This window comes from Miniopterus natalensis, chromosome 7, assembly GCF_054644295.1.
Source record: "Miniopterus natalensis isolate mMinNat1 chromosome 7, mMinNat1.hap1, whole genome shotgun sequence".
In the NCBI taxonomy this organism is placed as follows: Eukaryota; Metazoa; Chordata; class Mammalia; order Chiroptera; family Miniopteridae; genus Miniopterus; species Miniopterus natalensis.
In genome coordinates this window covers 80047146-80117901 of record NC_142087.1, presented here as the reverse complement: position 1 = coordinate 80117901, position 70756 = coordinate 80047146, and the positions used below count along the sequence as shown (strand labels likewise).

Genomic DNA, 70756 nt, shown 5'->3' with positions numbered 1-70756 from the left:
ATGGTCTGTGTAGCAGAGGAAACTGTGGGTCAGAGAGCGCCCCAGTGGTAAGAAGCTGCGTCGGGGCCCAGCCAGGCCTGCCTGCCTGCTGAGGCCCTGAGAGGACCTCAGGGCTGCAGGAAAGGCTGGGGGCAGGCACAGCAGGGCGGAAACTTGCCCTGCGCACAAATTTAAGGGACGCCAGAAACATTCAGTAATCAAGATAAATGATGTTTTAATGTAATTTTAAAACATCAAAATTAATGCCAAAAATCCATGATGAACAAAATATCAAAGCTTTAAATAAAGACGAATAGCTGGGCAGAGGATAAAACCAGTAATACGGCCGCTGTCTTCATTTAAACGATGTTTTGTTCATCGTGGAAATGTCTCCACCGATTCTGAATTTTTAAAATATTTATCTTGAACATTGTTTTCTTTGGCTCTCCCTTACATTTTGCACCCCAACTTACCCCACTCCCGGCCTTGGTGGAGCAGCTTTTAGGGGCCAGTTAACATGAAAGGAATGGAGTTTGGCATTTCCAGGGGGCACCATGCGGGAGCAGGTTTGACGCGGGTGCCACCAGCCTCTCTGGGTCTTGTCCTCTCTGGTTTGGGGCTGTCCTTAGCCAGGATCCCCTCCATCAGCGCTCCCCAGCCTGTCAGCCCTGCCCCTCTCTTCTCCAAGGCGCGAGGTAGCCCTTGCGAGACCCCAGTGCTGATGCGGGAGCAGAGCGAGACCCCCGCGCAGAGCCTGCCTCCCTAGGGACCCGCCAGCGGCGAGCGCGGGCGCTGCAGTCCCCGCGGCTGCCCAGCGGGGGGCGGCGTGGGCGCTGCAGTTCCCGTGGCTGCCCGGCGGGGGGCGGCGTGGGCGCTGCAGTTCCCGTGGCTGCCCGGCGGGGGGCGGAGTGGGCGCTGCAGTTCCCGCGGCTGCCCGGCAGGGGGCGGCGTGGGCGCGTGCCTGCCCAGCCTGCCACCCGGCTTTCTTCCCACCGTCGCCGCTTTTCTCTTTTTCGTTTCTCCCCCCGCCCCGGCCCGACAGCCCCTACGGCGGGACAGGGCTGCCCGGGAACCCCTGGTGACAGCCCCTCCCCCGGGGGGAGCCTGGGAGCTCCGTTTGGGAGCGCAGCACTTCTCCTTGGATGTGCACCGAGGAAGTTCTCGCGGTCCCGGCGCGGAGCGCGCACGGCCGCCTCCTCCGAGCCCCTCGCGCGCCGTCCGCGGGGCGCTGCTCGCGTGGACCCGCCTCTGTGCTGCGCGGCTGAGCCGTGGGGAGCAGGGTTTGCAGGGCGCCCCTGCCCGCCCCGCACCTGCGGGCCGCTGCGGCGGAGAGAGGGGCACCCCTGGGCGCCACCTGTCTGTGGGGCCGGCTCCAGGCACCGGGGCAGCTGCCCTGCCCAGCTGCCCTCCGCACTCACCGTCTCAGCCCAGGCCCAGTGACAAGGGCTCAGTGTCCCCCCAGCTTCCTCCCCCGCAGGTGAGGTGGCCCCAAGGGTGTTGGCACCTGCCCCCACCTGGCCCCCGTTCTCAGGGGCCCAGGGTGGCGCTGGCCTCTGATGACACCTTGCCCCCAGCAGTAACATTTCTTGGTGCTGTTCGCGAGCACCCACTGCAGGTGCGGGAGACGGGCTTTGCGGTTTACTGTGCGGGGCCCTCACAGCTGCCTCGTTTTCCTGCTGTCTTCTGGGAAGGGGAGAAATAAAATAAAGCCGGCGAGAACAGTCACAAATTAATGTCGCGGCTCACCGGGGGTCACAGGCATGTTTCCTTAGGGCTGCGGCCTGCCGGGTCTCAGCCGGCTGTGTCCTGCCGGACGCACTCCCTGCTTCCCAGGGACAGCGGGGGCCTGACATTTGCGCCAGAGGATGTCTCTGAACTGGGCCTCGACAAATAGCAGTCGCTTCTGAATCCATTCCTCAGAAAGGTCACCAGCCAGGCACCCACAGGAAACCCAGCCACCCCGCCACCTGCCCGGCGGGCGGCCCCCATCCATCATCTCTTCACTCCCCCTTCTTCCCCCAACTTTCTGGCTTGTAGAGCTGTCATGGGCCTGAGGGCACCATCCAGGGCCCCCACCTGCCAGGCTGTCACCCCCTACCTGCCAGGGCTGGCATCCCTTCCTTCCCCCCTTGGGTGGGGGCAGTGAGAGATGCTCAGACCTCTGTCCTCACCCCTAGGGGGACCAGGAGGCTCCTGGGCCCTGAACCCTCCCTTGCTACTGGGGTCACACAGGATGGGGTTGCCTTGGAGGCAGTCCCCCTGCCCTTGGAGGAGCTGAAGCCCCAGCCCGGGAGAAGAAAACCTCAGTGGGTGCAGGCCCCTCCCCAGCCTGGCTCTTCTCCCTGCACCAGTTTCTCTGTGCCTTGCAACAGAAATCACAGAGCAGCTCCTGGGACCCCGCTCCTTCCCCTGATAGTCCGAGCCTCAGCCACCAATGGTGGGCAGAGAGTGGGGACTGTCCCGTGCTGCAGAGGGAGGGGGCCCACCTGCCAGGGGGAGGAAAGCTCTCCCAGGTATGGGATCCCTCAGTCCAAATACAAGAGACCAGCTGCTTTTGCTGGGAGGGCCTGCTCCCAAGGCTAGCAGAGGGCTCTGCTTTGGGGGGACCCTGTGTTAGGTTCCTGAGAGGCATGAGTCAGGGACAAGGCTTGTGACACTCAGGGTGTGTGACCCTCAGGAGGGGCAAGAACATCTGCGCAGTGCTGGCCAGCCTCCGGGCTCTTCCTGCTGCGAGAAGGGTCCTGAGCCAGCAGGTGACCCTTGTGGGCTCTCACTGCCAGTCCGGCCAGGTGCCACTGATCCCTCCTGTCACACGTAAGGGGTGTCCACGTCACACCAGTAAGTGGTGGAGGGGGGACTGAACCCAGGCCAGGCCCCGGTGGTGACAGGGGAAGAGCAAGTGACTAAACGGGGGCCACTACTGTCTGGGACAAACACTAAGCTGGATAGTGAGTGTGACCTGAGTCTGTGGTCCCTTCTTGGTGAGGGGTGGCGGGTATTGGAGGGGTGGGGACACTGCGTGTGCCTGCTGTGTATGCAAAGATGAGACGGGCACAAGGGCACTTTGGCAGCTGCGTCTGGGGAGCGGTTCCTTTCCTGGGAAGGCAAAGAAGGAAAGGAAAGGGAAGGAAAGGGGAGGGAAGGGAAGGGAAGGGAAGGGAAGGGAAGGGAAGGGAAGGGAAGGGAAGGGAAGGGAAGGGAAGGGAAGGGAAGGGAAGGGAAGGGAAGGGAAGGGAAGGGAAGGGAAGGGAAGGGAAGGGAAGGGAAGGGAAGGGAAGGGAAGGGAAGGGAAGGGGGAAAGGAAAGGGGAAAGGAAAGGGGGAAGGAAAGGGGGAAGGAAAGGGGGAAGGAAAGGGGGAAGGAAAGGGGGAAGGAAGGAAGGAAGGAAGGAAGGAAGGAAGGAAGGAAGGAAGGAAGGAAGGAAGAAAGAAGAAAGAAAGAAGAAAGAAAGAAGAAAGAAAGAAAGAAAGAAAGAAAGAAAGAAAGAAAGAAAGAAAGAAAGAAAGAAAGAAAATAAACCAGATCCTGCTGCACGCCCTGCCCTCCCTCCGTCCCTCCTCCCCGCTTCCCTGCGTTTTCTGTGTGTCTGTCTGTCTGCCTGTCTGTCTCCTGTTTCTTGCATGTCTCTTTCCCGCCCCCTGTCTCTTTCTGTCTGTCTTTCCCTCCCTTTCCTTGAACCCTGGGGCGGGTGCTGAAGGTGGGGGCTTCACTTGTGCTCTGTGCCCACCTTGGGGACTTGGTCTCTTCGTATTAAGGGCAGGGGCAGGGGTCATTAGCTTACATCACCCCCAGCCTGCTGTCTGCCGAGGACACTGGCAAACTCCGTGGAAACAGGGGCTTCTGAGCTGATGCTGCAGGACCCACTGTGGGGCCGGGTGTCCGTGAGTTGGGGAGGCGCGGAGGGGTGCAGCTTCTCCACGGGCTCACTAACGGACCGGTACACCCGGATTCTTTCCCCCACACGGGGCAGGTGTCTGCCCTCCGCCATCCCCGCCTTTTCCCCGGTCCTGAGCCTGAGCTCCTCCGTCTGGGCTGGGGGCACCCGCCCTGCTCTGTCCTTCCCGGCTCTGCGGTCTCCCTGGGCCCTGTGTGGCCTGTGCTGGGCGGGGCTGGCCTGACGGAGGCGCCCACACCTGCTTGAGACCCTGGTGTCCGGAGGGGCTCCTGAGCCAGGACAGGCCATTCCTGTTGGCCCGGCAGAGAAACCGTAAGGGGCGTTTTGGTTTGCCCCCTGTGGGTTCACCTTCTGAGACAGCCTCCACGCACCCGCACCCGGAGGCTGGCGGTCCGCAGGCTCACCGCCTGGGGGCTTGCAACCTGAAGCCAAGGCCTGGGACTGCATTCCAAAGGCTTGGCAGGAATTAAATGTACCCGGTGGGCTTATGCGTTTATTATTTATTTTTAAACATCTCTAAAAGTGAAGTAGAGCATGACACAGGACCGTGCACGCTTCAGAAGTGTCCGGCTCCACGCGTTCTCACACCCTGAACATCCCATGTCACCGCCATCTGGATTAAGATAGAATGGGACCAGCTACCCCCCTTGTGCCCTCCACCCCCCTCCCCGGAGACCCCACCATCCTGACTTCCCAGCACAGAGTGTTTTGTCTGTGTGTGCACTTTATATAAACAGACTCATGCAGCACGTTCTCTTTTCTGTCTGGCTTCTTTGGGCCAGCATTCTGTGGATTTATTTTTATGTTGGATCCCACCCGAGCAGCGTTCTCGGGGCCAGGAAAGATTCTGCTGGGCAGGTCCGCTGGGTGGTGGCGGCAGAAGTAATAACCAGATGGCCACCGTGGATGACCGTGATCCAGGGCAGCGAATGGGTGACTCAAGGACCAATTGTGGCCCTCCATCATGTTTAATTTGCCTCTGTTGTGGGTGATCCATGTTTTAATATATATATGTCAGAAGTTAAAAAACATGTGAAAGAATATTTCATGCATAGAACCCAGAAACAACAGCTTTTTTTACGGAGGTGAAATTCTCATTACATGCGGAGAGCCGTGTCCCAGCATCCAGGCCCGCGGGGTTCAGTGCACTCACTGTGTTGTGCAGGCCTCACCTGCGCCTTGTTCCAGGACATTCCCATTCCCCAGGGAAAGCCGCCCGTTAGCACCCCCTCCCTCTGGCCCTGGTAAGGACGAAGCCGCTCACTTCTGTCTCTAGAGATTGATCTACTCTGGATATTTCATGTAAATGGGGCCATACAATAGGAACCTCTTGTGCCCGGCTTCCCTTGCTTAGCATCATGGGTTCTGTTATCGTTTGGTTCTAAATGTGTTTTTATTGGTTTTAGAGGGAGAGGAGGAGGGAAGAAGGGAGAGAGCGAGCATCGATGTGAGAGAGAAACATTGATCCGTTGCATCCGGCACACACTCCTGCCTGGGACCGAACCTGCAACCTGGGCCTGGGCCCTGCCCAGGAATGCGACCTGTGGGTGCCCCTGCCCCGCTCCACCAGCGGGGCCACACCGGCCAGGGCAGCCCGGTTTTTGAGGTTCAGCCATGTGCCAGTCAGTATCTGTAGTTCGTTCCCTTTATGGCTTCCAGTGCTTTTTGCTCCAAGTCGTCTTTTAAAATAAAATATTACTGATGAGCTGGAAAAGTTCCTTCTTCCCAAACAGCACTTCGGCCCCCTGTTCATGACCTTGACCCTTTGCAGTGGTTTTTAAAACTGGGGATTGATGGACAGCACGAGGGCGGGAGTGTCAGCTTCTCTTGGCCAATCAGAAGCGCCCCCGCCCCGGCCCCGCCCACAGCGGCTGGGCTGCGGCCCGCGCCCTGAGCTCCGGCTCGGCCCCTCTGCCCCGGGACCCCGAGCGGCGGCGGCCCCGGCGGGTCTCCCCCGAGGTTTGCTCCCCGCAGGTGCAGGGGCAAGAGGAGGCGTCCCATCCTCGTTAGGCCGGGACCCAGGGCGGCCCGGCCTCTCCTGGGAGGCGGCCTCAGCTTAGCCTGCTCTGTTTGCGGGGCGGCTGCGGGGCGGGGGGTGGCCCGGGGCTGGGGGGGCGGGGGGTGTGGCCCGGGGCTGGGGGGGCGGGGGTGTGGCCCGGGGCTGGGGGGCGGGGGTGTGGCCCGGGGCTGGGGGGGCGGGGGTGTGGCCCGGGGCTGGGGGGGCGGGGGTGTGGCCCGGGGCTGAGGGGGCGGGGGGTGTGGCCCGGGGCTGGGGGGTGTGGCCCGGGGCTGGGGGGTGTGGCCCGGGGCTGGGGGGCGGGGGTGTGGCCCGGGGCTGGGGGGCGGGGGTGTGGCCCGGGGCTGGGGGGCCGGGGGGTGTGGCCCGGGGCTGGGGGGCCGGGGGTGTGGCCCGGGGCTGGGGGGCGGGGGTGTGGCCCGGGGCTGGGGGGCGGGGGTGTGGCCCGGGGCTGGGGGGGCGGGGGTGTGGCCCGGGGCTGGGGGGCGGGGGTGTGGCCCGGGGCTGGGGGGGCGGGGGTGTGGCCCGGGGCTGGGGGGCGGGGGTGTGGCCCGGGGCGGGCAGTGTTTTCTGCAGGGGCCCACAGTATTTCCAGCGCGGGGATGCCAGGCTCTGCCGCAGGCCCGCTCTGCTGCGCGGCAGCAGCTGCCCCATCCAGGCGCGGAGGGATGAGCCTGGCTGTGTGCCATTAAAACTTTATTGACAAAAGGAGGTGTCAGGCCAGATGTGGCCACCCCTGAGTCAATAGATGGGGGAGGCGGTCAGGGGAAGCGTCTCCAGGCCGCAGCGCCCGCGCAGACCGCGCCCCCCCGCCCCTCACCTCCGCGAGGGGTTGGTCACAGTCACACCCGGTCACTCATGGAAATGACGATGGTGGCGGAAGACCAGGACAGAGCTCCGCTGACCCGCTGGCCAGTGCGGGAGGCGGCTGCTGGGAGCAGGCATTTCATTTAGCGCGTCAGGTGAGAAGCCTCGCCGGCCTCCAAACGGGGATGTCAGAAAAGCGGTGGGAAATACAAGTGTATTTTTGAAATTGTAAACTGGACAGAGAAAGGGCCTGGGCAGGGGGCTCGGGGACTCGCATTCATGCCTTACCTGGGGTATTAGCTTTTTATTGCTGCTAATAAATGACCTGAATTTTAGGGTTTGAAACAGCGCCCATTTATCATCTCGTAGCTCTGCAGGCCCCGAATCCAGACAGGCCCTGCTGTCCTGTGCTCAGCGCCTGCCAGGTCGGAATCTGAGCTCTTACCTGGAGCGTCTGGGGGAGAATCCTCTTCTGGGCTACTTCCAGTTTTTGGCAGAGCCCTGTCCCACGTGGCTTTAAGACTGGGGACAACATCTCCTCTCCGGTTGTTGCCCAGGAATTGTTTTCAGCTTCTAGAGGCTTCCACCGTCCTTGTCACGTGGCCTCCCCCGGCTTCAAAGCATCAGTGACATGGGATTTTGTTTACGCCTCAAACCCCCTGACTGTCCCTTCTGCCTCCAGCCCCAGGACACTGTCCACGCTTCAGGGTCCATGTGGTTACGTTGGGCCGGTGACACCATCACCGCAGCGATTTCTCCTGAGTCACAGGTTCTGGGAAGAAGGGTGTGGACCCCAGAGCCCAGGACAGGACTTTTGGAATTGAGCACAGGTGTGCTCTGAGCAGCAAGAGTGCCTCCTCCTCACCCAGTGTCCCCAGGGAACCTGCCACGTGTCTCCTGGTGGCAATGTTAGAGTCAGACATCAAGAAGCAAGATTTATTTCCCAGTTAGAAGAGACCTCCCTGCACAGTAAATCACGCCCCCCCCCCCCACGCCACACTCGGACAGCAGCTGCTTACACATGTGCCTGATTTCTCTGGGGGGCGCGCAGCTTTCCCTGGGAGCCTGGGTCCGGGGCTGTAGCCTATCCCAGCCGTTATTTGCATTTCCTCTCATCAGAATCATCAGCCCCTCGCAGAACACTGTTTACCAACTACCCCACCGCCTCCTGAAACTAACGCCCAGGCAGGTCGCCTCCTAGGGAGGCAATTCCACTCAGCAAGGGTAAACCTCAGAATTATTCTGGGATCCGTTGTTTAAGTTTTAATCAATGGCCCCAGAAAGATCTTGAAGTTTATTTTTTAATGGGGGTGCGGAGGGAGTTTAATTGATGTGTGCATTTTTGAAGGAGTACCCAGCTTCCTCCCGAGGGACAGCCAGCTCTTCCACATGGGAGGTGCTGAAGAAACTCTGTAGCCTGCGTCGAAGAGCTCGGGGACAGTCCGACTTGACGGAGGTGGAATGGTTGTCATTAACAGCAACAGTAATGGCAATAAAAGTAGCGCCAGCCCCCCTTGGCTGAATCCTTGGCCGGGCCAGTTTATCTGACACTTCATCACCAGCATCTCGTTTTATCTTCACCCTGTTTACGAACAGTCTGTTCCTTTGCTGCAAGGGATGGAACTAACAGTTTTTCTAGAATCTATCCTCTGGCTAGCCTTTTCATCCTATTCCCCCTTCATCCTCACACCGCCCCTGTGAGACTGAGTTTGTGTCCCTATCTCACAGCTGAGGAAGCAGAGGTTGGAGACATCCAGCCACCTGCCCAAGGCCACAGGGTCTGCAAGGGGAGTGCCCGGACTTGAACATGGGTCAGCCCGACTCAGCCCTGCTCTTTGCCCAGCCCACTCTGCCCTGAAGCCTCAGCCCTCCTCTGACTCAGGGAAGATAACCCAGTCTTTGGTGGACCTCTAAGGATAGTTTTTAAATTCGAATGTGGGGTTAGAGGGATTGTGAGTCATTTTTCCAGCTTTGTCCCCAAACTTAAAATGACAAGTGTCATCTAGGTAAAAAAAAAAAAAAAAAAAATTGGAGCCACTTTCAAATGGAGTGGGAGCTGCCACCCCAAAGGAACTGCCTTGCACATCTAATACCTCAAACCTTTACAATGTTAAACTGGCAAGATAACCTTTGACTGGGCCTAAAGCAACATTGTGTCCTAAAGAACTGTTTGCAAAGGTAAAGCAGATACTATGACTACCAGGCTGAAGATTAAAAACATTGTTTAAGATCAGCGTCACTGTGTTACCCTATCTGCACCAATAGCAGCGCCTTCCTGCTGTGGATGGAGTTGTCTCCTTCCCTTTCTCATAAACACCTATCACTTTTGTCTCCTAATTGGAAAATTTGGGCTTCCGTCTGAATTAGTACGTCCCAAATAGCTAAATTGATCTCAAATAAATGCTGTTGCCTCTGACTTTGAGAAGTCCTTTTCTTTTTAGGTTACTACGTGGAATTTGGGTCCAGCTTCCTGAAGGGTGTTCAGGATGTTTCCCTGGAAAAGGGCTCTGCTCCTTCTGAGGAAGCCGGGGTGACTCAGGGGAATGTCCCAGAACCCTGGAACTCTTCAGAGCCTGTGGGGAATCCTCTGGGCTCGCATGTAAATGATGACTAGCAGGTGGGTCAATTTAGAAATAACCTGGATTTGTTATCTATTGCTGAGTGACAAATTCCCCCCAAACTTAGTGGCCTAAAACTCTCTGTGATCTCACAGCTCCTGTGGGGCAGGAGTCCAGGTGCAGCTGAGCTGGGTCTTCTGGGCCAGCGTCTCTCACATGTTGTGGGCGCCATGAGGCTTCCCTGGGAAGGACTGAGATTGCTGGTGGGGTTGGGATTGCTGGTGGGATTGAGTTCCCTGCCAGCTATTAGATGAAGACCTCACTCAGGTCCTCATGAGCTGTTGGACGTGGTTTCCCTTCCTTCCTTGTCATGTGGGCATCTCCGTAGAGTCTCAGGACTTGGCAGCTGGCTTCATCAAAGAGAGTAAGAGGAGGACAGGAAAGGAAGGGTCAAGGGAGGAAAGGAGGGAAAGTGGGGAGGAGAGGGGAGATGGATGCAAGATGGATGTCATAGTCTTTTGTAACCTAATCTGAGAAGTGGCTTCCGGTCACTTTTGCCACATTCTATTCTTGGAAAAGAGTCACTAGGTCCTGCCCACACCCAAGGGGAGGGGACTACACATTCACACACTTGGTGGCAAAACCTGAAACAAACTGGACAAGTGGCTCCTTGGAGTCTTGATTCCATTTAAGGTGACTATACATGTTTTGCTACAAAAATCATTAATGGATTTAATTTTGTGGGGATGGCTGCCCCAGACTTTGCCAGAAGGGTTATGTAATATACAGAAGATGTACTTTTCAAAAAATCTACAAAATTCTAAATTCTCAGACACATCTGGTCACAGGCTTTGGACACTTGAAGTCCAGCATCCACTGGGACATTCATCCTCAGGTGTGTTTGAATGCGTAAGGCTTGTGTTTTTCAATAGTTTTATTCAATCATGTCATCATTTTCTTATCACTCACCCGAGGAGTTTCTAATCTGTCCTGGACTGAGGTGTGTTCGTGACAGAATCCATCCCGAACCCTCAGCCAAATGACATTCTGCATCGTTTCAGAGGCAACTCATTGTAAGGCCCGCTGGAGGCTCGTTGCTGTGACGTTACCTTGGGGTACCTGGGATCGCCAGCCTCGTCTCGACCTTGGGAACGTTGTGGTATTTTACAGTGTGTGGTGACATTTATCCCATTTAAACACCCACAAAGAGGTTAATTTCCATAGATTAAATGTCAAGTTTGAAACTGTCCAGGGTAATTGAATCTTTGAGTGTTGTCTGCTTCCATTCTCAGCTGAGGCCATTGACGGGAGGCTGCTGCTCTGTTATGAGCCCCTGAGTGTGGCCCAAATTACTGAGGTCAGACTGAGTCCCGGGGATTGGTGGGGGGAGGGGTCCTGCCAGCCCTGCCCACTCCGTGCTTGAGGGAGGCACCGCCCTCTGCTGCTCGGAGACAAAGACAAACCGGCTTCCACAGGCTGCCCACACTCTGCACTCCCCTACTCTCTGGGGACAGGTGGAGGGGCCTGTGGCCATCCTGGCTTTTCCTGTGGTGCCCTTGGCCAGCTGGACCCCTCGCTCCCCACCTCCCCTCCGTTTGTAGTACCTGGAGCAAAGCCAGGCAGGGTCCAAGGGGTTGATGTCAACTGTCCACCAGAGGAAGGAGAATGGCCTGGTTTGCAGCTCGGCTGCTTCTGTGTGTGATGGGATGGTGGGGATGGGAGAGCAGGGAGGTTGTGTGCAGAGCCCGTGGGGACCATTCCTGTCCTGGAAACCTCTGCTCATTGGCAAATCTCGGGCTGTTGACATTGCAAATCTCCCGGGAAAGAAAAGTCAGGGCCCTCCTAGTGCGTTACTCCTCCTGAGAAGCAGGCCTGGCGACATCTGGGCACAGAAACACCGGGTTCCCAATCTCGTTACAAACAGTGGTGGTGAGAGGTGGTATTGTAAACACATTAAAGGACCTAAACAAATATCTTTAAAATTAAATCACATTGTTTTTTTTTTAAAGCCATACTTACAAATTCCCAAGAGCATCAAAAAACAAACAAAAACACACAAAACAACCACCGCCAGAGAATCAATTTTGCCTTATTTATTCTATTAGCCAAGAATGAGTGTTATGGAATGTTCCAGAAGGGAGGAATTGATGACTTGAAAATGTCAAAGGGCTATTCTGTGTTCTTTGCAACATCCCATGAGCAACTGTGAAGGGGAGCTAGGCCCGCAGAGGGCCCGGGAGCTTTCTCTCTTTCTCGGCGTGGGCGCCAGGTGCCTGGCGGCCGCCCTGCGCTGCCCCGGCCGCCCGAGTCTGGCCTGGGCTCAGTGGATGCCTTGCTTCGGCCAGCCCAGCTCCTTGGCGTACGCCCCCTTGCAGCTTCTGATCTCGTCACAGTGCTGCAGACACTTGTTCAGGCCCGGCACCCCGGACCTCCAGCCAATGAAGCCCTGGGTGGTCTTTGGGACCGGGGGCGACGGAAGGACCTGGAATGGAGACGCAGGGGGTTAGTCACCTTGGGCTGCAGTGAGGTGAGGAGTGTCCCCAGAGGCACCAGGATCAGCACATGAGGCCTGGTGTGGAAAGGACAGACAGGAAAGCCAGGGTCCTACGGAAGGAAGGCTCCCTTTTCAACAGGCCACCCAGAGACTCACGCCGTCCCTGAAAGTCATGCTCACCACACACATTTCTTTATCTCGGTTGGTTCATGACCTCCAGTAAAATTATTCTTATTTGGTAAAAGAGCAAAAAGGGGGGAAAAGTAAGGTGCAGAAATATCAAACCCTGCCCTTTATAAACTATATGACCATATTGTCAGGTGGTGTCCTGGTCGTTACAAACCTTTTGGACTTGCTTAGGAAGCTTTATGATGTGTACACACACACATGTGCACGCACACACACACGCAAACATGCACACACAAGCGCACACGCACACATACATGTGCACTGTGGGACCACAGGAATGAAAAACAATTGAACATAAGTAAAGTCCAAAAGGAAAACGGGATTCTATCTGAAAAAAACAAAACAAAACCCACAATTTCATTAGGCAGTTCCTTGGACAGACTTGACATTTTTGGAACATGAGTGTAAATGTTTGGGCAGTTTCCCCTCCATGTGAAGTGATCGCCTGTTCTCCTCTCACGGGGTGATCTGAGCGGAGAAAGCAGGGAGGAGCATTTGTTCTAACAGAGGAGCGGAGATGAAGGGGTTTAATATGCTTGGGGCTGTGAGTTCACGCTTGGCTCCCAGCATCTTGGCGCAGGCCCTGGAGGGCGAGGCGGTCCTGGTGGGCCCTCTGCCACCGGCGGGTAAAGCCCCTTAACTTAAGTTCTTGATGAAGAATTAAAATTAATCTCCTGAGAAGCCACATGCAGGGAGGGTCAGCAATAAATGCCAGAGGGGCCACAGTTTCCCAGAGCCAGCCATGGGTGGAACTGTCCCAGACGGGCCCTTGGGAACACACAGACTAGCATTCAAGCCTCTCTCCAACTTGGAAAAGAAATGCAACCGAAAACCACCTGGGGGGCACATTCCACCCACCAGAGTGGCAAAGGAATGAAAGTAGCACCCTTAACAAGGGCATCCTGGGAGAGCAGGGTGGCTCCTCTGTGGAGGGCCGTGTTGCCATCGTCTGCGAAAGTGGAGGTAACGTCACCCACTCCTCGCCACCTTCGTCCTGAGTTTTATCCCCTGTTCCCATCAGGACACAGAACTGCTTTCTCTGCAGCTGAGCAGAGGGCAGAATCCAAGGCGAGAATGCCAGGCCCATGAGAAGAGGCCGGGGACCTAAGGGCTCAGCAATTTCTAGCCTCTGGCCCGCCTCCACAGCTGATGGGTCCCAGGTGGGAATGCCATCTGTCTTCGCCCCTCTGGGGCTGTCCTGTCACTCACTCAGCAACCAGGCTGATCTTTAAAAAGGCAATCCCAACGTGCCACGGCCCTGCTTCCCATTGTCGGTGGGGCTCAAGTCCCAACCGCTTTCTCTGGCCACCGAGGTCCGGTGGGAACTGGCCCTGCCCGCTTCTCCATTCACACCCCTTCCTCCCACCCCCACCCCACCTCAGCTCACCAGGCTCCCGCCACATCAGCATCCCTTGCTGCTCCTGAAACAATGTCAACTTTGTTCTGCCTCAGGGCTCCCACACATGCTGTTCCCTTTGCCGGGATGCTTTTCTCTGGGCCGGCTCCTCGTCATTCTTCAGTCCGCAGCTCCACAGGGAGCCTTTCGTGACACCCCCTCTTCCCTGTCTTCCAGCGTCACCTGTCTCTTTCCTCCATGGCATCCGGCACAGTGTATAACAATTTTGCTGATTTTCTTGTTTCACGTGGGTGCCCCCAACCCACACGCGTGGGCTGGAGCCTCGACTCCACCGCACTGTTGCCCAGCCGAGCACCTGGCGCCTCCTCACGGCTAACAGCCACTGGCACGCTCTCCCTGAAGGTGCGGGGCACCTTCCAGGTCCTTCAGCCTCTTCCCACTGGACCTGGCGCCGCTCCCTGACGTTGGTGCTTTCCCGGGCCCCCACTGTACGAAGTGGAAGCAGAGACGCAGGGAGGTCGAGCCTCTCACCCAGGACCACAAGGGGCTGAGTGGCCGGCCCGCCTTTTCCCGCCCGCGCCCCTGCCCAGTCCCGGGAAGTGCTTGCTGAAGAGTGGATGGAGCCCCTCATTTTCCCGGCCCCCGTGCGTCTCCAGAGCAGGAGGCAGAGGCTCTCGGAGGGTAGAGGCCGTAGCCTGATGTGTGGGCGCGGGAGGCCCGGAGACTGCGCTCCCCGCTGCCCCGGTCGCTGAGCTCTTACCTTGGGCGGCTGGCTTTGTGCACCCGCAGCAAACACCTCTTCCAGGGGCCTTATTTCTCACTTAGGAAAGCAAGGATCTAAAAACGGCTTTGCAAACCTTGATGTATTTCTCCACCGGGGTCACTGGCCGGATGTGGAAACTCTGGGGAAGCTCGATTCTGGGCTTTGGGGTCGGGGGCTCTTCCTCAGACTTGACCAACTGAAACACACCCCAGAGGCGGGAAAGCCCGGGCACACGGGTGAGAAGCTGCCCCCCGCAGTTAGAAAGGGGCAGCAGGGGCCTCACAGGCAGCTGACTGCTGTGCCCACCTGCTGCTGGTGCAGCCGGCTCACCTATATTCCCCGAAGTAAGCGGAGAAAACTTTACAGGCTAGGGGCTCAAATTAAAGAATGCCAGTGAGGTTCCAGGGCCAACCTTTAAAATACCAGAGAAGAGGTCCCCATCCCTCCTTTAAATTTTTAATGCAATTCTGAACTCTTTGAAAAGTCAATTTAATTACATATAAAGAATATTAATATAGAATCTTTTATGCATATTATATTAATAAGGACTCATTTTATGCATAAAGATTCAAATTGCACAATTCTCTAAGTATTAAAAAACTCATTAAGAATGGCATAATTTCGCCCAGCTGGTATGGCTCAGTGGTTGTGTCTCGACCCATGAACCTGGAGGTCACAGTTGGAGTCCAGCCAGGGCACACATACGTCCAGGTTGCAGGCTTGGTCCCCAGTAGGGGGCGTGATTCTCTGCATCATTGATGTTTCCTCTCTCTCTCTCTCTGAAATCAATTAAAAAAAGAAAAAAAAGAATGGCATAATTTCAAAGCTTAGTGGGATGGGGCAAGTTACAAATGGGGTTGGTGCCACCTTGATTCAGGATCGTTTTGATTATTCTGAATTAGGCAACTCTTATCTGGTTCTGCAGCCTTCCAGAGAAGCGTGGCTTCCTTGTGTAGCGTCCTGGAGACAGCTTAAAAGCGTGGAGACCAGCATTTTGAGGGCCTGAGTGGTGTTTTATAAATCCGAGCCACTATTCCAGGCTTATTTAAACACCTGGATGTCTGGACTTGAACAGCTGGAAAAGGTAGTTGGCCTCTCTGCATGGTAGCCCTCCTCTGGGCTGATGGTGGCTGCATCTGGACAGGGGCAGTGGTCTCTTTGCTGGGGTCCCTGCCAGTCCCTATTCATGATTATGCCTGGCCCTTTCCCATTTCTGTTTCTTATCTCGTTTAGGACATACCAAGATATTTTCCTAATGAGCCCTGGTATGTTAACTCTGCCTCACCATGTCATTCCATCGCTCCTCACAGTCACTCAGCCAGGCCGGTGAGGACTATCACCCCATTTTACAGATGGCAAGGCTGAGCCAAGTGGCCCTGAACTCAGACAGACCAGCCTCCTCCCCATGCTCCTGTTTATGAACTGTGTGACTTGGCACTTCTTTACTCTCAGTTTCCTACTTTGTAAAATGGGCAGAAGAGAGCACACCCTCCGCACAGGGGCTGTTGTAGGGGGAAAGTAAGCTGCCTCAGTGCAGCAGCCAGGACCTGCCTGGCACGTAGCGAAAGCTCAGTGAGTTCGGGAAAGGAAGGAGCCTTCAGGGTTCAGAGGCGGCCGTCTTTGCCTGCCACACGCTCTTTAATTTTATTCTTGCAAATTATACACTTCATAACCATTTATTCTTGGAAATGATCGATCCTATTACCTCTGGGCTCATAAAATTTATATTTACCTCTTCGAAGGGAGTTGTTAAGAATCCCCAGTTCTGGGCCCAGTTTTGCCGTGCTTCGGTCTCAGCCTTCAGGCGGTATCTCCTAAAACAGAAAGGTCCTAAGTACTGGATAACATCTGAAAGGTTAAAGCAGCGAACCCCAAAGGGCATTTGTTACTGAATGAGGTTCTGTGCCGGGAGGGAGCAAGTCCCTGGTGCCAGAACCTCACACTCGTGTGCTTGTGCGGGAGGCAGGTACCTGCAGAAGCACAGGTGCTGGCTGGCTGTCAGATCAGGGGCTGACTCTGCCTGAGGTGCCATCTAGGTACTTATTTTGGAGGCCATGTGACCCACAATGACTGGCTTGTGTTAAACCATTAAGGAAGCTCTTAGTAAGTACCTTTGTTCTCAGGCACGGGCCAGGGTGGGGTGAGTGAAGCACCTGGGGTGCAAAATTTAAGGAGGCACCCACTCCCAGGTTCCTGCAAGGGCAGAGCCAGGACTTACATGATCCTGAGCTCCAGCCCTCACGTGCCCCGCCCTGCTCTTGCTGCAAGGTAAGCAGCTGAGTTGAGTTGATATCAAAGAGTGGGTGTATAAACATTTATTCATTTTGATTTTCAAGTTTCTTTTCCTATTTTGGAATTAATATCTGCACCCCCTTCTCCCTTATGATACCTCAACAGTGTCAGAAGCCCTGGCCAAGCCCTTTGTCCTGGGCCCTGAGCATCTACAGCGAAATCTACTTCCAATGGAGATGTAACATGGGCCAAAAAAGGAGCCATACATGGAATGTTGAATTTTCTAGTAGCCACATTAATGCAAGTAGAAGTGAACAGGTGAACTTAATTTTAACATTACTTCTTTTTTTTTTTTGGTGTGAAATCTTCAAAATCTGGTATTTTACATTTATAGTTCATCCCAATTTGGAACAGTTCCATTTCAACTGCTCAGTGGCCACTTTGGACATTGAACATTGGACAGAACAGTCTAAGGGCTTCGCTGGCTCTGTTCATATAGGAAGGGCCATCTGATTTGGGTCTTGAAGGATGAGTAGGAGTTTATCTGGTAGAGAAGGGAGGAAAGGGCATTCTAGGCAGTGGGAATAGACCCTGCTATGGTAATATCTCCTATTGGGGGTACTTGCATAAAGATAAGATTTAAACAAAATTAATTGTGTATTTTATGCCAAATAATACTGGCTTTCCATTTTCAAGAGTGATATAAAGTTTCTTATAAAAAATAAATTTATTAAGTGAAACTAAGCCAGTTTAAGAAAAAATATTAAGTGACTACTATAGGCTTAAAATGTGAAGTCAGCCCTGGCCAGTGTTGCTCAGTAGTTAGAGCACCAGCCGCACACTGAAGGGTTATGGGTCGGATCCCCAGTCAAGGGCATGTACCTCGGTTGCAAGTTCAATCCCCAACTCCGGGGCGCGTTCGGCAGACAACCAATTGATGTGTCTCTCTCACGTCAATGTCTTTGTCTCTGTTTCTGTCTCTGTCTCTGTCTCTCTCTTTCCCTCTCTCTCTCCCTTTCCCTACCAGTCTGTCTAAAAATCAATGGGAAAAATATGCTCAGGTGAGAATTAACAACAACGAAAAGGCGAAAGTCATAGAGATGACAAACAGGATAACTGAAGTTTAAGAGGCAAACAATTACGGTTTCTTGTTACTCAAATTTACCTATTGGCATCTAAACTTTTAACTTCCCATATTGGTTAAAACTTCAAAGAGATGGAATAATGTTTAGCAGTCAGAGAGAATGCCAAACAAAAACAGCCAGGACACATGTCTGCTGAACATAAATCTTATAGAAAATGGACCTATTCTTTAAATTAAAATTTCTTATTACTTATTATCTAGGAAATTTCTTATTGGCCAGGAAAAGCAAGAGAGGATATAAAGTGTATATGTGTCTCTCATTGAGATTGAACAAATATTAAGATTTTTGTTTGCTTTTTAAAAAATTCGGTAAATCTTAAAAATAAGAACACATCAGTCGCTCTAAAGCAAAGCTTTGCGGGTGGTTGTGGAGCGGGATGTAAAATCTTTCAGACCCCTGTGGGAGCCTAGGAGAAGCCTGAGCATGAAAGGCCCCTGTGGACCGCGTGGCCCTCTCGTCGCCCCCTCTCCTCGAGGCCCCTGACCACCTCCAGGACTCGGGAAGCTGAGGTCGCCAGGTGTGCACGCTCGGGGGGAGCGGCCGGGCGCCGCGTCGGCGGGTCCCCCGTTACCAGATCTGGTCCTGGGCCACGAGGTTCATGCGCTCGGCCTCGGCGGTGCTGATGGGTTTCTGCGCCATTGGCCCTGGGGTCCCGGTCGCCCGTGGAGCCCGCGCCGCGGCTCCGCGTCTGGCGTCGCCCAGGAGACTGGTTGCCAAGCAACGCGGGACGCGGGCGCGGGGAGGCAGCGCACCTGGCGGGGGCGGGGCCTCGGGGCTGCGGCGGGGGCGGGGCCTCGGGGCGTCGGCGGCGCGCGGTGCCCACGGCCGGCCCCGCCCCGCCCCGCTCTGCGCCCTGGGGGGCCCGCCCGCGACCTTCTCCGCGGGAGGACCTAACGCCCGCCTGCCTTAAAATTCAGACCCGTAATGCAGGCGCCCGCCCGACGGGGCGCCCAGCCGGGCACCAGGCGGCACGCCCGTCGGAGCGCCCTCTAACGGCGCCTGCGCCGGGGACTGGGACGCTCAGCCTCACCGCTTTGGGACTGTGCCTGGCTTCCTGGGCCCGTGTCCCGTTGTTGGGGTTCACCCGCGCGGCTGAGCGGAGCCGGCCGTGTCCGTTTCCGTCCCGCTGCTTCGGGCTTTGGAGTTTGGGCCGCCGGGAAAGTGCTGCTCTGACAGTTACTGCAGGTGGCCTCTGGACGACATGTGTGTGCGTTTCTGTTGACATCTGCTCTTTATAACAACCCCCAAACGAAATTCACAGGTCCCGTCTTCTCCGGGCCCTGTCCCCCACTCTCTCATGCCCATCCACAAGGACCCTCACCATTGGGGCGCTCAATCTGTGTTTGTCGACTGACTGGTTGACCCTCAAGGCTTCACCGCACCACCTGGAACTGGAAGATGGGTCTAAGAGGCAAGGGTAAGTGGGTCCACCGCAGGGGGCGGGGGAACATTTTTCTGCCTGAGCTGCCAGGGGACGTGCGGGTATCCGGAGCCTCATGGCACAGGGGGAACAGAGGCAGCTCCCGCTGACCTGCAGGCCAGCTCCCCGCAATCCCCACGCCACTCTGTGGGTGTTTTCAGCTTCCATTGGGGTCCGTGGTTCTCCCCGGTGGGTCTCCCTCCCTCCTTTCTCTGACCTCCTCCTTTACGGGGTGCTTGGGGGGATGTGTTTTCCTCTCCTAACAATGTTCTCCACACCCAAGGCACCTGATGGTCTTCTTGGGTGTTGGAAATGCTGGGTGGAGGCCCAAGACTGGGGTGGTCCCAACTGCCTGCTCAGCCAAAATAGTGGGGGGCAGGCGGGGCTGGAGCGGAGCTGAACGGGCTACCAGTGAGTGTGTAACACTGGGCCCAGGCTGAGCCAGGCCTCCGGCTGGGCCGGACGCCTTGGGGTGGACGGGTGTCCGGCTGGCCCGGGGTTTTCTTCCTGGCCTTTTCTCTGAGGCCACCATCCCTGCCACAGGAAGGAAGATGTCCTGGGGAGAATTGTGCATCGTGAGTAGCCGGCTTGGAAGAGAGGAGGACCCATGGAGTGGGAAAGCGGCGGCGCTTCTCCCCCGGGGGCTTCGATGAGGATTCTGTTAAAGTGATTAATTAAGAATAAACTCGTTTACTGAATGTCTCTACAAGCCAGGCACCGAGGGTTCATTCATCCTGCACATGCTTGCTGCGCGCCTCCTACATGCCTGGGGGTCCAGGAGGGAACAAGCCAACGGGCTGGCTGTCCCCCTGGGGCTGACACGTCTGCAGGGAGGACAGATGGGAAGCAGGAGACAGATGCACAGAGGACAAGGCCGGGAGAGCTGCGAGCTGCGGAGCAGGTCAGCGCAGGAAAGGAGGCTGCCGGGGACAGAGCCGGGTGAGGGGTGTGGAGGGGACTCTGTTACGGGACTGTTTTAGTAAAGGCCTCCCTGAGAGGAACATTTTGAGCACAGAGGGAGGGACCCGTGCAAAGGGACTGGAAAGGTTTTCCATAGAGGAGGGAAGGGCAGGGCAAAGGTCCGGAGGCAGAACCAGCCTGGCGTGTTCAGGTTCAAGAACACTCAGGAGGCCAGAGCAGCTTCGAGCTCCCCGAAGCGTGGCCAGAGCAGAAATGGAAATGCAAGCACCATGCCTCCCAGGACGCCAGTCGAGCAGGGACAGGGATGTGAGTGCGGCCAGCTGTGCAGCTGCGGTGGGATGCGTGTGGCTCAGAGCGAGCCTGGGGGAGGCAGAAAGGTGAGGAGAAGGTGACGAGTGAGCTGGATTTTGAAGAATAAGAGTTTGCTAGTCTTGCCCATTTGCTCTGATATATCTGCCCAGGGCACCCTGGGGCTGGGTCCAGGATGGGAAATGGGTAGAGTGCACAGGCCTTGGGGTTGGGTGTGGGCTCGAGTCCTGGCTCTGCTGCTATGCAGAGCCAGTGACCTTCGGAGAGTCGGTCAGCCCGTCTGAGCCCAGTGTCCTCATCTGTAAAATGAGCTTGTAGGGACCCCGAGAAGCTATGAGGAGCGATGTACAGGGCTCCTCACGGTGCCTGGACGGCTGGCGCCCATGAGTAAAGGACAGCATCACCTGAGGAAGAGCGTGTAGGCTGTCCTGGTTCAGGGCCCTCAGCCCACGGAGTGTGGGGAGCTGGAAATGGGACTTCGATGGACCAGTTTCTTGCTTTGAGGATGTCCGTCTTGAAGGCGAGGCTGTGGCTAACTGGTGGACTGCCTGGAAGGCAGATCCCTTCTTTCTGGAGAAGTGAGGAGAGAGGAACTACAGCTACACTGGCAGGGGCTGCTCCCGGGCCCACCCCGAGGAACCTTCCTGGCGCCAGCGCTCGCCGGCCCTGGCTGGGCGCCTCCCCACATTCTCGTCCTGGAGGTGGGGTTCATTTGTGAGCATTTTGCAGGTGGGAAAACAGGCTCAAACAGCAGGGGAACAGAGAGGATCTGAACCAAACCCCCAAGCCCCCGTCTCACCATGAACTTGGGGCTTATGGGGCACTCTTCTGAGGGGCAGGACCCTGAAGGAAGATGGGACCCACGTATCCTGGTCTCCCCCTCTCTTGATTCATGAGGATTCCCTTGCCGTCTGGATTTCCAAGTGTCTGTGGGTGTCGAATCTAAGCAGCAAATGACAGCTGGGACGGAGCTCAGGCTGGGCTTTCCCAAGGTGATGTCTGCATGAAGCAAAGTTTCTCCTTCTAGTGACACTCCTGAGTGACATCAAGACCTGCTGTGGTTTGAGGAGGCTGAGGGTTATAGAGCACCCAGATCACGCAGAGGCCCCCAGACACCAGATCCCTGACCTCCCTGGAGACTCCTTCCTGACCGATGGGCACTGGCTTGCTCTACCCAAGTGTGCGCAGAGCCTCCACTCACGTCCCCCTGGGTGTGTGCTGTTGACCCTGAATTAGCACAAACACAGAGCCTCCCCTCAGCAGTGTTGTCCGATTCAGCAACTAGAAATGCAGGAGGTCCAGCTACACTTGAATTTCTGGGAGCATGCTTACACTATATCTGCTTATACCAAGAAATCATTTGCTGTTTATTAAATGTAGCTGGGAACTGAGTGTCCTGCCTCTTATCTGACCACCTTCCTCTCAGTGAGTTTCTTCACTGGTGTATGTACCATACTCAGCAACTTAATGCATTTGTGTACATAAAATTCTATTTATTTATATTTCTAGTGGTCTGTGTTTTCTTTGATTTGCAATATACTTTACCTTCTCTCCTGGTTCTAGGGGTTGAAACCTCTTCACTATGATAACATGAATCCAGAAATTCATGAACCTCTGGCAGACACAATGTCTTCACCTAACACTGTGTGTGCGTGTGTGTGTGTGTGTGTGTGTGAAAAAGTGTTATTCGGCACAGATGTCAAACAGGAAATGCTGAGGGAGGGAAAGGACTGCCAGACCTACTGATTGGACGTGGGAAACGAAGACAATATTTACAGCTTGCAGGGGGTGCGCCATGTTCCTGTATATTAATATTTTTGGCCCTCTCTCAGAGTTCTGGGACAGTTTTTCATTTTTTATTTTTTTTCTTCTTGCTGTTGCTTTATAAAACATTTCAATGGCTGGAACCAGTTGCTTCTTTTTAGTTTGAAGCTTAAACAGTTTCTTTTTTATTCTGTGCCTTTTTTTTAAACCACAGCACAGCATGCTTTGTGCCCTCAGTGTGGGGCGAGCATTACCTCCCCTGCACAGCAAAGGCTTGGATGGAGGCTTAAGTGCAAAGTGCCAGTTGCCAGAGATGCGTCTGATGGCTCCACCGAGCCCCAGCTTCAGGAGCTCAGAAGCTCTAGTCTTCCCACATCCATTGTGATATCTTCTGTCACAATGAAAGAACTTTGTCACTTCACAAATAGTCTACCCTTCGACATCTAGAGGGACAATTAACTTCATTCTCTGGGTCTTAGTGAGAAGGAAAGAGTTGAATCCCTCCCACAGCACCCCGGAAGCCTCCCTCGGGAGTCTGTTTTCCGTTTGGCCCCATGATCAATTATTGTCCCAACTAGAGGCCCCCACCAGTTTGCAGGTACAGCTTGTCCCGCTCCCTCTGTCCCCTGCACCTTCCTTTCCTGCCTCTCTTGTGCAGAGCTCTGAGGGTGCCAGAAAAGCCCATCGTCTATGTGAAAAGGGAAGTCAGTTTGAATGCAAGCAACTTTGACCCCAGGAGTGACAGCCCTCACCAGCCTTGGGTATTGGAGGAGGGAGGCCCCTGGGAGGCAGAAGGTGTCGTGGGCTTTCACAGTTTGCATCTGCGATGGAGTCTGGTGCTGGAGAAGGAGCCGGTCAGAAATGCATGCCCTGATGCCAGAGGTGTTGCCGGGAAGGGTTTAGATGTAGCTTTAAGCCACAGGCATCACATTTGAGTGGGAACCTAAGTGCAGTAACTATCATTCCAGACATATCTACCTGCACTGGGCACACAGAGGCTCTGCTGCCCAGGGTTCCAAAGGAGACTGGATCACGGGGCAGGAAGCTGAGGAGGGGCTGATTCCCCAGTTCTGCTCCCAAAGATGACAACATCCCTTCATTTGCTCACCTGGTGGCACTAGGCTAACCTCTCCCATGCTGAGGCCTAAGGCGGGATGGCTCTGAGTGGCCATTCATTCTTTCCTTCAACCAACAACTATTTGTTGAGTCTCTTCTGTGTGCTAGGCTTTTTGCGGGGCCAGCAGGGACAAGACAGGCCTAGTTCTAACCTTAGGAAGCTTCCAGTCCAGTCAACAAACAAACCAGGAGATTTTCAGGTGGGGACAAGTGTTATAAAAACATATAGAGGGTGGTGTGGGGCCAGGGAGCTCTCTTGGCAGGGTGGTCACAGAAGGGACCCAAGCAAGGCAATGAGGCCATCATTGCTGGAGACAGCAGAGGATCTCCTGGGGCTGGGCCCGGCAGGCCGGGCAGGTGGGGTGGGGAGTTTGGACTTTACCCCAAGTTCAGTGGGGTGTCCTTAGCGCATCTGGGCAGCTCTGCCCAGGGTCTCTGGCCTTGGGCCCCCACCCCGAATCCCCACTGCCCCGCTGATAACATTCTCTGATATTCTCATTGCCAATTTCCAGGTTTGGCCGGGGGCATCGAGGAATTCAGGAGCGAGGCCTAGTGAGAGGAGGAAGGCTGTGCTCTGGAAATCTTTTCCACGTCCTTGCCTTCCATGCTTGCAGTGGTTCTGGGTAGCAGCTAATTCTACTGCGCCTCCTCCAACCAGCCCCAGGCTTGGCCAATCATCAGACTTTATTTTCCTGGCTGCAGTGATTGGTTCAACAGGAGGACGTGTGACTCAAGCACGGCCAATCAGAGTCCTGTCCTGGGATAGCAAGAACTCTCTTTTTGTCAATCTGATGATGATGATGATGAGAGCTGAAATTTATTAAGCACTTACTATATAATAAGTACTTCTCAAGCATTACTGCATCTCCCAAGCACAGCAGCCCCATGATGTGGGCATGATGGTCATTTTTGTTTTGCAGAGGGAAACACAGAATCAGAGAAATTAAGCCACTTGTCCATGGTCATACAGCTCTAGAGACAGAAAGCCAAGACCCAGATGCACTTAGCCATCAGCATGGCAAATCCTAAGAATCCATGTAGGTCTCTTAGATGGATAATAATTAGGAATATGTCGCTGCCCATGTGACGCTCTGAACAATCCTCGTGACTATAAAGGAAGCGAATGGCATTGCTCTTTTCTGTCCTCCGAGGCTCGAGTGAAAGGACCCACAGACGAGAATCTGTTGGGTATTAAGAACCTACAGCATGCTGAGCTCCCAGTGGGGGTGATCTAGGGTCTCAGTCTCATCCCCCCCCCCCCCCCCCAGATCCAGCCACTAGCCAGTGCCTGGCACATTGCAGGACCTCAGCAGACACTTGTTTGGTTGAGTGAAGGCAGTTAGACCTTCTGTGGCTCTGAGCCTCACCCAGGACATGAATGGGAACCTGAGCAGCTAGGAGATGTGGTCCCCTTCTCCGTGTCAAGGATAGGCCTTCTCCTGCCATGGGCATGGGGACAGGACCCAGGGGGACTATGCATATTTGATCTAAAAGGCAAATTGATTTTGTGGATTGGCCTCTTTCAGCATCCTTCATTCTGGGGTCTGGGGAGACGTCTCTTTGAGGCTCCAATTGTTCACGTTCAGATAACCTCATATGAAATGGGTTTTACACGAAAGCTTGGGGGCTCTCTGAGACCCAGAGGCTAAGCTGGGAATATCTGCTTTTTCAGAGATTTGCAGGCACCGTGCGTATTGAGGAGCTGTACGCGCGCTGGTCTTTTAAAGCTGGTTAATAAACACAGCAACTGCACCGGCTCCCGGCTCCTGACTGTCCCTCTAATCACCCGAGAGGCCACGCTCGGATAGGAATCTGAGAGCCTGTCCGGCCCGTAGTCCCGGGGCCCATAGCCCAGGGGGCTGCTATCCGCAGTCAGCCCCATCCTGGGGCTTATTTTCTGAGACTGCGGGAGAGAGCGAGCAGCAGGGGAGGGGAGAGCTGAGGATGAGCTCCTGAAGCGTTTTCCATCCCCAATGCTGCCCCTTGCGGAGGTGAGTCCTGGGCTCCTAGATACAGAGAGGGGCTCCCCGACTCACGGGGAGCCTGCAGGTCTTGCTGGATGAGAGGCTGCTTGGAGCCTCCATGAAGAAAGGGAAGCTCATGCCAAATACCCCAAAGCCCTACTGACAGATGAGATCCCCAAACATCCTGTGGTCAGCTTGGACTTTGTCCTAGCCGGGGAGCCTCTGAAGGTGGGAACGCCCACCTGGCAGCTTGGCAAGCTCAGAGCTGAAAGTTACCACGTGGGATGTTCTGAGCATAAAAATGCCTAACGGAGCTGGTGCTGACGGAAGGCACGTCCTAACGACCGATTAATCTTGAGCTCGAGCAAGCCGGGGCCACCGTTTTTGTGTGTGTAGGATAACATACTTAAAATGTCAGCATAATCTCCTCCCCACACCTCCAGAGACAAACACGCGGTACCAGGGAGACACGGCCCCAGCCTTCCTCACTGTTACTGTTCCCCGCATAGCTCTGCAAATGATGTCTGTTCAGTGCTGACTCTCCTGCGCCCACCAGTGTAAAAGAAATGTGCATCTCTCCAGTCACTTTTATCCAGTCCTAGAGTTTCCCCCTTTGCTTTCTTCTTCCCCCTTAACCTACCACCAATGGATTTCATCTACCTGTTTAATATCTTCTTTGATTCTAATGTACAAAAATAAACCACAAAACTGCTATTCCTTGGAGCATTTCATTCGTCCTTTGAGATTTTGAGATTTGGCCCTCAGCTCTGGCTCAATAATAGGTCTGAAATGTCTTTTGTTGACAAAGGTTTTGCTCTGGGAAGGGCACACGGTGACCTGTTGTGCTTAGGTTGCTCTGGCCTGGAGAATAGACTGTGAAGCAGACTGGAGGCCAGAGGACCAGTTGGGAGGTTGTTAGTGATACCTAGAGAAGTAGTGATGTGGCTTAGGCCCAGAGAATCGGCATTTAGGATGGGGAGGGAGAGTTAGAAATGGTGGGATATAGGAGAAATTAAGAGGCTGTATTAGCCAGGACTTTACTTGAAATTGTTAAATATTCAGCTCAAATCAGCTTGAATGAAAAAGGGAATTATTCAGCTCCTGCATTTGAAGAGTTTGGAGGCTTCGGGTAAGGCTGTATCCAGGAGTTCGAGCAATGTCATCAGGACCTGGTCTCCTCTACCCCTTGGCTCTGTGCACCTCCCTGCTGGCCTGTCTTAGGCAGGTTCTCCCTGGCGGTGACCACCTGCAGTTCCAGGCTCCAGGTTGGGTGGGGTCCTGCTTTCCCCACGGCTCCTGCACAGGTCTGGGGATTCTCTCTGACTGCACTGTCCGCTTGTGTGCCCGTCTCTGGCAGGAGCACCATGAACAGCAGACGGGACGAGCTGATTGACAGGCTGGGGCCATGTGTCCACTCTAACTCCTGCTTGGTTCCCGGACACACGGTCAAGGTGTGGACAGGCAAACCCAGCGAGTGTCCCTGCCAGGGCATGGGGCCCAGTGGACGTGAGGAGGAAACAGACATCGCAGGGGGCTCAGCATCGTGCTGACATGTGGCTGGGCCTGGGGCTGGCTGCTGACAAGGGGCGGTGGAGCGGCTAAGACGGCAATGACATTTTGACCAAATTAAACCAAATAACCCTCTGGCTCGGCCTGATGTACTGGGCCCTGCTTTATGGATCTGTGGCGCTCCGGCCTTCGTTTGCCTATAGCTCAGCTGTCATTCCCACTTTACCTCTTACTTAAGATCCTGCCTCACTGCTACGTGTTCATCGCTCGTCGTTCAGGGAAAAGAGATGAACCAGCTCAATTTTGCCTTTTATCTCCCGGGACAATCGGCTTGTCACACTGACAATAATCGGGATGGGTTTTACAGGAAACAATTTTTTTCGGTCTAATACAGAAAATGTTTTGCTGAGGAGTCCGTTGCGGGGAGACTGTGGGAATCGGGGTTCAAGGACGTCTTCAGGGGTGTTGGGGTTGCTCTAACCACACACGTGGTTCAGTTGTGAGGCTTCCTCCATGCCCAGCTTGGGGGCTCCAGTGCACCTGTGGCTATTTGCTGGGTCTCCTACCTAAAGTGGATCTTCATGTCCTTTGGGATCATAGGGTCTCCCATTTATCCTGGAGGCCCCTCTTCTGTGGTAGGCCCCTGTCTCTCAGTGATTGTGTGCCCATAGTCCCCTTTCTTGGCTGTGGTTCTAAGCCAGTGAAGGACATGGGCCCAAAGGACCCTTGGGTCCCACCATGTCTGGGCTCCGGTCTCTAATAATTAACCCCTCAAACACAGGAGCCCCGGGTAGGAACCCTTCCACTGAGCCAGGCAGGGGCTTCGTATTTCCACGTAGGTTCGAGTGGAATGGACTTCCCTTTCTGCCTCTTCCTTTAGAACATAGCTTGGCTGTCTCTTCCTCCAGGAAGCCTTCCCCGACCAGGCCAGACGCCTCCCCACCCTTTCATAGTATCATGTCCCTTCTCTTGCTGTGCGTTTTCATAGTGAGCTTCCACATTGAGTTTTGCTCCTCACTGAACTCTCAGAGCCCAGAACAGTGCTGGCCCTCAGCTGGCACTTAATAACTGTTCAATGGGCCAGTGAACCACAGTGAGAGGATGTCAGTCTGCTGTTCTTAGCACATGCTCACGCCAAATAGCTCCAAAACTGGCTGATCATTGTGTGCAGAAGGGAGACAAGGCAGGAGCAGACCGAGACTCCTGGCACAGCTGCCTGCCTTCCTTCCTCCCGGAGGGTTTCAAGCTCCCAGAGGGGAGCGCTGCAGACCCGGGGAGGGTGCACGCCCTCCTGGCCTTCCCACGCCCCGCTGAGCTGTGTTCCACTCAGCCTTGCATGCTAACACCCAACTTGAGCTCCTTGGCTCCTGTGGGTTTAAGTCAAGCACTCTGTGCAATTTCAAAGAAGTTTTTTTCGTGTGGGTATATTTTATACAGAGCAGATTTTCAAATCAAAGAGAGAAAACCATTTTCCTTCCCTCTTTCTCCAGTGAAAGGCAGGGGGTCTAAGACATTTTAATAGCTTTCATATTCCTCGCTCCAAATATATTATTTCAGCACAATAGTTTCTTTGCGGGAGAATTGCTTAAATGATTCAAAATGGATTTAAAAATATATTTCAAGTTTTAATTTTATGCACAGAACATTAATGAGCCGAGTGCCTTAGAGACTGCCTGTCACTTTAACATATTCACAATATTCTCAACACAGATGTTATTCCATCCAAATCCTTTATGAGGGAAGAAACCAGCACATTTTTGTCTTGGGGGATGCCAGAAAATATATTATTTTTGAAATTGTATTTTGATCCCGGAATTTTGTGCAAAATACCATGGCGAGGGGTCTGGGTTTTCAAGTTCCTTGGACACCAAACTTTGTAAAAAGTCAAGAAAAAAGAAGCGGTCCAGACCTTTCGATTATTTCACGGATCTGGTGTCCTCGCATGAGGACTTTGAGCTGCGACAAACGAGAGGTGAAAAGATGACTTCACCGAGCTGTGCATTGGAAGGTTCCACATGTTTTCATCAACAGCCAGAGGGTTGAACAGATATTGGATTTGAGGCAAAAACATGTAGAAAGAGCAACTCTAATTTTTAAAATAAGGACATGTTTTTATGGATTTTAGACAGAGAGGAAGGGAGAGGGAGAGAGAGAAACATCCATGTGAGAGAGAAACATTGATTGGTTGCCTCCTGTACGTGCCCCAGCCAGGGATGGAACCCACAGCCTTTTGGTGCAGGGGACAGTGTTCCAACCCCTGAGCCACCCGGCCAGGGCACCTCTCGTTTTCTTGCCTGTTCGGAGGTGCGGGCCCATCAACGCCCCCGTCTCTCCCTTGCTGCTCAATGACTGAGGCGCGATGTGCCCGCCGGCCTGGAGTTCGTGGTAATCACCACGCTGCCACCAGGCCATCAGGCGGATATTCTGCCCAGGGCGACGCCACAGCTGGTTCTCTGCATCCCCAGCCCCGGAGCCGGCTGTGTGCGAGGGTGAAGGGCGCCAGCTCTCCGAGACGCTGCCTGGGAGGCGGTCGCGGCGGGTTTGCCAGGATTCAGCCCAGGGCCGGGCGCACAGCACAGACAGACCTCAGTGAGCTCGGCCCGACTTTTGTGCGTTATCAGGGACATTTTCCTCCCTCTCCCCTGTCCCTCAGGAGGGCTGTGGCCCAATGGCAGTCTTGCACACAGCAGGAGAGACAGGGAGGAGGGGGAGGGCGCTCGGTCTCACGGTCCCTGCAGCGAGGCCCGCACCCTGCCCCCGGGGCCTGGCCAGGAAGGTGGCTGTGAGGTGCTCGCCTGGCAGTCCCCTCCCTGCAGCGAGCTCCTTATCTGAAGCGGCCCTGGGGCCAGGCGTGGGGATTGGGGAGTCCTGGGCTCCATCCGGCCGTCCCCTGGCTTCCCTGCCGGGAGGGCAAGGACATCCCCAGGGGACAGGCTCAGTGCTCAGCGCAGCCTCAGCCACTTTCCCTTCGGGATGCTGTCCTACCTTAGTTCTTGGGATATAAGGAAGAGACGCTAAAAGGCCCCTGTCTCCTTTTTAATAATTAAAGAACTTTTACTTTGAAAATTATTCACGTACTGCGTACATAAAAATATGGCCTTAGAGCTCGTAGAGAACAGCTGCCCGGGAAGCCAGGGGGACGGCAGCACCCGCAGCGATGGCGCCCCGGCGTTGGTCTGCTCCAGAGCCGGGGCGCCGGGCGGGTGCAGCAGGCCCCGGGGACACAGAAGGGCCCTGGTAACCCCGGAGCGACCTGCAGAGAAAGGCACGGGGGTGGTCCCTGCGGTGGCGGAAGGAGGAACCTCCACAAATGGGAGAAAATGGAGCGAGACCCCTCGTCCCATGTGCAGAAATTAGTTGTAGAAGGATAAAGGCCGACAAGCAATGAAATAACAGTCACTGTTCCAAGGAATGTGCGACACCTCTACACGCAGTCAGGGGCCGGGACACCTTCCGAACAAGGCTGGAACCCAGAAGCTATAAAGAAAATATGGGGCTTTTTGACTCCATGAAATTCAAAAGTTTTCCATACCAAATATAATACACACATAACCAATCTGGGGAGAATATTTATAACCAAGATGTCAGACAAAGGGTTAACTTCTATGCAACACAAAAATTCAAATAATCCAGATGTGTTCAAAGTAAGAGGGGGATGTTTTCCCTGCCCCCAAGCCCCTTCCCTAGGGGGAATCGCTTTTTACTGTTTGGCACATTTCCTTCTGGACGCTCTTTCTTCTCCATCACGTCGCAAAAGGAATTAATTTTCATTTTCCGTCGAGCTGCAGTGATGGGAAACCTGGAGAACCGAGCTGGATTTTATTTTTATTGATTGCACTCGTTCCCAAACCTGTCATTTGCCTCCCACCTACCCTATCTCTGCCAAATTCACACACTTTCAAACGTATTCATTTATTTTAAAAGGAAACTTTAAATCCTTACCATAAATGGGAAACCAGTAGTATCTGCCATATGTAAAAAAAGGTGGTTATAAAAGTCACAAAAGCCGATGCTATTAAATTCCAGTTGGACTTGGAGCTGCGCACTCTCCTGACTGAGACGGTGGCAGCACTGGGGCCTGGGGTGGTGGCCAGCCCCTTGCAGAGACTCCGGGGCTGAGTCAAGGGGAGTGACTACAGAGGAATAACTTAGTGCGTTTCTGAGCTTTGGGACACTGCCGGGGCCTTCAAAATCACCTGGTGACCTTCCCTTTGACATGTGTCCCCTGCAAGGACTGCTGGTTCCACGCCACTGGGTGGGGGAGGAGGCCGCGCTCCTTGAAGTCAGCACAGTTTGCAATTCGGTCTCCAGCCTTCCAAATACCACATTTATCTTTAAATGGCCACGTCCTCAGAGGAGGACCCAAGCGGAGGGGAACGTGCCTAACCTCCCACTGCATTTTCCCAGACTCCCCGTGCAGTTTTTTATGATTTGAACTTGTCAGCGCAGCACTTGGAGATGCACTGAAATACTCGGAGGAGCTGGGTTGTAGCCAAGGACAACTAAACATGCTTGCCTTTCATTTTTTATGCAGGAAGGAGTAATAATTCGGTGAAGTTTTCAGAGTGGTTGCCACTCACAGCTGGGAAAGATATTGTTTCTGGCAAGTCAGAAAAGAGCAGAGAATCTGATCTTGAGATTCCTTATTTATTTTTTTATTTTTTCCCCTCACCTCGACACTTTTCTTCCTGGCACTGAAAGGTTTGTCTTTCTGACAAGTTGATGGAGAAAGCAGCCCTTCGGTGACCCAACACGAAACTGGAAAATATGTCTAATCGCAGGGAGTTCAGATATTGTAGCTTTAGGATAGAGTTTTAGAGGTGACCTGGCTACAAGATGCATCTTCCGAGTGCGGCCTGTGAGCGGCTCAGGGCTGGGCCGGGGAACCCAGGATGCGGTCTGTGAACAAAAGGCACGTTTGAGCCCACCATCGACCATGGTGGGGAAAGTGGATTTTATTTCAAGCCGATTATTTCAAAAAGCAGCAGTGACGCTTGGTCTTCAATGAGCGCCCCCAAAGAATTGCTGAGAGGAGGCAATGTTTCCGAGTGCCATTTCTCAGTGGCCTTCTTCGGACCCTGTAATTACATGTTTCCGTGTGTCACTAATTGCTGCTATCGTGGTCCCAGCTGCTCTCCATCCAGGCGGGCTCATCTTGGGCCCAGTATCAAGCTCACTGCCTGGCACAAATGGCAGAAGGAAAGAAAATGGAAATGAAGATTTAACTCCAGGATATAAATGTGCACAACACGGGCGTGTGCTCTGATTAGCGCCGTAACTGCAGAGAGAGTGTCAGACTTTCCGCTGGTTTCCCGAAGGGGCTGCGGTATCGAAGAATCTCCCAGCATTATCAGAAGCAAGTGCCCTAATTAAGTTAATTCAGCTAAGGCGGGGGGGGGGGGGGGGGGGGGGGGGGGGAATAAGATCCTGGCCGTTTGCTGGGAAGGAGTGAAAACTAGAAAAGAATTTTCTAGAGGGACAGAAACTGCAGACCCACCTGAAGGAGGTTCTGGTTTTCTCACCCAAGATCCCCCCTAAGAGGCCAAGTTCAAAACCATCAGTAAAATGACTACTGGATCAATTGGTGGCTGAGGCAGGGGTGAATTTAGTGCGTTCCCTCTCCCTCTCCCTCTCCCTCTCCCTCTCCCTCTCCCTCTCCCTCTCCCTCTCCCTCCCCCCTCCCCCCTCCCCCTCCCCCCTCCCCCTCTCCCTCCCCCCCTCCCTCCTCCCCTCCCTCTAGCCCTCTACTGGATGCACCTGGAAGGGTTTGATTTCTCTGTATGAAGCCATAGAGGAAGTTTGAAAGTGTTCAGAAATGTTTAGAAACGTCCCTAAGCCTGAATTTTTAAGTTACATTTTTATTTTCATAAAATAGAGTATTTTATAGTTTGTAGCGCTCATTCTCCCTGCCCCCTGGAGGGCTTCTCAAGACCTCGGCTGGACCTCGGTTTTGTTTTTATGGCCCTGGGTGGGTGTCCTCACTGTTCTGGGCCTCACGGTGCTGCGCCGTGAAATGGGGCTCCCTCAGCGTCCCAGGGCCCTCACTCAGAGCCTGGGCAGCCAGGCCTTGGCCGGGATGCTGCCGCGGGTAACTTCAGGTACCTGGGTAACAGGACAAAAGGGGCCTCTGGGAAGGAAGTTGTTGGGAAGAAGGGAATCCAGAGAAGACACAAACCGGAACAGAAATGTGAAAATACTCTGCGGTTTTCTGTTGCAATTAATAGCACTAATGGGTCCTATTTATATTCTGACTTGGATACGAAGCTGCAACCCGTGGACTTGGGATGCCTGGTGTGGGTGTGCAATCATTCCCACCTCACACACCAGGGCACCCAGGCTCAGAGAGGTTAAGCTACTTGCCTGCAGCCCCACAGCGAGTGAGTGAGAGTGTACCCTGGACCAGCTTTCTGGCTCTCACTCTCAAACCCCAGGCCGCCCAGGACGAGGGTGATGGTCCAATTTCCTGGAGCTGGGAACTCAAAAGGGAGATTTAGTTTGCTTTAAGGAAAATTGTAAAAAAGGCACCTGATTCTTTCGGGGCCCAGAGGTTGGGGCTGTAGATTTCCATCTGTTGCACGAGCCTTTAGACAATTGGGGTACAAGTCCAGGGACTGGATTACACAATGGGAAGAAAAAGATCTTCTCCCTGCCTCAGTGGGAGGGTGAAGGTGTGGTCATGGAGACAGCAGAGGAGTCCCGGGAGGAGCCTTTTTGAGAATTCAGCCCGTTAGTGGGTGCTGGTGGAGACCCAAGGAGGGCAGGTCCTCTGTGTCTGCGGCACAGGTCTGACAGGGACCAGAGAGCCCTGGGGAGGGAGGGAAAGGCTGGGGGAGAAAAGTCGGGGTTCGGGGGTGGGAAAAGGTGGGATGTCCTTGTGGCTGCTTCCAAGTTCACCGGTGACCCTCTAAGTCAGCGCCCAAGCCCCTGTGAGCACAGCAGAAAAACTTCAGGAACTTTTGGTCCCACGAGATCCTCATTAACAGCTCGAAAGCCCACAGCTGAGTTCTGAGAGGGCTCGAAAGAAGAACTATGTTTCTAAACTCACACGTGCTTTCCCCGAATCTCCTTGATGCTCAGAATGTGGAGGCGATGGGGACGATCAGACCTGGTATGTGGGGAACAAGCCTGCCTGTCCCTCAGACACATGGACAAGATGAGGCTGGAGCTTGGGAGGGGAGTGATTTTGACAACAGGGTTGATGGCCTGGAATGTTTTTTGGTTGGAATCTGTGACTTTTCCCCCGTCTCTTAAACAGGAAACAAAAATTTTGAGCAGGTTCCAATTCTCAGCTCCCTAAATGTATGGGGATGTTCAGTTTGGGGGCCACTCTGCTGTGACACAGGTGGAATTTGAGGGGGCTTTGGTGTTTCAGCTTTTAAAAGCATGGCAGTGGGGCTGGCCTGGCTTCTGGGGTGGCCTGGAATTGGATCTGGTTTGGGCGGGTCTAATCACAGCACCTGGAGTGCTGTGCACCTGCTGAGGTGTGTGCACGTGGAAGGAAGAGGCGGGCTGAAGAAGAGAGTGCACACAGAAGAGGGGTGCAGATGCAGAAATGCAGTCTGTGAGGGCTGAAGTCCTGCATGCACAGCCAAGAGGGGTGCAGATGCTGACATAGGGTGACTGTGATTACTTGGTTACTTTGGTGAGTGTCCACGTGCTGTGAATGTGAAAAAGAAGAGGAAACCCTCTGGAGCAGGTGGACATTGTGAAGGATCCAGGTCTGGCTGTACCTGGTTTAAATCAGCTGATGCCAATTACCACTCCAGTGGCCCCAGTGGTCCTATGGTTACTCCCAATAAGGACACTCTTGACTAATAATTTCTGTGAGGCAGAAGGGTGGGCACTGCTCCTCCTACTGGGCTTCAGGGGCTTGAGAAGTCCTTCCCCATATGCTCTGCCTAAGATACCCCAGCCAAATGTGACACCTCTTTTCGTCTCTTCTCTCTTCCTACTTCCCTTCTACCCTCCTAGCACTGATGTAACTAGAGTATACAGTGGTGACACAGTAAAATCTTACTAGAAGGTAGACTCATTTGATTTGGCCACGGTGTCTTATTTATCAGCCTGCACCCCTCTTTATGGGGCCTGTTCCACTCATCCATTCACCCACCTATGATCCATCTACCCACCCTTTAATCAAACAATCCACTCATCATCTGTTCATCCATCCATCCACCCACCCTTTAATTCACCCATTCAGCCATCATCCATCCAATTATCCATCCATCCACCCATCCACCCATCATTTTCCCATCCATTCATCCATCCATCTATGCATCTACCCATCTACCTATCATCTGTCCATCCATCTATCCATCCATCCACCCATAATCCTTCCATCCATTCATCCACCTACTCTTTAATTCACCCATTACCCATCCATCTATTCAACCATCCATCCATCCACCCATCCACCCATCCACCCATCCACCCATCCACCCATCATCTGTCCATCCATTCATCCATCCAACAAATACAATTTGAGCACCCACCATATGCCAGGCACTGGGCATGATATTGAAAGGAAAACAACAGAAATTGTTTCTGGTGGACCCCTAGTACCTGTTGTACAGAAAAGGCTTGGTAATGTTTGTTGAATAAATTTTGTATGATGAAATAAATGATATGATGCTTAGAAAGTATCTCCATGTCCTTGCGTAATGGCTCATGAAGAATTGGTTAAAAAAGAGGGGATGGCCTGGCCGCTGTAGGTCAGTGGTTGAGCATCAACCTATGATCCAGGAGATCGTGGTTTGATTCCCAGTCAGGGTACATGCCTGGGTTGCAGGCTTGATCTCCAGCAGGGGACGTGCAGGAGGCAGCCTCTCAATGACTCTGTCATCAGTGATGTTTCTAGCTCTCTCTCTCCCTCTCCCTTCCTCTCTCTGAAATCAATAAAGACATTAACAAAAGTGGGGGATAGAATTTTGGGGGTAGTCATGTCCCTTAGACACAAGGAGGAGGCTGCACCTTTGAGGCTGTGATCAAGTTCTGGGAAACAACAGAGCCAGCAGCAAGGCACTTCCTGCCCCACCCACCCAGCTGCCAGTGCACGGCTGAAACTCGGGCTTAGAATAATGAATTCCATTCCAACCATGCTGGTGACAGAACAGAGGTAGAGATTTCAGGAAAATACATGTGAGAGCTGAGAACAGAGGTGGGCAGATTGCCAGGGATGGGTGAGACAAAGGAGAGGTCTGTGTGAGGGGGTGTCAGTTGTGGGGAATGAATAACATCCTTGGTGGTGATTAGCTAACCACAGGCAGGAAGGAAGGAGCAAAGGGGGAGGTCTTCTGCCTGTGGGCAGAGCAGCCCTCATTTTCCACCTGTGGTGAGCCCAACAGCATTGTTTTCAGAACCAGGACAAAGCTGGAATGTTTTCTAATGCATATTTTTTGCTGCATGCATGTATAGTTTGAGTGTGTGCATGCACATCTCCTTGACTCTGTGTGTGTGTGCATGTATGCAAATGTGGGACAGTGAGGCAGTACACATGCAGTTAAACGTCTGTGTGTGTGGACACTGTGTCTTTGGATGTGTGTGTTGAGGTCTGAGTATATCTGTGTCACAAGGCCTGTGTAAAATGCATCTCAAGAAGTAGTGTGGGGTAGTGCCTGAAAGCTTGAATGCCAGAGAGACCTGGGTTTAAAAGCTATGTCTGCTGTGGGTTCCATGAAAGCTTTGACTCACCTTGCTACCATAGCATCTAGTCGCAAAGTGTGCCTTGTAGCTTAAATTAATGCCCCTGACCTACAAATGCTTTGATGCTACAACCACTGGTGGGAACCTGCTTATCAAGCACACATTCAGCCTGAAAGTGCAGTGGAGTTAACACCACAGTGGAAACCCTGAAGCAATGGGGAATGGGAGTTGATGATGAAATAAGTCTCCAGGTAGATCCTTGGGTAGACAATTCTGAGAGGTGTTCTTTCAGCACTTTAAGAATGTCAGTCCATTGTCTTCTAGCTTCTATTGTTTACAAATGAGATGTCTGAAGTAATTCTTATCCTTAATCTCTACATAAAATATCTTTTTTTTCCGGGCTGCTTTCAAAATTTTCTCTTTGTCTTTGGTTTTCAGCCATTTAACTATGATGGGTCAAAATTAATTATTCTTTGTTAGTCTGTTTGGGGTTTTTAGAGCTTCTTGGATCTGCAAGTCTACGTTTTCATTCAAATTTGGGGAATTTTTAGTCATTATTTATTCAAATATGTTTTCTGCTCCAGTCTCATTTTCTTCTCTTTCAGGTACACCCAAGACACATACATTAGACTGTGTGATATTGTTCTACCAATCCTGAGGTACTGTTCATTTTCTTCAATCCACTCTCTGTTCTTCCGATTAGATAATTTCTATTGATCTATCTTCAAGTTTACTAACTCCTCTGCCACATTCAATGTAGCGTTAAGTACCCTAGGGAATTTGAAATTTCATTAATTATAGTTTTCATTTCTGGGATTTCCATTTTGTTCTTTTTTATAATTTTCATTTTGCTGTTGAGATTCCCTATTTGGTCAGTCATTTAGACCATATTTTCCTTTAATTATTTAAACATTTATAAATGCTGCCTTGAAGTCTTAGTCTTCTGTACCATCAGATATCTTGTATAGGTCATAAGGGTTGGCCCTGATCCCACGGGATTAGTGTTGTTATAAAAAGAAACATCAGAAAGCTCATTCTTTCTCCCTCTCCATGCAAATGTACCAGGGAAAGGCCATGAGAGGACAAAATGACTGTCTGCAAGCCAGGAATAGAGCCTTCACTGAAATCAAATTGGTTGGAAACTTGATCTGGAAATTTCCAGCTTCCAGAACTTGAGAAAATAAATGTCTGTTGTCTAAGACCCTCAGTCTGTGGTATTTTGTCATGGCAGCCTGAGCAGACTAAGAAGCTATTATAACTTTAAATAGTTATCTTTTAGATTAAATATGCGTAAGAAAAATAAAAGATAGTATTTTCATTTATGTCTTCTCCGATGCTTTTTCTTTTTCTTAAAAATATATCTTTATTGATTTTAGAGAGACAAAGGGAGAGGGAGAGAGAGAGACAGAGACATCAATGATGAGTTATTGATCAGCTGTCTCCTTCATGCCCCCCCCCCCCGAATTGAGCCCGTAACCTGGGCATGTGCTCTGACTGGCAATCGAACTCTAATCTCCTGGATCATAGGTCAATGCTCAACTGCTGAACCATGCCAGCCAGGTTCTTTTCCTTTTTTAAAAATATATAGATCCAAGTTACTGACCTTTATTATTTTCCTTCTGTCTGGGGAAAATCTTTCAACATTTCTTGCAGACCCTGTTTGCTGGTAACACGTTCTCTTAGTTTTTGTTTGTCTGAGAAAGACTTTATTTCTCTTTCAGTTTTGAAAATTAATTTATCTGGATATAGAATTCTACATTGGTTCTTTATTTTTAACTCAAAATTTTAAATATTTCACACTACTCATCTTACTCATATGGTTTCTCATAAAAAGTTGGCTGTAATTCTTATCCTTGTTCCTTTAGAGGTAAGGTTTTTCCACCCCCCCCCCCCCCCCAGGCTTCATTCAAAATTTTCTCTTTATCTTTGGTTTTGTATAGTTTGTATATGATATAGCCTGGTGTAGCTTTTTCATACTTTCTGAGCTTCCTGGATCTGTAGTTTGATATGTTATTAATTATTTCTTTAAACATTGTTCTCCATTCTCTTTCTTCTCATTCTGGCATCCTAATTACATGTATATTATAACTTTTGGAAATTTCCCACACTTCTTGGGTGTTCTGTTCTGTTTTTATCATTCTTATTTTTCTTTTTCCTTTTTAGTTTGGGGAGCTTCTATTTATATATCGTCGAACTTACTAATTCTTTCCTCAGCTGTGTCCAGTCTGCTGATGACCCCATCAAAGGCATTCTTTATTTCAGTGGAAGTGTTTTTGATCTCTAGCATTTCCTTTTGATTATTTCTTAGCATTTTTATTTCTCTGGTTACATTACCCATCTGTACTGCATATCATTTACTTTTTCCATTAGAGTTCTTAATATATTAACCATAGTTATTTTATATTCCCTGTCTGATGATTTCAACATCTGTGTCATATCTGAGTCTGGTTCTGATGCTTGCTTTGTCTCTTCAGACTGTGTTTTGTTTTGTTTTCCCTTTGGGTGTACCTTGTAACATTCTGTTGCATGCCAGACATGTTGTATCAAGTAATGGCTATGGAGGTAAATAGGCTTGTAGCATGAGGATTTATATTAATCTGGTTCAGAGCTTGGCTGTGTTTCATGTTTGCTGTAGCAGTAGGTGCCAGAGGCTTCAAATTCTTCTAGTGTCCTTGTGTTTTAATTCCTTCTTGACTTTGAACTTTTCTAAATCTTCCTCCTTAGACAGATTCTGAGTCTTAGAGCTGTCAGCCATAATCCAGCTATTACATTGGAGCCCTCTTGGTGTGTGGTAAGGAGTGGGGGACCAGGAGTGTTCTATAATCTCAAGGTTAAATTTGTTTTAGTGGGCCATGTGCCTGGCTGTGACCTTCACAAGTGTTTCTTACCCATAACCTCATTCTTAGCTGAGACAAGAAGGCTGGAGGGGGTTGAAATGAGATCAGTGTCCTTCCCCCAGCTCTTCCCCATAGAGCTGGCCTTTGCTATGGAGAGGCTCTGAGTGTATTTCACAAGAGTTACTCTTTCCTTCCTTCTGCCAGAGCCTGAAGGGGCTCTCTCTGGAATCTTCACCCTGAGAACCTGGTAGAGTTGCGGCCACCCCCTCGCCCAAGACTACAGCTCCAGGAGTGTCACACTCAGCCTTTAGAAAATCATGGAGTATTGAACTGGGCCTCCATGTTAGGGCTCCAAGAGCTTCTGCTGCAGGTAAGCACAGCTCAACTATGACTCTGGATTCACCTGTCCTTCCAAAGCACAGAGTTGCAGTTTATCTTGAAAATTCAGTTTCCTGATGGGCCCAAGAAAAGTCATTGGTTTTCAGTTTGCTCAGCCTTGTTGTTGGATGGGAGTAACACCTCGCAAGCTCTTCACATGTTGGGTCTGAAGCTGGGAGTCTGGTGTTGTTCATATCACAGAATGATTTTTCCCTTTTGGTTTGTTTTCTTTTTGACCGACCACAAAGACAAGCTTTGGAAAGAGGGAGTCAGAAAATTTCATGCACCAGCGGAACGTCTGATCCTCTGTGGTGGGGAGGCCATTTATTTCACTTGTCATGACAATCCTGTACCAAAGGGATCAGTACCCCAGTTTACAGTAGAGAGCTTAGTGAGTCAGTCACCAGTCCAAAGTCACATGGTCTGTGGGTGGCAGAGCTGGGTTTTAAACACGGCTGGAATGCCAGGGTCCTTCCCAGGAATCCAAGCCACTAACCCCGTTTTGTGTTATCTTTGGTGGAGATGTAGTTGAACTAATAAAATGTCTATCTTTCTAGTTGCTTCTCATATCTATCCTAGTAGGTTAGGTCTTTGGTTTTTTTAACATCAACTGTGAGACTGGGCCAAGACTCCCAGAGCCCATGGCTTTAGTCATTTGAATGAGGGCCAACAGACTTTCTGTAAGGGGTGCAGAGTATTTTCGGCTTTATGGGTCACATGTCTGTTGCAATTTACTCAGCTCTGCCCATCTAGTGCAAAGCATACAGAACACATATGAGTGGCTGTTTCAATAAAACTTGATTTGTGGACACTGAAATTTGAATTTCATTTCATTTCCACCCATCACAAAATACTATTCTTCTTTTGATTTTTCTCTGTCCATTGAAAACTGTAAACATTGTTATTTAGCTCAACAAGTGTACAAGACCAGGGAGCAGGCAGGATTGGCACCCGGGCTGGAGTCTGCCCCATGTCACACGGACACCAGTACAGGTTTAGAACAAGGGCGGAGGGCTGCATTTGAACGGGGAATGTAAGCTTTGAAAGTATAATGCAATAGTCACAGAGAAACGATAATGGTGGTAACAATAGGTACTTATGAGACATGCAGCATGCTAAGTCCTTTGCATGTATTATCTCCCTCAGTTCTCTCCACTGCCCTGAGGAGTTACTGTCATCATTCCCACTGAATAGATGAGAAGCCCAAAGCTCAGTCACCTACTTACCACGTGACAGCGGAGATCTGGGCTGTCTGAATGGCTCCAGTCAGTTCCACTTTGGGGGATGAGTGGGGTTGGGCTGGGAATATAGTTGGCATGTGAAATCTGAAGTCTGGGACAGAGTCTTTATCACACGTTAAAATGATGGAAATAAAAGCTTTTCTCTGGATTCCGAAGCTGGGACACCCCTGGTTTTCAGATTCAATAGACTCAGCCCCTTTCCCTGGTGACTCCAGGGCTGTGCGCATCACGCCTCTCTCACCACCCCCAGGACAGTCTGTTTTCCCCGAATGACTATCCTGGAGCCCACAAGGTTGGATGTAACCCTTAGAACAGTGTTGGCACCAGAGGCAAGTCGCGGGGCCTCAGCCCATCATTGTGAGCTTGGGCGTATATGTCTTGTTGCTGTGAAATGCAGTTAGGCCATCAGAGCTAGTGAACTATAATTAACATGTAATATAATTTGATGGGAGCACGAATCTAAGCCCCTTAGCTTGTGGAAGTTTCCTGCCTTTGCACAGGGCACTCGGCACGGTGGAGAGACTGCAGAAGCGTGTAAGGAAGGCAGGAGGGTTCACTCTTCCTCTTTATGGTGAGAACAAGCGTGTTTTCCTGGAGACCCTGCCGAGCCCCCGTTCCAGTGACTGAGCAGATGGAGCTGGCACGTGGCTGCCGGGCGAGCTGTCTGCTTTTCCCAGTCTGGGGGTTCACGGCTGTGCCCAGAGCACCGACGTCGGCAAAACAGCATCTCTCCAGGAGCTCCACTCTGCTAACCCACGATGTCACTTAAGGTGGGGGGGGGGGCTGCTGGGGGAGAGGGTTGGGACCGAGGTCCCTTTGATGTGTTCTGCTCCTGCTGGAGTGGGCGCCCCTGGACAATTCAGGAGCTGGGTGGAGAGGTCGAGGTGGAGCTGCTGCTTCTCTCCAACATCCCTAATGCTTTGCTCGCCATGTGCTCGTCAAATAAACCACCTGAGTGCAGGAGCAGCAGGACTGCGGGGGAAATCGCTTTTGGAGACTCCCATGGCTCTGGGCTTCCATTCTTTCTGTTAATTGCTTTTTGTTTTGAATTCAACCAGAATTCCAAACTTGGGTACATTCTTTGGCCCATCTTCAGTATGAATAGTTTAGGGCAAAAGGAAAGAAGAATTAAACAAGTTCAGGGCCATGACTTAGGAAGAATACATGAGTCAACATCGTATGAGTTTCCTGTTGCTGCTCTAACAAAGGAATCCAGACTTAGTGGCTTAAAACAAAAAAGTGATTACAGATGTGGAGGGCACAGCCAAGGGGTGGGCAGAGCTGCCCTCCTGCTGGAGGCTCTGGGGAGAGCCTGTTTCCCTGACTCCCAGCTTCTAGACCGGGGAGGGGAGCATCCAGCCCGCGGGCCGCACACGGCCCTCAAAACCATTTGGTCCGGCCCTGCCAAGGCAACCGCAGGCGGACTTGAAATTCAATAAACCCAGGAGCTTTTTTCATAGCTAATTCTTTAAGTTGATAATTTTGTAGGGCCCTCGAATGATGTTATAAATATCCAAATGGCCCTTGGCAGAAAAGTTTCCCCACCCCTGTGCTAGCGGCCCCTGTATCCACTGGCTCACGGCCCCTTCTTCCATCTTTAAAGCCAACAGCCCAGCATTTCCCAGTCTCTCTCTCTGACTCTTCTGTCTCCCTCCTTTTCTTATAAGACCTCCATGATCGCGTACACCAGGTTTACCTACATAATTCAAAATAACTCAGGGTCTCCCCACCTCAAGACCCTTCCTTAATCACAGCTCGTAGTCCCTTTGGCCGTACAGGTAGCATATTTATGGGTTTTGTGGGTTAGGTGTGCACTTCTTTGGGAGGCCATTATTCTATCACAAAAGTGGTTTGTATCACATTTTCCTTTTCTGGTGGGATGAGGGCATTCATAGGAATAAGGCCTCTGGTAATGCTTGGCCAGGTTCCGTGGTTCCTGCTTTGTTTGGTTGCAGGAAACAGAAAGTCGCTGGACTAGCACCAGTAGAACAGGGGACTCTGTTATTCCCGAGATGCAAACAGCAGAAAGTGGAACTGGATCCTCTGAAGGCTCAGAACTAGGACCCAGGAGCTCCTGGAGCCAGGGAGCTGCTTGCACTCTCTCTGGACACGTGACTCCCATCTCTGTGACCTTCGGGCTCCTCTTCCCTGTGACCAGCTGTAATAATCAGCACTGGCCACCAAAACAAAGGACCGCAGGCTGGGAGGTTAGAAGTTCCAGATCCTGGTGTCAGCAGGGTTGGTTCCGCCTGAGGCCTCTCTCCTTGGTGTGTAGACGGCCGTCTTCTCCCTGTGTCCTCACGCGGTGTCTCCTCTGTGAGTGGCTGTGCTCTAATGTCCTCTTCTTATAAGGGCACTGGTCATATTGGATCAGGAACACCCTAAAGAACTCATTCTAACTTAATTACATCTGTAAAGACTTTATTTCCAGTACAGTCACATTCTGAGATACTATGGGTTAGGTTTCAACATGTAAATTGGAGGTGGGACACGACTCAGCCCCTAATGCCGCTTTGTGCTCTCCTCTGAGCACCTGGCCAGCCCATGGCTCCTGCTCAAACTTACCTTCAAGCAGCCAGTCAAGACCATTTAGGCCCCTGAGCACCAAAGCTAAACATCTCAAGGAGGAAATTGGTGGTCTAACTTGGGTAGGGAGCTCACCCTATATGTCAGGTGCTGCTGACCAAAAAGGTAAGGGTCCCATAGTGTGTCAACTGAGGGGGCCAAATGCCATGACAACCCCAAAATCTCACACAATCCACATTTGTCCTCATTGTGGCACAGCCAGTGTGGGGGCAGGGAGGCTGCTCCAGCCTTCACAATGCAGGGACCCAGGCTCTCACAGGAATCTTTGTAGATGCCTGGGAGGTTGGGCAGGCTCTGTCTTAAGGCACAGCTTTGCTCAACTTAGATTCCACAAGGTGAAGGTTAGAAAAAACAATGTTTGACCTTGAGTCTGAGTGGGCCGTTCCCTGTTGCTGGCCACAGTTATTCCCCAAAGGGCCTGTTTCTCTTCAAGCTAATGAGCCCCGAGTGAACAGAACCACATGGCCCACCCAGTCTCTCTTTGTTAGGGTGACCAACTGGTCTAGTTTTCTTGGGACTCAGGTGGTCCATGGGATGCAGGAATTTCAGTTTGAAAACTGCGACAGTCCCAGGCAGACCAGGATGAGTTGGTCACTGTACTGTCTGTTCAAATACATATTTTCAGTAAGTGGGATAACTCCTGGAATTAACCAGAAACAAAGAGAACCCTACACACAACCCTCACCCTACTGTCAAGCTCCTTTTCCAAATCTCATTGATCAAGCTCTTTTGTTTAACATCAGGCCTGAGGGCAGAATTCAGTCTGAGACTCACTGGGCCAGGCACCTGCCCATTGCTTTCTAAAAAAATGTGGCGAGGTCTCATGGTTGGGAGATTTGAACTTAAAATACAGATATCTAACCTCTTTTGAAAAGCCAAGAGACCTGGCTGTGCTGGGCTGTATTTCCTGTATTTCCACGTGGCTACAGTTGTGTGGAGCTGCATGGAGGGCTCCAGGTGAGATGGGGCCTGGTCTCCCCAGTTCCTCTCTTTTGCCCAGCTGCTGACTATGATATCACAGGCCTGCTGGATGAGACAGTTGATTTTGCAATAGTTGGTATTTTGTTTCTTAACTTTGACTTAACCAACCTTAGAAGAAGAAATCTCAGGCTGGGATTTTTTTTTTTTTCCTCATGAAACACTTATCTCTTCAGGGTCATTGGAAACTTCAACCCCCTCCTCAGATCCTAGGATCTATTTTACTTTCTTGGGGAGAAAGAGGTCAGGAAAAAGGCAGCTGGGGTGAAAGTTTAGAGACCATTTCCCCCTAGTGATTTTGAGTCGGTCAAGCCCTCAGCCGGCTTCGCACTGTAACACCCGGATGCACCACCAGCCCCGGAGCCTCAGTATTTGGGGCGCTCAGTCATCTGTCATTCTTCTTAGCAATGGGGACTCCATTGCCTTTTGGGCTTGCCTTGGAGAGTCAAGGTGTTGCCTATTTATGAGCCGAAGAGGAGGCTGAAGGGTTTGTTGCTTGCTTTGAAATCCATACCTGGGGTCTGGATTGTGCTCGAAGTCTCCTAACACGTCCACTTTTCTTTCCGGATCAAAAGCAAGAAGAAAAAAGGACAGATAGTGGTAAAAAAGAAAAAAAAAATTGGAGAAATTCTAAGAAAATGCCATCTTAGTTTATCTCTAAAGGATATTAGCTCAGCCCTTCTGATGGAGCAGGAAGCTGGCATGATTCCTGGCTGCAGTGACCCTTAGTGAGGGCAATCATAGCAAAGGGAGCTGCACGAGGGGATGAGTGGTCACCAGGGTCTCATTCAGTGAGGGTGAAAGTGGTTTTGGGAAATATTTATTACTGACCAGATGTTTACAGGGTGTCTATATGTGCCCGGCATATGTAGGGCCTAGGATTGCATTATAGTGCATAAAAGTAAAGGGATTTATTACAAGGTGTTGGCTATGGCTGTTGAGGACACTGAGAGCCCAGGATCTGCTGTATGCCAGCTGCACACCCAGGAGAGCCAGGGGTGTGTGGAAGGCCTGGGAGCCAGGGAGCCGATGGTATAGACTCCAGCCCTGGTCTGAAGGTCAGAGAACAGGAGTACTGAGGGCAGAGGAAGATCTTCCACCCCACCCCAAAACAGGTAGAGAGCAAACTCCACCTGCCTCCACCTTTCTGTTCTATTCAAGCCCTCAACAGATTGGACCACCGCATGGCCCATGCTAGTTGACACATAGAATTAACCAGCACAGGAGGGGAGGAGTGAGTTGCCATCACACCCCAGAAACCTTACAGTAGAGGGATTGGGCATGGGGCAAGCAGACATAGAAGATACTTTTTACATCATCGCAGGGCTTTAAGGAGGGGAGGAAATCAGTGAGGTTTTTAAATTTATCTTTATTGTTGAAAGCATTACAAATGTCCCCCTCTTTTCCCCATTGATCCCCTCCACCCTGCAGCACCCTCCCCCAGGCCTTCACCACATTATTGTCTGTGTTCATGGGTTATGCATATATGCATATAAGTTCTTAGGTTAATCTCTCCCCTCCCCCCCCACCCCCTCACCTTCCCTCGCAGATTTGTCAGTCTGTTCCATGCTTCTCTGTCTCTGGATCTATTTTGTTCATCGGTTTATTTTGTTCATTAGATTCCACATATGAGTGAGATCATGTGACACTTGTCTTTCTCTGCCTGGCTTATTTGCTTAGCATAATACTCTCCAGGTCCCACCACACTGTCTCAAAGGGTAAGGGATCCTTCGTTTTTACAGGCTGCATAGTATTCCATGATGTAGATGTCTGAGAAGATGCTTGATATGATTTCAATCTTCTTGAACCTGTAGAGACTTGTTTTGTGTCACAACATGTGGTCTATCTTTGAGAATGTCCCATGTGCACTTGAGAAGAATGTATATTCTACAGCTTTGGAGTGAAATGTTCAATAAATGTCAATTAAATCCATCTGATCTAGTGTGACATTTAGAGTCACTGTTTCCTTGTTGATTTTTTGTCTGGAAAATCTTTCCAGTAAAGTCAGTGGGGTGTTAAAGTTCCCTACTGTGACTGTATTGCTATTGATTTCTCCCTTAAAGTCCTCCAGAAGTTTTTTGATTTTTTTTCCCCGCAGCCTGTGTGTGTCTTTTGTTCTGAGGTGGGCCTCTGGTGACAGCATATATTTGGGTCTTGTTTTCTTATCCGTTCAGCTAGCCTATGTCCTTTGATTGGAGCATTTAACCCATTTATATTTAAGGTTATTATTGCTAGGTAGTTATCTATTGCCATTTTAATTCTTTATGCCTCTGTTTCTCATTCTCTCTATTTCTACTTCTAATTACTGCAGTCCCTTTAACATTTCCTACAATGCTGATTTGGTGGTGGTAAACTCCTTTAGTTTTTTTTGTCTGGGAAGCTCTTTATTTCACCATCTATCTTGAATGATAGCCTTGCTGGGTAGAGTAGTCTTGGTTTCAGATCCTTGCTTTGCATTACCTTGAATACATCATGCCACTCCCTTCTGGCCTATAGAGTTTCTGATGAGAAATCAGCTGACAGCCTTATGGGAGCTTCTTTGTAGGTAACAGACTGCTTTTGTCTTGCTGCCTTTAAGATTCTCTCTTTGTCTTGAATTTTTAGCATTTTAATTATGATGTGCCTGGGTGTGGGCCTCTTTGGGTTCTTCTTGCTTGGGACTCTCTGTGCCTCCTGAACTTGTGTGACTTTTTCCTTGACTAGGTTAAGGAAGTTTTCTACCATTATTTCTTCAAACAAGTTCTCTAACCCTTGCTTACTTTCTACATCTTCTGGCATTCCTATGATGTGAATATTGTTACATTGCATGCTGTCCCACAGCTTCCTTAGACTGTCATCCTGTGTTTGTTTTTTTGTTCTCTGATTGAGTTATTTTTTCTATCCTGTTTTCTAATTCAGTGATCCAAGTCTCAGCTTCCCCTAATCTGTTTATTCCTTCCAGTTTCCCCCCCCCCCGCCGTGTCATTCTTAATTTCTTTCATCGTTTTCATTTCTTTTTTCATGCTGTTGAGCATCCTTATGATCAGTATTCTGAACTCTATATCTGATAAGTTGCTTATCTCCATTTCATTTATCTCTTCTTCTGGAGAATTCTTTTGTTCTTTCACTTGGGGTTTTTTTGTCTTCCCATTTTGGCTGCCTGTTTGGATTTGTTTCTGTGTATTAAGTAGATCTGCTAGGATTCCCAGTCTTTTGGATGGTCTCTGTGCAGGCCAATGTCAGGCACTGTTTGCAACTGGTCTTGAGTACCCTGTTTGAAGTTTTCTGCACTCCACAGTTTGTGATTCCCTCTGCTGGGGCTGGGTGTGTTTGGACATCGGAAATCAGTGAATTTGCATTTGGAGTGGCCAGTCTGTGAAGCGGCCTTTTAGAACAGTGTGTGTGTGGGGTGCCCCTCAATTGGCGGAGCCCCTCCAGGGCAGGAGTGCCTACTCACTTCTTTTTTTTTTTTTTTTTTTTTGGTGGTTCAGAATGAATGGATTGGTCTTTACTCCTCTGTCTGTGACTGGGGGGAGAGCACTAGTGAAATGGCAGCTCAGGGACTTGCTCTAGGTCACCTGGCTCCCAGGAGGGAGAGCTGAGGTTGTCTTGACTGCTCCACCATCCAGCTGCCAGGACACTCATTCTTAGGAAAAAGCCAGTCTGTATAAGATTATCCTCAGGAGCTAGAAGAAAGTATGGTCCCCATCCAGTCACAGAAGAGGTTGGACCCTCCAGAAGTGAGACCCTCAGGAAATGATCTGGGCAGGGCATGGGCATAGATCACACGTCTGGTTGAAGAGAGCATATGTCGGTCATTGTCCTCCCCAATTCCTTCCTTTCTCCTCCTCCCTCCCCTCCCCTCCCCTCCCCTCCCCTCCCCTCCCCTCCCCTCCCCTCCCCTCCCCTCCCCTCCCTCCCTCCCTCCCTCCCTCCCTCCCTCCCTCCACAAACACTGGTTGAGCAAATGCTCCGTGTTGGTCACTAGAGTAATTCCATGGGGAACAAGATGGGGCTCATTTTCTTGTGGTCACAAGCTGGCGGACAGACAGGCCAACCACCATGCCCTGAAAGAGACATGTATGAGGTTGCCAGAACACAGGGCCTCACTGGTCTCTTGTTCTTGCTGACTGCCTGGCAGGTGGTGTTCCAAATACACCGTGTGTGTACCCAGCTCCCTTGAACATTTGCTTTGTTCCAATAAAATCCTATTCATCTGAATGCCAGTTGATGAAAATGCCCCAATTAAGAGCATTCAGATGGAGCCCCTCGCAACCAACATTTTGGCCGCAGGTTGAAGCATCCTCTGCCACCTTCTGGGGTGAGAACATGTTCTGTCCCTGTCCCAATGTACCCCACCAGCTGGGTGCCATGCTTCAGCATCATGCTCAGAAACAGTCCCCTGTGTGGTCTGAAGAAAAACCTCCATGATCTGGGCAGCATTGAGGGCTGCTCTTGGGCTTCCTTGGTACTCTCAGGGGTGCCCATGAAATTTCTTGGTGGACCTAATGGCGAGGGTGCTGCTGCTGTCCTGGACAAGACAGGAAATGGGGGCTCTCTCAGGTGGGCTCTTGTCAGTGTCCATGTGGGCTGCCTATCAGGGGAGGGCTGCAGGGGTGATGGGCTGCCTTCATGGAACAACCCCTGTCCTGGCTGGTGGGTCATGAGAGCAGCATTGCCCAAACTCCTCTGAGTTTTGTTCTTCTCAAGGAATCCCAGTGAAAAGATGGCCTGTCCCAAGGCCTGAGGTCACAGCATGCATTTCTCTCCTGGGGGAAGTAATGGGCATTTTCTCCCATAGTTTACACCTGTCTTGTTTGCCTACCCCAGACTCACCTGATTCTCTCTGAAGTCCCCGTGGTCAGCGTGGAGTTGACAACACCCATCTTCATGGATGGCAGACTTTGGTCTAACCCCATCAATTGGTCAATTCCCTCACCCACCGCAACTGGCTCAGGGGTGTGCATGTGACCAAGTTCTAGCCAATGAGCTCAGAACTGGGACTTGTGCAGGGACAGATGGGGAAGAAATATTTCTTTCTCCAGAGCTGGACACTAGAATGTTTCTTTTTGCTCCAAGCATCCTGGAATTCCTACCTCGGACCTTTTGATGTGTCAGTCAAGTATGGATTAAAGAACCTCCCTTGCATTTCGTGTCAGTAATTGCTAATTAGTCACTTGATGTATTCCACTCTTGACTGTGAAGACTCCCATCCTTTTAGCCATTTCTCATGGTGTCAGAAATGAGGTCGCCCAATTCTTTTTCTCCATTTGCACAGTGTAGCAATCTGAGCATTTTCTTCAACTTCTTCACCTTTTCAATTGTCACAGGCAAGGACAATCGAATGGCCCCTTTTCTGATGCCCACTGGACAAACTGATGTTCCCCAACTTTCCTTGGCCAGGGAGCATGTCCCTACAGTGAGCACACAACACATGATACATGGTGGCACCACCTTGGCCTCTTCATTTGTGTTGATGCCAGTGTCCTGAGCGATATCCCAATATTTATCTGTTTGTTCCTTAAGTGAGTTGATTTTTGTGAGAGTCATATCATCTCTTACTACTTTGGGTCTACCCAACTTTGTTTAATAATTACCTTTCTTCTCTTTGGCCCATAGCAGCAGTTACTGCCTCCCACCTTGAATTTAGACTCAGGCATCTGCTCCACATGTGAAATCTTTGGCTAATTCTGAGTGAGGTGGGGGCAGGGAAGACAGGCTGGCCTCCTCGGTGAAGTACCGTGGGTGCTCAAAGCATTTTCTGGGACTGCTGGCTGGTGTTGGTCTGGCTAGGCTGGCTATGAGGACGAGTGAGGGACAGAGTGCAAGGTGCCCAAGACCATGCGCCCCTGTCCCTTCTCCCATGCAATGTATGTGGAGGCCCTCACCCATTTCATCCAGCTTCCCTCATTCTCTTTTTCAAAACTGTCCTTGTTTTTCTAGAAAAAATGTATACCCATTGGTCAAAACCTGGCTCTCTCTGACCCCTAACCCTCCTGTGATTGGAAATATATTAAATTCACATATTAATTCAAGAAGGGCTGGGAGGCTTGCAGATATTGAGTCTCCTCATCCAGGAACACTGTTTGTCTCTCTGTGTGTTTAGGTCTTCTAGAAGGTTCTTTAGTAAGATGCTGTGGTTTTCTTTTATAGATTTTCCAGAGCTATCCTCAGTTCACTCCTAGAATTTTTAGAGTTTTTTAAAAGCAAGTGTGAAGAGGCTATATTTACGTGTCTATATGTTAAATTTTCCATATACATGTTTACTTTATTTGCCTTTCAAAGAACGTGTTCTTAAGGATGTTTCTAAACCCCTTTGTCCTGCTTTCTAATTTCTTACTTTTCATTTCATTTTATTCTTTCCTCCCCCCTGCTCTGCTCAGTTGTTTGCCCTTTTTTAGCTCCTTGCTTTGACTGCTTCCTCTCTTAGTTTAGTTATTTCTTGTTCAGGCGGGAGAACATTTTCATCTCTCACTTTTCCTTCGAGTGCAGACTTGACCGGGCCCCGTACATTTTTATGTGGATTGTTGTTCTTTGTATTTTATAAATAACTTCTAATTTCAGCTTTGATTTCTTCTTCAGTTGGAATCATTTTACCAAGTGATTATTCATTGCTCCCAGGTAGGAAGTTTTTGTTTCTTTATTGTTGTTTTTTCTTTAACTATAAGGTCAGAGAATGTTATCTGCACAGTTTCTGCATTTTGAAATGTATTAAAGTTTCTTTTGGCCAACTGTATATGACGGATTTTATAGACATCCATGAACATTTGAAAAACATGTGTGTTCTGTCTTGGGGATACAACGTTGAATATGTATGTATTTGCCATGCTTTTAACAAATACCTATTGAATGCTCGGTAGCTGCTGAGCGTTAGGCTGGGCGCTGAAGCCGTGGAAAATGAACTGAGACAGACATTGTCCAGGACGCCCAGGCTTAGCCTCTAGTAAGAGTGGGGGACGGGCAGTTAAATGGGCAATTACACATACTGACCACAAATGTCGTGGTGAGAAAAGTAAGGTGTCCCGCAGAGGCCTTGAGGCCCCCAGGAAGGAAACACGCGAGCTGGGTGGCATCTCCAGCCTGCTCGCTCCGTGTGTTGGTGCTGTTAGCTGACGCAGAGGGCTTCATGACTACGCCGTCATCACTGCGGATGGCAGCTTATCCAGAGAGGTGTGAATAACCGTCTGTGTCCTGCCTTATGCCTTGCGTTGTTCGAGATTTCCAGTAGTGCTCCGCGCGCTTGCTTCTTCGGGTTGCTGTGTGCGCATCCGCACGCATGCCTGTAGGCCAGCATGCGTAATTCCCACGGGTGCGTGCGCGGCTCTGCATCTCTCTCTCTGTTTAGCCTTGGGGTTGATTTGTGGTATGTCTCTTGTAAGCAGTGTAGTAGCAGATGTCCTTTTTGAACGCAACAGGTTCAAATGACTTCGAACGTCCTTTATCCGCCGGCCATTTGGGTGACTATTCAAATAAAGACTTAGTTGTGTGATAGCCAATGTGTCACTTGCCACGTGCCAGTCACTATTTTAGGTGCTTCATGTGAACTAAGTCAGTTGATACCAGAAGGGATCCTTTGAGGTGGGAACTATGCTCACACCCATTTTGCTAGTGAAGAAATCGAGGTGCGGAGACACCAGGTGGCTTGTCCTGGCCTCACAGCGTGGACCTGGTGCATCTGGGATCTGGTCCCAGGCAACCTGGCCCCGAGCGGATGGGGGTACACTCTGTACAGCATGCCCTCTCTGTTTCCACTTACTGGCCCAATACTAAGACCAATCATTTGGGAAGAGGGAGCCACGAGGTAGGGTGGCCACGGTCTCGGCTCTCCAAGGACAGAGGGGGTTCTAGGTGACAGGGGAGGGACTTCAGTGCTTAGATTCAGGCACCCTAGAGTGGGGACTCTGCTTCCTGCTTGAGGCCCTCCCCCAACTGACCTTGGACCTCCTGTGGGACTACAGAGTCTTGTGGAGACATGGAATGTGGGGGAGAAGGTAATGTGGGGGAGCCATCCGGAATTTGGGGGACATGCTTTGATTTTATAGCAAAAGGAGGGACTAGTCAGTTCATAGCTTCTTTTCTGATTCTGTCCCGCCTTCTCCCCCACACAGAGAAGTCCTGCGAGAGTCAGAGGACAATAGGGGCCTTCAGGGTGTGAGAAAGGGTCCTTTCACTCCTTCCCTGACCTCTGTCCTTTCAGGGACCCTCCTTGTCCTGGGGGTTGGAGGCTGTGGGAAGATCAAAGCTGAGACAAGGACAGGGTTGGAGTGGCCACCAGGACAGCCTGTGGCCCAAACTAGGGGTGTGGGGCCTCTGCAGGGAATAAAGGTGGGGGAGCCCAGCACAGGCCTGGGCCTGTTTGGAGGCTGCCTGGGGAGGCCTGGCCCCCAGGGTGAGCTGGCCAGGCAGTGCTCCCTGAAGGCTGGTTGTGGGGAGTGGGGGACACCTTGTTGCAATTGACCGAACCTGCTCTACTCACACGATGCTACCTCCTCAACGACCTCTCCTGACTTCCTTCCTGGGAGAAACACCCGGACCTCCTGGAGCCCCCACATAGCCTGGGGTGGTCTGCCCCACCCAAGGGAGAGCTTGTGCCTACCAGACTGGAGGAAGAAAAGGGGCCTGCTCCCTGCCCGCCCTCCCTCCTTCCCTGCCTCCCCCTCCCTTCGAGCTTGACCAAGGAGGCCCTTAAACCACTGCTAATAGCCTGCGGGACAGCGAACTGCAGCGGTGCAACCAGCTCTCCCACAGGGTGTCTGCTACAGGGGGGCGGGGAGCAGGGCAGGGGAGGGCCACTCGGCTGTTTCTCTGGGGGATTTACTCCCTGAGCTCCACCCCTGAGCCCTGAGGAGGGCTTCTGATGCTGGGATAGAGAGGGTGCAGCCTTCCCTCTGGGCCTGGCAGACCCACTGCAGGCACCTGACCAATTAGGGACTCCGTTGAGGGGGACCCTCCTCTAGTCTCTGTCTCTTCCCTTACCCCGTTTCTATACACTACCTGGAGCTAGACTAACTGCGTGGAGCAATGTTGGGCCAGGCAAGAGGGGCTGGGCTGCCTTTCCTTTGCCCAGAGAAGTGAAGACAAGGGGAGTTTTCCCCAAGTCGGAGCTCCCCAGGGTAGGCAGTGAGTCCCACCCCTCAGAGCTGGGCTGACTCTGCTGGATGTGTCCCGAGTCACTCAGCACCACGACCCGCAAGCTCAACAGAGCAGCTGGGCCAGAACCCAGAGGCCCAATCAATCTGTCTCGGGTGCAGCCCCAGGGTCGATATTTCTAGGAAGCTTCCCAGCCAGGTTTGGAAATGACTGCCTTAGCATAAAATGACAGCTCTTTAGATTAGGGCTGCCAGAAAAAAATATAGGATCCCCGGTTAAGTTTGCATTTCAGATAAGCAACGGACTCTGAAACAGAAAGATGGCCCAAATATGGCCTAGGACAAGTTTAACTGGCAGATCGGACCTTTTTATTTTTTTTTGCTGAAGTTTGCAATCCTATACCAGATGATGTTTTTGGATGCCTCTCAACTTGAAGGGTCATGGAAGCAGCAAGCATTTATTGGGCACTTGCTGTGTCCCAAGTAGTGCTCAGCCAGGGGTGGGGGACCTTTTCTCTGCCAAAGGCCATTTAGATATTTATAACATCATTCGTGGGCCATACAAAATCATGAACTTAAAAATTAGCTATGAAGAAACCTCCTAGAGTTATTGAATTTCGAGTCCTGCCTGTGGTTTCCTCGGCGGGGCCAGACCAAATGGCTTCAAAGGCCGCCTGTGGCCTGTGGATGGACGTTCCCCCCCGCTCCAGGCCCAGGAAAGCGGCGTGAAGAGCCCCTGCCCTTAAAGACCCTACGTTCTAGTTGAGGGTCGGGAGGGGACAAAGCTGACAAAGTCAGAGTATACACAAGATGACTGCAGCTTGTCAAGGTGGCCAGGAAGAAATGAGACAGTGGCGCGTGGGCAGGGCCCCAAGAGCCAGAGTGGGCGGGGCGGGCACTGGGGGCGGGGCCTCCCCAATGGGCTGAGATGGGCTTGGGGCTGGCGGAGCTGCCAGTCCCGCAAAGGTGGTCCGGGCAGAGGGGAGAGCAAGCAGGAAGGATGGTGGTGACCCTGGGGTGTCCCAGGGAGGTGGAGGGGCCAGTGGGGCTGGAGCAGAGGCAGGGAGGAAGAGCCAGGTCACCTGGGATCATGGGTCTTGGGGAACTCAGACCCAAACCTGAATTATAAGAGAATGTTTAAAAATCTAGTGGAATGGTAGATGACTTTCTTGAATCATAGAAATATGTAAAGTTGACTCAAGAAGCCTTAGGCAATCCCTGTGGACAATAACCATGGAAGAAATGTTAAAGTTTGTCAAAGATGTATCATAATACATACTTTAATAGATTTTGATTTTACATGGGTTCAGGCTTGGAAGAGGTAATTCTATTGGGCCATCGAAAAAGAGCAAAGTTTTCCCAATTAATTTATTGGGGCTGGCCAACTCTGGACGCCAACTTCGATAAATTGTCTCACAAACAGAACCTCACTGGGCCAGAGGAGGCCTGCTTGCCCCGGGTTCAACTCCAGGCATCACCACTTGCAAATATGGGCTCAGGCTGATCTGGTTTTTCAAAAAAGGCCAAGAATTGAGTGCTTGTGCATAACTTTCGATTTTTCTATGCTATCAACTAACTTCTTTTTTTTTAATACTTGACATGAACCAAATCAAATTTACTGACTGGATTTGGCCACCGTTTTGCAACCTTTGTAAAAATGGACTTGGGCCCATGATTTGAAACAAGAAGCCAAAGGAGGAAAGGACATCTTCTGACCATAAACTCCAGTTTCTCTGGAAAGAAAGTTCACTGCTTTGTTCATAGGAATTTAATGAGAGCCACATGTGCAACTGTAAATTTTCTAGTAAAAAATTAGAAACAGATGAAATTAATTTAAAAAATATATCTCATATACCCCAAAGTTATCATTTCAACACATACTAAATATAAAAATGATTGATGAGATATTTTACATTCCTTTTGTGTTGTTTTAAATTTTTAAAATCTAGTGTGTGTGTGTTTTATACTTACCGCATGTTTCAACTTCGCTGCTAAGTTTTCATCAGTATAGTTGGTCTGTATTTAGATTTTTGTAAAGTTTACCGTTCAAAAGCAGATTCCCGCATCTAAGTTATTCCAAACGCCCTGAAAATGTGTCCAGTGACTGAATTGTGCAAAAAAAGTATTTTTCCTTTAATATTTACATCACATTGACAAAACAGGCCCATCTTTTTCAGATGTGATTTGACTTTAAGGAAAAGTGTATTAGTTTTAAAACTGTCTAAGTGAAGTAACTCCACTAATTCAGCATTACAAGCACTGAACACCGTGGAGACATCACAGAAGTTGGAGAGCAGCCCTAGACTTGTCCTTATCAATGAAATGTTCTTCAATTTTTGCTTTTTTTTTTTTTAACAACTTTTATAGATTGTTACATAATGCTACCAATTGCAATGAAAATCTGCATATTGATTCATGTCAGAAAAAATGTGAAGTCATTATTATTGATTTGTGTTATGAAAGGTTTCAGTTTTAACATCAATTCTCTCACCTGTCTGGCTAGGTCACTAATGAACCCCCCCCCCCCCCCCCCTTTGGAGCTGCAGGTTCAGCTCTTTCATATGTTGTGTGATGACAGTGAGAAAACTTGAAACTCCCATTTTTTGTCTCTGATTATTGAACATTTGATAAGTGTATCTTTGAATTCAAAGAAATCTTGAGTTGGGGTTAATACTAAGCAAATCTTTGTAAAACTTTTTCAGGACTCAACCAAGGAGCAAAGGACACACAATCATGAGATTCTTAGTCTTTCTTCATCAGTTCTATAAACTTGTGAGATTCACAGCATTTGTTTGTCAATATGAAATTTCAACTGCCATTTCCATGACAGTTTTCAGAGTCTGTTCCAAAAAACCAAACACCAATATTTTATATGCATCACACAATGGAACTAAATATTAAGGGAAACATCAGTCTGTTGTTTTGTAATTCCAGTAAATCTGAACTTTTGATTGACTATAGCTGAGGCATCTTTGGTTGTCCAGAATCTCATTTCCTCATTTCTAGCTGAAATCTCCTTTGAGAGACGTAGAGATTCAAAATTACCTATGCCATGAGTTCCATGTTAAAAAAATTAAGACTTAATTGTTTTAGAGCAGTTTTAGGTTCACAAAAAAATTGAGGGGAAGGGAGAGAGATTTCCCATATCGCCCCTCCCATAGACAGTTCCTTGTTATCAACATCTCCCACCAGATGGTTATTTGTCACATTGATGAACCTACACTGACACATCATGATCACCCGAAGTCCATAGTTTGCATTAGGGTTCACTCTTTCATATGTTCTGTGAGTCTGGACAGCTGTGCAATGACATGTGCCCATGATCACAGCTCATCCAGAGTAGTTTCACTGCCCTAAGAATCCTCTGTGCTTCTCCCATTCATCCCTTCCCCGCCCAACCCTTGCCAACTGTCTCCATAGTTTTGCTTTTTCCAGAATGTCAAATAGTTGGAATTAAATAGGATGCAGCTTTTCAGATTGGCTTCTTTCACTTAGTCATATGCATTCAAGGTTCCCCCATGTCTTTTTATAATTGCCAGCTTGTTCCTTTTTATAATTGCCAGCTTGTTCCATTGTCTGGATCGGCCTTATCTATTCATCTACTGGAGGGCAGCTTGGTGGCTTCCAAGTTCTGACAATTATGAATAAAGCTGCTATAAACATCCATGTGCAGGTTTTGCGTGGATGTGAGTTTTCAGCTCATTTGAGTAAATGTCAAGGAGTGTGACTGCTGGATGGTACCATAAGAGTATGAATAGTTTTGTAAGTAACCGCCAATGACAAACACCTTGCCGAAGGAGGGAGGCAGATGACAGATCAGCACATGAAAAGATGCTCCTCTTCCTGTGTCATCAGGGAAATGCAAGATAAAACAATGACAAGCCGCTGCACACCCATCAGAACGGCCAAAATACTGGCCCGTGAGCACCAGAGTCGCATTCCAAGGATGGTGGAGTAGAAAGCGGGAAGGGGCCACAGCAGCCTGGACCCCACATCCAGGCAGCTTGTCCAAGAAAGAAAAATCAGCTCCTGCCTTGTCGCAGCCAGTGTTATTTGTGGGTTTTCTGATTTTGCAGCCAGACCCGAACATACCATCCTGTAATGACATCTCCTCGCTTTCTGGTCATGCTTTCGTTGGTCCAGTTTAAAAGTCCCATCTCCCATTCAATTTAGGTCGTATTTGCTTCCTTCTACTGGGCCGGGTCAAGTCTGAGGCTCCTGGGACTTGTGGGGAAGGGATAAGAGACAGGAGGTAAGTGGCTATTAGAAAAAGGAGACCAAGGCTCCAAGGATGCTGGAGAGGAAGATGATTCATTGGGGGGGGACCCCAGGAGGCTTCTGGGAGGCTGTGGAATTTGAGAAACTAGAGTGTGATTCTGATGGGTGGACCTGCATTGGGTGGGGGCTGTGCCCCCACAGGGGGGTGAGTAGTCATGAGAATACAAGCAGGATTGGGAGTGGGGACTGGAGACAGGGGATTGACCAGAACTTCCATCCAGGGCAGGTCCAGGCGGAGCGCGGGGCTGCTGGCCACTGAGCACGACCCTCCACCCCACGGCAGCCGAGAGGGTGATTTTCCAGCTCAGCGAGGCTCCCCTGCCCTCTGCTTCTTGGAGAACATAAGTCCCTGTACCTTCCTGGCCGGGCTTTCTGACCTAATTTCCAACGACTGAGCCTGCTCACTCCCACCCTCCCTGGTCAGCACATCTGAGCTGACTTTTCACCCAGCCTCAAGAGAAGCAACTCCCGCATTGGGGTTTACTTTGGGTGTTGAATTGGAAGGGCCCAGGAGACACCCCCATTCTTAGAGGGCTGCCCTCTCCCCTCCCCAGCCACACTGGCGGCCAGTTTTACTTGGTGAGTCCTGAGCCCCTGCACCCCTTGGTTATAGCCTATGGGCCAGGAATGTCTACCTGCCTCCTGCTGGCTCAATCAGAATCTCCCTCCCCAGGGTTTAGAACTGGGACTCAGACAGTCCAGGGTGGAGCTTTGCCCAGAGGGGGCGCCCCAATCCTTCCAGTACATTCCCCTTAGGGGCAGCCTCTGCTCCTTGCAGACATGAGGACCATTCAGGTGCCCTGGAACCTGGAACTGCCAGTGACTTTCTTAGCCTCTCAATTCCTTGGTCTCTCCATCAGGAGAATGGGGAAGGCAGTGACCAGGGGCTGCGGTCCCTACTGTGCGTCCCGGGGGCTGGCAGCACCTTGAAGGCGCCGCCTGAGTGGTGAGGGAGGCGGGGTGCATGGCTCAGCCTTACTGCCCATCGTGGCTTCTCCTGAGGGCCACTGAGTCTCTGGCACTCTGGGACCCTTCGAGTCGGTTTCATTAGACAAAGAGCCAACTTAATTCCAGCCCGGCGAGGAGGCTCTGGATCAAGCGGCCGCCCTCCCCTCCCGAGCATCTCGGGCTGACCCGGTGCCTTCTGCTGGGGGGACACTGGACCGCGCGGCGCTTATTGACAGGTGGCAGGCGGACGCTGGTCGGGAGTACGCACGAGTCTCATTTCCAAATTCCAGCCGCGAGCGAGTGACGGGCGGCTCTCCGTGAGATTTCATGTCTCCCAGAGCTGGGTGACACAGGGACACCGGTGAGCAGGGTCTGCCTGTCTGCACCATTCAGGGACATAATCAGCCGAAACAAGTCGCTGACCTTTAGAGGGAGGAAAATAGTAATATTCCCTGGCAGCAGCCCTTGACAGATGGGCTTGTGATGGTGGAAATGTAGGGTTTAAATGACTTCAAGGAGTAGCTGTCCGCTGTCCCTGCAGTGCAAATGTCCCATCCCTTCCGAGCCCTCCTTCCTATCCCTCTGTCCACCTCCCCAAAGGCGCTTCTTCTGCTGGAGGGTCACAAAGCTGGTCTCCTTGCCTCCTGATTCTCTGCACGCTGGTCCATCCCAGAGCACAGGCCAGGGAAGGCCCGGGAACGGAATCAGGGCGCTCAAGCCAAAAGAGCAGGGCCCAGGAGCTAGGCAGGCCCTGGCACTCCAGGGCACTGCTGCCTCTGAGCTCAGCCGGGCTTGCAAGGTCCTGCCAGATGTGGCCACTGCTGTGATGCCGCTATGGTGTCGCCTGACTCTGTCACAGCGGCCACCACACTGTGACACGTCCCTGCTTGGCCGCTGCACGCTCAGCACCACGTCCAGGAGTCCACCTGTAGTGGGGACCTCTCCTGGGGCGCTCCTGTGGCCGGGGGCCTTCAGCAGTCTCCCAAGATCCGGTTTCCCTCCCCAGGGCACAGCCTCTGGTGACTGCTCTGCGTGGCTTGCTCTAAGCGCCTTCCACCCTCCGACGCACGGGCGCCTTCGGAGCACAGGTGCCCTGCCTCACCCAGTAAGAAGGTCACCGTTCCCTCGACAGCCAGACTCCTGGCAGCGCAGTGAAACGGGATTTGGAAACCGGGTCACAGACGGCCCGCCTCTCACTCCACCACCCTCTCTGCGGGATTGGGGGGGTCAGGTTTGTGTATCAATGAGCTACATCTGCCTAGTGATTTGCCCGCTTGTTTTTTGGGGTGTTATCATTTCTTGCTTTGTACTGAGGCCCCAGACTCCTTCTGGAACTAGGCAGGGGCATAAACATCACATAAACAAAAATGTAGATGTGTCATTGGGACCTGAGGGCCGAGGGGAGTGTCAGAGACGTGCGGCTCTGGTTTGGATTTGACCGCGTGGGAAGGCGGTCGGCTTCTCGTTCGGTGGAGAGGGCCAGAACCTGAAGAGCCCGGGAAAGAGTCTATCCGCTCCTCTCCTTCTAACAGCAAGGAGACGAGAAGGCGCAGGAGGTTGTACGGCTCCTGTGCCCACTGCCGCCGAGGGGTCTTGCAGATCGATATGGACGCGAGCACCCCCTAAACAGCACCATTCCCTCCAAAGGGAGCAACTAGTGTCCGTTGTGCTGTGAGCTGTCATCCACTGACCGCTCCTTGCCAGAGGGCCCTCTGTGAGACCGGTGCTGGTGTCTTCATTTCACAGACGGGAGATGGAGGTTCAGAGAGGGTGAGTGACTTCCCCAAGGTCACACAGCCCATGTGTGCTGTGCGGGACTGAGAGCCCCGGCTCCTTCCACTGTGCTACATGTGTTGAGAGTTAAGCAACTTCCAGGGATTCTTTGCCACCTGGACTATCCTGAGAGGACAGAGAAGGGAAAGAAACTGGGTGGACTTGCCAAGAAGCGCCGCGTCATGTAAATCACCAAATGAAGGTCTTCAGTCCCTTGCTAGTGATTCAGAGACTGAGACAAAGGGCAAACGAAGGGACAGGATGCCCTGAAGGGGATGAATGAAGGGGAAGGAAGGAGACCCGTGCGGCAGGAAGGGTCAGAGCGGGTTGGGGTGGGGGCCAGACAGCAAGATGGGGAAGTTCCTGAGCTTTTCCAGGAACGCCCGCCGCTTCCTTCCTGGGTTGTCCTGGGAAGAAGGGGACATCGCTGCTTTCCTTTGCCACACTCTGTAAGGCTGAGGTCCAGTTGGGGTCACAGGTGGTCAGTGAAGACCACAGTGCCCCTTAGAGAGCTGGCTTTGGAGCTGATCCCAAATTTTGGCCTTGGGGGGTAAGTCCCACTGGCGTGACCCAGTCTCATCCTTCTCAGGACGGCATGGTGGGGTGCTAGCTGGGGTGCTGACCACACCTTGGACTCTGGACTGGGCCAGTCTTGGGTCTCACTGCCCAGTGGCCTTGGGGGTGCTGCTCAGCCCTCTGTGCCTCAGTCTCTCCCCTGAGAAAGGAGGTAACTCACCTGTCCCTGCTAAAATGTAATTAACCAAACCGCCCCAACCTACAGAAGTGAATGTGAACAAACTCAGCAGTGGCCCAAGGGAGACCCCCTCCGAGATGGGAGCTTCCGCCCTGTCACACTCCTCCCCTGTCTGCTGGTGACCCCCCGGCTCAGAGGTTCTTGGTGCCTCCTAACTGAGAATCTCTCTCTAGAAGCCTCAGTGCCACAGGAGTAAACAGCTCACATGGGAAAGGTGGAGCTAAGCTCCAGAAGTCCCCGGAGATCTTAAGGAGCAGGTGATCATGCTTTTAAAAGTGGCATTCCCAAATTCTCCAGGCCTGGCGGTGACTTGGCTGTAGAAGGGGCACAGATCGGGGAGCCGGGAGGGCGGTTTACAGGGCAAAGCCTCCTCCAGAGTCCTCTCCCTTGACTGGAGCTGGGTTTTATCTCTTCTTGCAGAATGAATGGCTCTCTCTGTCATTTAGCATGGAGCTCACCTCCAACGATGCGCATAACAGATTAGAGAGCTGATCAAATGCTCTGTTAACGTGGCACTTTAATAACAATATCACTTAAATCTCAAACTGCTTAATTAGATTTTACTCATTGCCATCACTCGCCTCATTTGAACGGCTTGTTTATAATTTATGGTCTTTATGCATTTGGCTGTTCATTTGTAAAATGGGAGGAAATCACCAGGCAAAAGGGAAGCTGAAGAAATGGATTTGCCTTTCCCGAGGCCCAAGGGCCTAGCGGGTGGAGCACGAGGCCAAGGGAAGAGTCTGCTCAGTGTCTTCTGCTCCTTCCCCCAGTAAGAGCTCCTGGGTTCCTCTGGACGCCCCCACTCTAGGTCTGCGGGTCAGCCCAGCCCTCCAGCTTCAGAAGGGACCCTATGACATGTGCCCCGCCCACCAGCCTGCCTGACTCCAGCGGGCCCAGGGATTGGAGCAGAAATGGGCACGTGACCCAGTCCCGGCCAGTGAGCGTGAGCCCTGGGATGCTTTTCTGCAACTACTGGGAAATGGGCACCCTGGGCTGCTGGGGCCTCAGCCTGAAGCAGCAAGAGCCCAACCTCCCTCCCGAGGTGGGGGGGCAAGGGGGCTGAGAATGGTGCCAACACAGAGGGAGGCTGGTCCAGGAGATGGGGGACAGATCCCTGGCAACATTTCTGAGCACCTGGATTCAGCCATGCCTGGACCACCCCCTGAATATCTTCATTTTGTGAGTCATAATGTTCCCCGTTTGCTTAAGCCTGTTTGAGTTGAGTTTCTTTCACCAGCAACAGGAAGAAGCTCAGTTCATATAATATCCCAGACAATCCTGAGAAGAGCCTAGTGACCAATTCTGCTAGAAATCCCATTAGCCACTAATTTCTAAGCATGAAAAAATGTGAAAAGTCATTATGATATAAAAGATACCATTTTGAATTCTTTGGGAAGAGAATAGTTATATTAGCGAGACTTTCCCTGAATTACCCAGAATTTCAACATCACCCCAAGCCCCCAAACATGGCACATCCCCTTGCCCTACTTTATTTTTTCTCCTTAACATATGGTCTAACACACTCAATATTTCACTTGTTTGCCTATTTGAAATCATCTCTCCCCACTGGAATGTCAGCTCCGTGAGGACAGGAATTCTTCTGTTTTGTTCACTGGAATGTCTTCATATCAGTGGGAACTGGCACATAGCAGTCATTCTATACACTACTTGTATTTGGATATAGAATGAATTAATCTGTCGTAGAAATCATACTCAGCCACTAGTCAGAAATGGAAAGCAAGCAAGATGGGAGTTTATTTCTCTTTCACATAAAATAAATCCTGAGGTAGGTGTTCCAGGGCTGGCGTGGTGATTACAGGCTGGTCTCCGGGACCCAGGTCCCTTCTAGTCTATGTGGCCCTGTCTTCGGTGCATAGCTTCCTCCCTCAAGGTCGGCTGATGGTACAAGATGGTTGCTGGTGCTCCAGCCACATCATCTACATTCCACGCAGGAGAAAAGGAGAGACCTCTTAATGGGCATTCCCAGGAGAACAAACCACTTTTATCTCCCTGGCCACCATGGCTGCCGAAGAGGTTGGTAAACGTAGTCTTTCAGATAAGCACATTGCCACTCATGATAAAATCAGTGTTCCTTTACTAAAGGAAAGGAGTGAAGGTGCATCTGGGGCACCAACTAGCAACCTCTGTGGGGAAAAAACAACTAGAAACATACAAACAAGTAAAAGATAGTATGTAAGATAAGCTAGAAAAGTACCCAACCATTAACAGTCTCGTTTTTGGAAAACTCCTGCTAATGTGAGAGACTGTCTATGATACAATGTCACGTGCAAAACAAAGGGGGGGATATAAACCTACCCTCAGACTTCCATTCTTGTAACCACAGTTTCCAGTCACACACACACACACACACACACACACACACACACACACACACACGACAAAGACTTCAAAGAAATACACCACAATTTTCATAGCGTGTGTTGTTGTTTTTTTCCAAATAAGAACAATTACAGGTGGCTTTTCTTTTCTTTTTTATGCTTTACTTGATTTTTTTCAGATATTTTCAATAAACATATGTTGCTTAATGGTAAAAGTAGGCAGGTTGTTAAAATTTTAAGTAAAAAGTAGAAGGAAGTGAGTGGAGTTACCACTCCTGGTTTAGTTGGGTGCCCTTTTACCGTGTGGGGAAGCCCAGGGTCAAAAAGAAAAGAAAGGGAGAGGGAATTGAAATGGGGAAAGATGAAAGGAGAGAAAAGCGGGGGGGGAGGGGGGGCAGAAGAGGGAATCTTTTCTAGGTGCTGAGTCTTTTGCTGGGAAGGACTTTAGGAAGCTCACTGGAGTTGTGTTTCTTCCACAAACTTCCAAGAGCCGTGTCCATCCCCTCCGCTCCCTAACCTTGACCCCACCCCCTCACGGGCAAGCTCTGAGTGAGGCCCTTGGGTGTTTTCTTTGATCACAGAAACCTCACAGCTGGCACTGACTCAGTCCCTCTCCCCTGCCCCGAAGCTTCTCTTTGCTCATTTTTGGCAATCCCTGGTTTTTATGAGCTCTGCAGCTGTCTCAACTCAAAAACTCCCCCAAACTCCACCCCGGGCTTGAACTTGCAGGGAGGGCTTGGGGGCTGGAGATGGGGTTCATTTCTAGTCAGTTATGCCCCGAGAGGAGATGGAAATCAACACCAATGGATAAATAATGTGGTTCACCAGCCCTTCCTGGCATCCTGCTGGGAGTGGAGTCAGGCCCTGGAGGAGTCCGTGGGAAATCCTGGGGATCAAATGCTTAGTCAGCAACTGCAAGCTGTATCTTGAGCCTGAGTTCCCAACAAACAAAGATGTAATGTTCTTTTAAGATGCTCTCCTGCCCTCTCCAGCCAGCACACCATTTCCAAATATAAGGGGCCTCCAAAAACAATTATGATGCAGAACTTGAAATTTAAATCACATTTTCAGTCAAGACACAGGTCAGAGAGCTCTAGGATTTACCCGCAATAACAGATCTGGTCCCCTCCTCCCTCAAGCTCCACCCCAACAACTCTCAACCACCAAGGGGGACGGTAGCCAGACTCAGACTGTCTGATCCAGGAGCCATTAGGTGCACGTGGCTACTGAGCACCTGCAATGTGCATAGCACAGCTGGGGAACTGAATTTATTTTATTTTATTTAAATTTAATAAACATTAACATTGGAACTGAATTGTAAAATATTTTTCTGTAAGACTTTATTGCTTTGTTGAACTACTGTATTAGTCCCCTATAGCTGCCATGATAAATTACCAGACACTTTATAGCTTAAGACAACATACATGTTTTATCTTATAGTTCTGGGGATCAGGAGTCTGACATGGGTGTCACTGGGTGAACACTGGGTGCCAGCTGAGCTGTGATCCTCCCAGAGAGTCCAGAGAAGAACTCGTGTCCTTGCGTTTTCCAGCTTCCAGAGGCGCCTGCATTCTTGGCTCTGTCTCCTCTGTCTTCTGGGGCAGTGATGTTGAATCTCTCCATCTGTTCTTCCATTGTCATAGCTCCCTCTGACCACAGCTAGAAAAGATTATCCACTTTTAAGGACCATTATGACTACACTGGGCCCACCACGATCACCCAGAATCATCTCATTTCAAGGCCAGCCGGTTAGCAGCCTTCATTGCATCTGCAACCTGAAGTCCCTTTTGCCATGCAAAGTGACGTATCCATAGGTTCCAGGGATTAGAGAGTGAATGTGTTTGGGGCACTGCAGTTCACACTCACCTTTCCATCCCACCAGATATTATTGTTGTTAAGTTGTGCATGTGCTGGGCAAATGTTCTCTTTCTACTATTACACAAAAACAGATAACCCACCTAGTTAGTAACAGTGGACTGATCCAGCAAGGATGACTACTTTTCTATGCACTAATGCAACACTGTAATGTGTTTATTTGAATATTTTATGCAGATGATACAAATTGCCATGATATCTATGTATTTAAATTGAAATTGTTGTTACTTAATATAATTAAATTATTTTTCTAGTTTAAAAAATATAGACAAATGTTTAGATTTAAAATGGAGGAAATTCTACTGTGCAGAATCATGTAGATATGCAGAACCATAAAAAACCCTGAGACATCACAAATTTCATGATGAAATGTAATTACAATCAGCAGAAAAAAATAAAAAGAATTTTATATGTTGGATAAAAGATAATAAAATGAACAATAGTAACAGATCTTTCTATCAAATAAATAATGATTTGATAATAAATTTCCTCTTGATTTGTTGAAAAAGAATCAACAAAATAAATAAACTAGAATCAGAATTAAATGTCCAATAAAATATTTAAAATGCCTATAATAGCATCCGTGCTTGTAACGGTGGCCAGCTATAAAATGACTTGAATTCTTGCACAGAAAAATGAAATCATTTTTAGATAGATTAAAAAATATATTATGTCAGTTACAAAATTTTTGTTAGAATATGAGGAAAACACTAAAAAATATATTTTCCAAGAAGTATAAAATTTTTAATTAAACCAGCACACAATTGGCTGTAGAATTCAGAACCTTTTTTTAAAATAAAAGATTGGAAGTCCTAGCTAATTCAATAAGACAAGAAAATGAAATAAAAGATACAGATTGGGAAGGAAGTAAAACCTTTTTTCACAAATGACATGATTGTCTACATAGAAAATCTGAAGGAATTGATGAAAAACTCTTGGATTAGTAGCAAGATGACTGAATACAAGATTAATACACAAAAATCAATACCTTTCCCATATACCAGCAATAAACAAGTGGAATTTAAAATTAAAAACACAATACAATTTATATTAGGACCCTGAAAAGGAAATACTTAGGTATAAATTTAACAAAATAGGTACAAAATCTATATAAGGAAAACTACAAAACTCTGAGGAACAAAATTAAACGGAGATATGTTTCATATTGATAGTTGGGAAGACTCAATATTGTCAAGATGTCAAGATATCAGTTCTTGCCAACTTGATCTATAGATTCAATGCAATCCCAACCAAGATACCAGCAAGTTATTTTATGGATATCAACAAACTGATTCTAAAGTTTATATGGAGGCAAAAGACCCAGAATAGCTAACTCAATACAGAAGGGGAGGAGCAAAGTTGAAGGGCTGACACTACCTGACTCCAAGACCTACTGTAAAGCTACAGTAATCAAGGCAGTGTGGTATCGTCGAAAAAATAAACAAATAGATCAGAAACAAGAGCCCAGAAATAGATCTCCCATAAGTACAGTCATCTGATCTTTGACAAAACAGTCAAAGCAATACTATAAAGCAAAAATAGGCTCTTCAACAAATGGTGCTAGAACAACAGGACATCCACATGCAAAAAAATAAAATAAAAACTTACACACAGACCTTATACTGGTTACAAAGTTAACTCAAAATGGGTCATAGACCTGAACATAAAATGGAAAACTTAAGTGACCTTTGGTATGGTGATGACTTTGTAGATACAACACCAAAGGCAGGATCCATGAAAGAAAAAAACCAATCAGCTAGATGTCATTAAAATTAAAATCTTTTGCTCAGCAAAAGAGAAACTGCAATGTGCACCTGAGGAGCCTGGGCTTCTTGTTCAAGAGTGGAGTCTGACCTGGCAGATCTGAGGATCACACTTGGCGTTGCAAAGACATAAAGCATCACCACCATCATCATCATTATTACTTTTGGTAGTTAGATTTACTTGTTTCCTCTTTAAAAAAACATTTTCAGAAAATGAGTGAATACTGAGTCACAAGTGTGGAACATGTGTGGAGAAGGGTGCATGGCTGTCAAGATTATTAAACCAGGGCATCTCTGGGAGGAGCCCGACCTTCCCTTTGGTGTTGACATTCATTCCTGAAGTCACTAAGCTGGCCTGCTGACTGGCATCCTTGTGAGGAAGCCAAGAGTATAAGCTTTGCAGCCAGTTGGCTCTGGGTTTGAGTGTGGCGTTAACACCTACCTGGCAGAGTAGCCTTGAACAGGTCTTTTAAGCTCTCTGAACCTCAGTTTCCTCCTTTTGGGATGAAACATGGGATAATAATAGTACTTTCCTCCTAGGGTGCTTTTGAGGACTGACACATAAGAAACACATCATGACTTACTATTATTTCTATTGTTATTCTAACTTCAAGACCAACCTGGTTACTTAAAGCATGTTTTCAGCAGGAAACTCAGTTCAATCATTATATTCTTTCTACTAATGGTCTGGCTATAAACCAACTACTCTTTTCAATTTCCTTGACCTAGGCAGGGTTTCCTCTGAGTCAGTCTATAAACCAACTGCATCCTAATTAAGCCTCATTATGCAATCACTCAGAGCAGGGACAGCCGCTTGCCCTCCCTCCAACTCTCACCCCATCTGCTAACTGGCTATATGGCCGCCCAGACTAAGGACTTTTCCCAGAATATCTTGCAGCTGGGAGTGGACAAGTGACATGTGACCAGGTGTTAGCAAATGGGCATGAGACAAAGTAACATGGTCAAGTTCCCGGTTATGTCCTGGGAGGTGAACCAAGTCAAGTCTTCTCATTGAGGAAGCCAGTGTGAAAAGGCTACATACTGTATGAATTCAACTGTGTGATATTCGGGAAAAGGCAAAACCGTAGGGGTAGCAAAAAGATCAGTGGTTGCCAGAGGTTCATGGGGAGGGGATAGAGATTAATAGGTGGAGCCCAGGGCAATTTGTAGGGTGGTGAAACTATTCTGCGTGATACAGTAATGAAGGATACGTGTCATTATACATTTGTCAGAACCCAGGTTTGTTGTGTAGAACTATGCAACATAAACGGTGGGCCCTAAACTATGAGCTTCAGTTAATAATAATGTGTAGGTCCCGGCTCATCGGTTGTAACAAATGTATCGCACTAATGCAAGGTAATAATAGGGAGAGTGTGTGCAAGGAGGAGAGGGAAAGTACTCTGTACTTTCTGTTCAATTTTTCTATAAGTCTAAAACGGCTCTAAAAATATAAGGTCTAAGGTCTATTAAAATTTTTTAAAAAGTGAATTGATTATGTGAGATGAAGTGAATTCAGTATGGAATTGTAGATGGTGTAAGAGTATGGAAAACATCACTGGAAGGTATGCGGGTAACGTAGGACAATGGAGAAAAGTGCTAAACACATTGACTAAAAGCCAAAATATTTCATTAATAACATGTGATCTATTGAAGCTGCATATGCTACACCAGGTACAGCTGGTTATGAAGTTAAAAATAATTTGGGATGAAACAAGAGGCAAAAAATATACTAAGACATCTCATACAAGGCCTCCATGAGCCAATGGAAAAGCTCATGGGGGGGGAGAAGGAAACCGTTCGGAACATTGCAAAGTCCCCGTCAAACACCTGCGGGCTGCCAGAAGCATGAAGTGGGTGATGAAATCTTGTAGCTTCTCAAGAATGGCTGTAGCTGGCTCCGTGCTTCTTGCCGGTACCATGGACAGCAGCCTGCCCAGCTGGGGAGGGGCGCTGGCGATGGAGAAGGCCGAGGGTTTCTTGCCTTCGTTCAGCGGTGTCCACGATTGCGCTGGGTTATGGCTGGGACACAGCCATGAGCCAGGAGTTCACCTCCTACTGGGAGGCCTAACGCGTTCACATGGAGCTACACAGAGGGCCAGGAGGCAGGCAGGGAGAGCACTGGACATAGGGCAGGAAAACGGGCCCAAGCTCTGCCACTTGCCCAAGGTCACAGGCTGGTGACAGAGCACTGCCGCTCCTGGAGTCTCCCTTTTCTCTTCTGCAAAACGGGCTTGATCTGCAACCAACCCTGTGAGCGGCACAGAGCAGGTGCTGGGCAGGCGCTCAGCGAGAGGCGCTTCAGGGAGTCCTGGTGTGGGGGCCGCGGCCGGGGTGGCCTTGTTTAGAGCTGCCTCTGCTTCCCGGAGCGCCGCCCACCGTCGAGTCGGTACTTCGGCAAAGGTTCCCAGAAGGAAGACAGGAGGGAGAAACCGCTCATGGTCTCAGCCTGCAGCGCGGGGCCTGCTGCCAAATCCCTCCTCCCTAAGGAGCCCGTGCCTCTCCTACAGGGTGCAGAGCCCAGGGGGCAGCCTTGTCTTCACCTTCGACTCATCCCCAATGGAGCTTAAGAGGAGTGGGGGGGGCCCGCCCCCTACATAGGGCCCCTCATGAGGCCCAAGTCCTAGTGGCTTCGGGGATGCTCCTTTATCTCCATTGCTCAGCCTGGGAGCCTGCCTTGAAGATTCAGGAATATTCCTCTGACTTTAATTCCAACGCAGACACCTGGCCAGGAGAGTCCTTGGGGAGTCTGGTCTGCAGGAAGCCAGCTCTCCAGGCTTTTGTGATGAAGTCACAAGCCCTTGGTTCAGGCCAGGTACCAATCAATGCCAGACGCCCCTCCATCCTCTGCTGGTCCCCCTGCCTGGGCCTCTGCCGTTTCAGAAGCAAGTGCTAAAATCTGAAGCAAGGTTGTCTGCCTTTTTCTTGTAGAAGCAAAAATACCTGGCACCTGGCACCAGGAGAGGCGCTGCTTCCACTTGGCTGCTTCTGTTATTTCCATTGTTCCTGTTGGTCGTAGTCACTCCCTACGCCTTAGTGTCACGGAAGAAGCGACTGTGGTAAGGATGTCTGCTCCTCAGGCCCCCGCCCTGTCCTCTCTCAGCCCAAGGAGGAGGCTGACCCGCGGGGACCACGTCAGCGGGACCTCTTGAGCTCTGGCCTTCACTTGAGGGTGGCCATTGGTTTAACACCTGTATGCAGGCCTAATTGGACTCAGCAGAGGGAATTGGGAAGAGTATGTCTGTACAAGTTGTTTTTATTTAAAATCTCTGTTCCTTCCCTTACTGAGGTGTGCGAGGACACAGGCCCTTTGTAAACAGGACTGCTCCGTGCACCGTGGGTCCCATGCCCAGCACCTAGTGCCACCTGGAGTTCACCTGGCTCCCTGTACACAGGCCCTGCATACAGCTCTTCCGTGGGGTCCCTCAGGGTGGGCAAGTGCTTTGGGGGGCAGCTGTAGTTCCCCAGATATGGGTGAACCTCCTGGCTGTGCCTTTGTAGCTGTGAGGCCCAAGTATGTCTGCACCTCCTGGGCCGCCCTTTCCCCTCCCATCAGTGGACATGCTAATGGCCCATTCGGATGGCCGTGCAGACGGGCTGGCTGGGAGGAGGGCCTAGGGTATAAGTCACCTCTTGTTTTCATATATAACTTGGTAAACATCCCCCACAATTTACAATGCTGTTGTCACTTTCTCTGTCGGTGACACCTGTCATTTTTCCAGATGGAACAAAGTCCACTCGGTCCCTCCAGCTCTAGAACCACATGACTTCTGCAGGTTTCTCCACCCCTCCACCCCCTGCCTCCCCACCTGTCTGCCTGATGACTTCCCCAATAGGATCCAGAGCTGAGGTGACCG

At 50.6% G+C, this 70756-nt stretch overlaps 1 protein-coding gene across 1 annotated transcript; it reads right to left on the bottom strand.

Moving 5' to 3' along the window:
* Positions 1 to 11576: 11576 nt before the first annotated feature.
* On the bottom strand, positions 11577 to 18075 carry CIMIP1 (ciliary microtubule inner protein 1). The gene is made up of 4 exons (XM_016203380.2): positions 18008 to 18075; positions 15792 to 15873; positions 14154 to 14255; positions 11577 to 11738 (listed from the first exon to the last, which is right to left on the bottom strand). The coding sequence occupies exons 1-4, from the start codon at positions 18073 to 18075 to the stop codon at positions 11577 to 11579; spliced, it is 414 nt and encodes a 137-aa protein (XP_016058866.2).
* Positions 18076 to 70756: the final 52681 nt, after the last annotated feature.

Bases quoted from the DNA above. Each gene is read 5' to 3' on its own strand.
- CIMIP1 (XM_016203380.2), bottom strand. From the start codon at position 18,075: ATGGCGCAGAAACCCATCAGCACCGCCGAGGCCGAGCGCATGAACCTC. The intron at 15,874-18,007 runs GTAACGGGGGAC...TTTCTGTTTTAG, and splicing joins GTGGCCCAGGACCAGATCTG to GAGATACCGCCTGAAGGCTG. The intron at 14,256-15,791 runs GTAAATATAAAT...GGTGTGTTTCAG, and splicing joins TAACAACTCCCTTCGAAGAG to TTGGTCAAGTCTGAGGAAGA.